This window comes from Lolium rigidum, chromosome 1 (genome assembly GCF_022539505.1).
Source record: "Lolium rigidum isolate FL_2022 chromosome 1, APGP_CSIRO_Lrig_0.1, whole genome shotgun sequence".
In the NCBI taxonomy this organism is placed as follows: Eukaryota; Viridiplantae; Streptophyta; class Magnoliopsida; order Poales; family Poaceae; genus Lolium; species Lolium rigidum.
The window spans coordinates 189,526,324-189,595,762 of NC_061508.1; the positions used below are offsets into that span (position 1 = coordinate 189,526,324).

A 69,439-nucleotide genomic window follows, 5' to 3' on the forward strand; every position below is an offset into this window, starting at 1 on the left:
GTTATGCTTAATGCTTGTCACTAGGGCCCGAGTGCCATGATCTCAGATCTGAACATGTTATTGTTTCATCATGATATTCATTGTTTATGGTCTTACCTGCAAGTTGTATACACATGTCGCCGTCCGGAACCAATGGCCCCAAAGTGACAAATCGGGACAACCGGAGGGGATGGTAGTGATGTGAGGATCACATGTGTTCACGGAGTGTTAATGCTTTGCTCCGGTACTCTATTAAAAGGAGTACCTTAATATCCGAGTAGTTTCCCTTGAGGCCCGGCCGCCACCGGCTGGTAGGACAAAAGATGTTGTGCAAGTTTCTCATTGCGAGCACGTACGACTATAATTGGAACACATGCCTATTGATTGCTTTGTACTTGGACACCGTTTTATTATTATCCGCAAATGCCCTGCTATGATTGTTACATGAGTTTCTCTCATCCATGCAACGCCCGTCATCCGTCCCCGTGCCTACGGATTTTAATCCCGCTGTTTACTATAATTACTACCGCTGTCTTTGTTACTCGTGATGTCGTTATTTTACTACTCGCTACTACTATAAAACTGTTACTATCGATAAACTCTTGCGAGCAAGTCTCGTTTCCAGGTGCAGCTGAATTGACAACTCCGCTGTTAAGGCTTTCAAGTATTCTTTGTCTCCCCTTGTGTCGAATCAATAAATTGGGTTTTACTTCCCGCGAAGACCGTTGCGATCCCCTATACTTCGGGTCATCAAGACTATTTTCCGGCGCCGTTGCCTGGGGAGCATAGCTTTATTTGGAAGTTCACTTGGATTGATATTGTTCGCTGCAAATTCTCCATCATGGGTAAACCTCGCGATACTAAGGTCGCCATATTACCATCCACTACAAGAAAAAGTACAACTCTGAGTACCTCTGCTGCTCTTGATTCACCATCTGTGATAAGTGAACTTGTTTCACCACCACAAGCTTCAAATGCTGGTACTTCTGCTGAATCTGAAAATTCCTCTTATAATTGTGATGATGCTTCTATTGTGCTTGATAATGATGGTTCGTTAGGATCTTTTCTAGATGCTACAATTGCTAGGTCTAGACAAATTGAAAATACTGAAATTCCTAATGAAAATGTCATTACACTCGTTAATTCACCCGAGTCTCGTTGAATACTCTAGTGATGATCTTGATGAAGATTATGTGGAACTTGATGATGATTTTATTGAAAAATGCAATGCTACTACCGATGCAAGAAAAATTAAAAAGTTGCTTGCGTAACATGCTGTTAGATATAAACTGTCTCCTGATCCTAAATTTGCCACATCTCCTATAAACATTAAGGGATTATGATTTTTCTCTTGATCTATCTCATATAGCTATTGTTGAGAAAACACCCTTTTGTGGTACTGAAAAAGAAAGTGCTGTTGAACACATGATTGAGTTATCTACTCTGAGTAGCTTGTTTTCTGGATGATGTTAAGAAGCGTACTTACTTTGTTGCTAAAATCTTTCCATTCTCATTAAAGGATGACGCTAAAACTTGGTATAATAATTTGCCACCTAATTCTATTAAAAGTCCAAAAGAATTGCTTGATGTTTTCTTCCGGAAATACTTTCCCGCTAGTGCTCAACATATTGCTTTGCGAGAGAATTTATAATTTTGACCAGGAAGATGGAGAGAAATTGCCTGAGGCTTGGGCGAGATTTTGCTCTCTTATTAGAGCTCGGCCTGACCATGATTTGGAAAAGAATGATTTACTTGATATATTTTATAGTGGACTAACCATTGAGTCTAGGGCATACCTGGATAGTTGTGCTGGTTGTGTTTTCAGGAAAAGAACTCCGTACGACGCTCGAAGAATTATTGGCTAAAATAGGCCGGAATCATGATGATTGGACTACGCCCGAACCAACTCCAACGCCAATATTGAAGAAGAGGGGTTTAATTAAATTGAATGATGAAGATATGAGGGAAGCCAAGAAGTCTCTCAAGGAGAAAGGTATTAAATCTGAAGATGTGAAGAATCTTCCTCCCATAGAAGATATATGTGAGATAATTCCCCTTTCATCCATGATTGAGGTAAACTCCCTTCAACGCTTTACTAGAGAAGATATTCCATATTCAAAACCTCCTGCACAATGCTTAGATGAGTTTGATAATTATATTGTTAAGCAAGAAAATTTTAATATGAGAGTAGAGAATCATTTAATGGAAAATTCTCGAGCTATTAGTGAATTGCATGATATTGTGGAGAGAACCTCCAATGATGTTAAGATGCTTGTTAAACATTTTCATATGGTTCAAACTCAAATTGATCAACTCACTAAAGTGCAAAATGACTTGTTGGGAAATAATTCTAAAGAAAAACATGCTTATGAAGTAACAACTAGAGGTGGTGTTTCTATTCAGGATCCTCTATATCCTGAGGGACATCCCAAAAGAGTTGAACAATATTCTCAACGAACTAAAACCAGTGCTCCATCTAAGAAAAAGAAAAAGAAACAAAAGAATGTTGTAGAATCCTCTGAACCTGTTAATGATCCTAATAGTATTTCTATTTCTGATGCTGAAACTGAAAGTGGTAATGAACAGGATAATAATAAAGATAATGATAAGAATGATGCTTCTGATAAAGAAGAGGTTGAAGAAGAACCTGAAAAGCATGCTAAAAATAAAAAGTACACTAAAGAAGATTTTATTGCTGAGAAACATGGTAATGAAAGAGAACCTTGGGTTCAAAAGCAAATGCCTTTTCCTCGCTAAGAAACTAAAATCAAAGGAAGAAGAACACTATAATAAATTTTGTGATTGGATGAAACCTTTATTCTTGCAAATCCCTTTGATCGATGCTATTAAATTGCCTCCTTATTCAAAGTATATGAAAGATATTGTTACTAACAAATGGAGAATCCCCAATGAGGAAATTTCCACTATGCTTGCTAATTACTCTTTCAATGGCAAAGTGCCAAAGAAGTTGGGCGACCCGTGTATACCTACTATTCCTTGTTCTATTAAGAATAATTATGTTAAAACTCGCTCTATGTGACTTGGGAGCCGGTGTTAGTGTTATGCCTTTTTCTCTTTATAAGAGACTTTACTTAGATAAGTTGATACCAACTGATATATCTTTGCAAATGGCTGATAAATCTACTGCTATTCCTGTTGGTATATGTGTTATCACCAGATTTTGGTCAAATCAGGAGGTGGGCCGCGAGAGAGATGGGCTTGGAAGATTACACGTGGAAGATTTCTGAAGCGGCCTTATATGGAGAATTTGGGCTAGTTTACCCGTGTATCTTTTTATAGTAGATTGCGTCATGGATTAAAAGTTAGAGTTTGTCTCGTGTACGGTGGGGATATTCCCACGTTAGAAAGTCCCCCGGACTATAAATATGTATCTAGGGTTTATGGAATAAACAACAACTCACGTTCAACCCAAAACAAACCAATCTCGGCGCATCGCCAACTCCTTCGTCTCGAGGGTTTCTATCGGGTAGCGACATGCTGCCTAGATCGCATCTTGCGATCTAGGCAGCACTAAGCCCCACGTTGTTCATGCGTTGCTCGTACTTGAAGCGCTTTTGATGGCGAGCAACGTAGTTATCATAGATGTGTTAGGGTTAGCATTGTTCTTCGTTTAAGCATGCTTACGTAGTGCAACCCTTGCATATCTAGCCGCCCTCACACCTATCTCGGGTGTGGGGCGGCACCCGCTTGATCATTATTTAGTAGATCTGATCCGTTACGATTGCTCCTTGTTTCTACAAGGATTAGTATAATATCTCGCAATAGTTAGGCCTTACAAAGGGGGAGGATCCGAGTGGCACGTAGGGTGGCGTTCGCAAGTCCTAAACAGGATGTTCCGAGGATCAACTTCATGTTGGTTTTTAGGCCTTGTTTAGGATCGGCTTACGAGCACCGTGCGTGGCCGCGAGGCCCAACTTGGAGTAGGATGATCCGATTATGCGGTGAAAACCCTAAATCGTCGTAGATCTCATTAGCTTTATCTTGATCAAGCAGGACCACCAAGTATTCGTGCACCCCGTACGAATCATGGGTGGATCGGCTCTTTGAGCCGATTCACGAGATAACTCGAGAGCCGATCGAGGCTCGTATTTAATGTTTACATGTATGCCCCTGCGAGAAACTAAGCGAGGCATCCCCATCACCTTCCCGACCGGTATAGGTCAGGTGGCACGCCCCTGCACTTCGCATCGCCGCGTGTGACCGGAAGAGCATTGCGGGCCGTCGCTCGGAGGGGTCTCGGCCGGCCGCAGCCTCTAGGCTCTTCCCGGCTCTACGGTGTTGACAAGGCCGCTGCCCGCCGGTGGGTTTTGGCGGTCAACACATTCCGGCACGCCCGGTGGGACAAACGTCTACATCAACCACATCGCCATCTACATCCGAGATGGCGGACGGCACGCCGGTCACCTACGAGGAGCTGCCCGACGAGCTCAAGAAGCAATACAACGAGATCAAGGCCACCCTCGAAGCCGACCTCATCGGCTCTTTTCGCAGAACCCGTTCCCATGGCATCGGATGGAAGGGATTCTCACCGCAAGGTGCACTCGATGGGATAGACCTCTCGCGCCCGTCGGAGGAACGCACCGAGGGACTGCGGCAGGAGATCAACTACTTGGTGGCTCACTCGCTACATCGCCACTACGAAAACTTGGTCAACGTGTTGGAGCGTGTCGCTCGCGCGTAATCCGGAGATCATGAGCCACCGGTACTCGCCGTCGGGACCAGCTCTCGGGACTCATCAAGGAGAGTTGCCATTCCGGTCCCGTCCACCGCTGCCATATGCGTTGGCAGCACTCGCTGAAGTGCCGACTACACCGGCATTCGTCGTCTACAAGATTGGTGGTGACCCTAGTGACTACCGGTTCTTGACCGAGGCGCCTAAGGAAATCCCTCAAGGATACGCGTGCACGTATGTGCCAGATTGTGGTAGCCGGGCACTCACAAACCAGGCCACAACATCGGGGACTCCGGCGTTGACGGGAGGAACGTCGGCAAAGAGCTTGAGAAGCAGACGTGGCTAACTAAGTACGCCACACCGACGAAACTCCCGAGCCCAGCTCCTGCAGCTGGCTCAGAGCTGGAAAAGCAAACATGGCTGGCTAAGTACGCCACCCCGGCGAATCTTTAGAGTGCAACTCCTACAGCCAGCACAACGGATCAGATCAGTACCATACTGAGAGACCAGTTCGGCATGGTGCCGAAAAGAAGGGCAGTCGGCTATTCCAAGCCGTACCCCGACGATTACGAGATGATCCCGCCGCCACCTAAATATCGGCTCCACGACTTCTCCAAATTCGGTGGATCGGATGGCTCCGGCTCCATCGAGCACGTCGGCCGATATTTGGCTCAACTAGGACCGGCTTCGGTGTCGGATCAGCTACGCGTGAGGCTCTTTTCACAGTCCCTCACAGGATCGGCTTTTGGATGGTACACCTCTTTGCCGGCAAACTCCATCCGAGTCTTGGAAGCAATTGGAAGAACAGTTCCATATGAAATACCATTCGAAGCTTCCGAGTCTAGCATTGCCGATCTAGCACAACTACGTCGAAGCGCGGGGAAACGGTGACAGAGTACATCCGAGCGCTTCGGGAATCTTAGGAACCGATGTTATTCGGTTCGTATAGCCGAAAAGGAAGCGATCGAGTTGGCGTAGCAGGCCTTGCAACACAGCTCAAGGGCATGGCCTCCCAAGCAGATTATCCTCGCCGGCGCACATGGTTCGAAACTATCGGCATATGAACAGCGCCACCCAGACTCGTACCAAGACAAGTTCAAGCGTGCAAGTAGTCATGGTCGATACAGAGGAAGATGAAGTGCCTGCGGGAGACCAAGAAGTAGCAGTGGCTGAGTGGACTCGGGGAGGAACCCCCGTGTCCTGCAAATGGGTAAAGCCACCAGGGCCGCCCGTGGGATTTGATTTTGACGTGACCAAGACTGAACAAATCTTCGACCTCCTCGCTCAAGGAGAAACAGATTGACGATTCCCGAAGGTCTCAAGTTCCCCACGGCGAAAGAGCTAAACGGAAAGCCGTACCGCAAATTCCACAACTCGCTCTCCCATGCCACCAACGACCGCAGGGTGTGGCGTCAGCACATCCAAGCGGCGATAGAGAAGGGGCGTCTAATTTTCAACCGAGACGCCATGAAGGTCGACACCCAACCCTTCCCGCCGTTAACATGGTGGAAGTCACCTACCCCGAGGGTTGCCAGCCCAGTCCCTCGTTCAGCATCAACATGGTAGGACCCGGGAACCACTCCGGCAGAGATGGAGATGAGGGCGCTTGCTCTCATAGCAAGGATACGAGAGGAGGCCGCTCCACGCGATCGGCTCCGTCATGATGGCAAGCGCTACGTCACGAGAGGGAGAGGTGAAGAATATAAGATATCGGCGACCCCTCTCGATCACCTCCTCAACAAATATGTGAGTCGGTATGACCAACGCCGACGGTCCAATTATGATGATAGAGGAGATCGTCCGGCTAGAGAAGCCGAGAAGACATCGTCGGCGAGGATCGCGATGAGGAGGAGCACGGGCGCCGTGCCACGGAGACATCAAGGGAGCAAGATGACAACGCCGGACATCGGGACCGCCCCTTCTTCGTACACTCGCTGGGATTCAGGAATGAGCCGATTACCCACAATCGGCAATTGCCCAGAATGCAACAAGAAGAAGAAGGAGGCAGCCAACGTGTCTGTGTTTGAGCGCTTAGGGCCTCTCCCGCCACAAAGCAAACGCGCTGAGTCACCTCGTTGGGAAGATCTTGAGGATTCAGAAGACGAGGGAGAAGTAGAAGAAGACAGGTACCACCGGCCAAGGTGGTGCCCTGACGGACTCAGCCGTTCCCAAAAGCGCAGGGTTCAGCGATTGCGCGGCCCGGAGGAAGCCGAAAGGTTATACCTGCATACGCTAAGGAAGGCACGACCTGATCTGGCTGCAAAGGTTCAGCGAACCCTGGATGAAGAGGGTCGTCCACGGAAAATGGAGTGGCGCCCCTGTTATCACCAGATTTTGGCTAAATCAGGAGGTGGGCCGCGATCAAGATGGGCTTGAAAGATTACACATGAAAGATCTATGAAGCGGCCTTGCACGGAGAATTTGGGCTAAGTTGCCCGTGTATCTTTAATTATGGTAGATTGTATTAGATTAAAAGTTAGAGTTTATCTCGTGCACGGTTTAGTGCACGCCCACGTTAGAAAGTCCGCTGGACTATAAATATGTACCTAGGGTTTATGGAATAAACAACAACTCACGTTCAACCCCAAACAAACCAATCTCGGCGCATCGCCAACTCCTTCGTCTCGAGGGTTTCTATCAGGTAAGCGACATGTCGCCTAGATCGCATCTTGCGATCTAGGCAAGCACAAGCCCCACGTTGTTCATGCGTTGCTCGTATCGAAGCGCTTTTGATGGCGAGCAACGTAGTTATCATTAGATGTGTTAGGGTTAGCATTGTTCTTCGTTTAAGCATGCTTACGTAGTGCAACCCTTGCATATCTAGGCCGCCCTCACACCTATCTCAGGTGTGGGGGCGGCACCCCGCTTGATCATTATTTAGTAGATCTGATCCGTTACGATTGCTCCTTGTTCTACAAGGATTAGTTTAATATCTGCAATAGTTAGGCCTTACAAAGGGGGGGAGGATCCGGTGGCACGTAGGGTGGCGTTCGCAAGTCCTAAACAGGATGTTCCGAGGATCAACTTCATGTTGGTTTTTAGGCCTTGTTTAGGATCGGCTTACGAGCACCGTGCGTGGCCGCGAGGCCCAACCCGGAGTAGGATGATCCGATTATGCGGTGAAAACCCTAAATCGTCGTAGATCTCATTAGCTTCATCTTGATCAAGCAGGACCACCAAGTATTCGTGCACCCCGTACGAATCATGGGTGGATCGGCTCTTTGAGCCGATTCACGAGATAACCTCGAGAGCCGATCGAGGCTCGTATTTAACGTTTACATGTATGCCTCGCAGGAAACTAAGCGAGGCATCCCCATCACCTTCCCGACCAGGTATAGGTCAGGTGGCACGCCTTTGCACTTCGCATCGCCGCGTGTGACCGGAAGAGCATTGCGGGCGGTCGCTCGGAGGGGTCTCAGCCAGCCGCAGCTCTAGGCTCTTCCCGGCTCTACGGTGTTGACAAGGCCGCTGCCCGCCGGTGGGTTTTGGCAGTCAACACATTCTCGGCACGCCCGGTGGGACAATCGTCTACATCAACCACATCGCCATCTACATCCGAGATGGCGGGCGGCACGCCGATCACGTGCGATGAGATCAAAGCCATCCTCGAAGCCGAACTCATCGGCTCTTCCCACCGAACCCACTCCCATGGCGTCAGGGGGAGGGGTTCCACGCCCGAAGGCGCACTCGATGGGATAGATCTCTCCACCCCGTCAGAGGAGCGCACCAGGTCGCTGAAGCATGGGGATCTGCCCACGGAGCTCAGAAGGAAACATGACGGGATCAAGGCAACCCTTGGAGCCGAACTCATCGGCTCCTCTGAGAAGACCCGGCCGCACGATATCAAGCTCGGTAGAGACCCACGTCCGGGGCCCGGTGTCGACATGGTGGATCTCAGCCACTCCATAGGTCAGCCAAAGTTTTCCTTTGGTGTCAATATGGCAGGGTCTGCAAACCGCCATGACAAAGAGAAAACAGAAAGCAGCCACTCCCGTGGCAAGGATGAAGAGGGAGCCGATCCGCGCGACCAACCCCAAGATGAGGACAGGGCGGTACCCGGCAAGGGAGGGAATAAGAAGCATGCGGTATCAACGCCCACTCTACAAGCACCCCCTCAACAAATACGAGCAACACCACGACCGACGTCGGCGCTACGACGTAGATGATGAAAGGAATTTTCAGGTCCGATGCCGAGGTCGGAAGGTACCGCCAACATGGTAGAAGCAACGGCGGGTACGATCGTCGCGCCGAAGGAAGGCCAAGGGGGCAGGGTGACATGGATAGGCACCGGGACTGCCCGTTCTTCAAACATTGCCGGGACTCGAGGAATGAGCCGATTGCCAACAATCGAGGACTGCCCGAGAATGCAAACAAAGGAAGAAGGGTGCCGCTAACGTATCCGTGTTCAGCCGTCTAGGGCCTTTCCCGCCTCGGAACAAGCATGCCGAATCCGCTCGGGTGGAAGATCTCGAGGAGCTAGAGGACGGTGGTGAAGAATACAAATATCATCAGCCCGGTGGTGCCCCGATGGGCTCGGCCCGTTCCCGAAGCGAAGAGTTCAGCGTACGCGTGGGTTGGAAGAAGGCTGAAAGATTATACCTGCGCACGCTAAGGAAGGCACGGCCTGATCCGGCCGCCAAAATTCTGCGAACCCTGGACAAGGAAGGTCAGCCACAAAGAAAAGAGTGGCGCCCGAACGGAGAAAAGCCGATGATGAAACATCGGCCGGCACAAATATGGTGTTTATCCTCCCTTCGGAGTTCGGTGCTCCGGGATTAGATGAGACATCCGTGGCACAACTTGATCGCGGCCCACGGCCGGTTATCTTTGAGAAGCCACGGGAAAGGAGCTACGAGGCATCCGAAGGCCCCGTACTTACGAGGATATATCGATGGGAGGCACCGTAAATAAGATGTCTGGTGGACACCGGAGCGGCGATTAACATCATGCCGTACTCTATGCTACGTCGGCTGGGACGCTCGAGTTCGGATCTAATCAAGACTAACGTAACGTTGAGCGACTTCAACGGCCAAGCGTCCGAGGCACAAGGAGTTCGAACGTGGATCCGACCGTAGGAAGAAAAACTATCCCTACGACGTTCTTCATCGTCGATAGCACGAGCGATTATGCTTGTGTTGCTGGGAAGAGATTGGATCCACGCCAACCGCCGCATTCCCTCCACGATGCACCAATGCATAATACAGTGGGATGGTGATGAGGTAGAGGTCGTCCAAGCCGATGACTCGGCCGAAGTTTCAACGGGCGGCATGAACGCATGGGAAGCAGCAGGCCAAGAACCCCTCTCGGGCATCAACTTGGACGATCGCGAGCGCATCGATGTGACAAAGGGAAGGGTTAAGCTAGTTTTATCCACTGGCCCGACCATGTAGTTGAAGCCAAGCGATGTGCAACTTGGCGAGGCTGATCCTTGTGATCGGCCCCAAGGGTCTATGAAGGAACATTACAAAACCTTCACCGAGCAAACAACGTGGAGGCCGATTCCGATGATCGGCCGTGAATATCCTCACCATCCATACTGCCTGGGTTCAACACATTCATGATCCAACAGAGCCGATACCATCAATTCTCTTGACGAGAATCGGCTCGGGGGCGCCAAGTGGATAAAACACAAGGAAATGCAGTAGAAGTGTCCCATCCTGTGGCGATGGGTATTGGAGTATGGGGGCCGATACACAAATCGGCCGGAAATTCAAAAAATTTTAAGCATAGCCGATGTGCAGACATCGACTTAAGGATCAATGGAGCGTGAAATGGGTCTTCCTTTCAAGGACCCCTAATTCTCTTTGGCAAGCCTTCAAGATCAGCGGCATTAGCAGGTTTGAGGGTCGTGGCTCTGATTAAACGGCAAGTCAGGGTAGGGATGAGCCTTCCTAAGACTGCGAGAACAGCCGATGACGAAGCAATCGGCTGCGACGTTTTGACCAAGATGGTGACTTAATAGCTGTCACTTCTAGGGGGTGTTGCGTCCAGGATTTGGAGGGCATCAGAGATTCAAAGACACCCCCACCGGGAGGCGTCCCAGCCGCCGATAACGAAGAGCCGATAATTGTTGGAGTCGGCCGATGCTGCATTACAAGTTGGAAGCCGAGGGTGACCGATGTGGTGGGCTCATTGTTGTTCTCGCCCGACTGAGGCCCGGGGGGCAGCCGGCCCCGAAGGATCCTTTGCTACGCGGACCAATTTCGTTGGAATCGGCTAACTCGCATCACAACGGGCCCGAGGAATGGTGCCGATGTTGCGGAATTATCGGTTTCAATATGCAAGACGATTCAGCGACCCGAATCGGGCCGTGTAGACTGTCGGCGGATGAAAGGGGGTCCACTCTCGGACGTGGTCGAGCCCGAGCCTGTTTGCCCGAATTATTGGTCTTCATCATTGTCGCTACCCCGGCCGAGGCTCGGGGGCAACTTGCTGCGAGAGGTCCTTTGCTATAAGAAGGCCGAGTTCGCTAAAATCGTTTGGCTCCGCGTCTCGGTTTGATTTGGAGCAATGGTTGCCGAAAGAGAACAGAGCGAGGATTATAAAACGTTACTACGGAGGTAATGCCCGTCCTGCGAAGTGGCAGCTTCGGCGTTTAAATTGATCCGGCAACGATCTTAGGGCGCTTCTAGAGACAAAGAGGATCCGGAAGGGAAGGATGTGGCAGAAGAATGTCCGAAGGCCTAGGGTTTGCACGCTTATGGCCGGGCCTCGGTTTGACCAGGAGCTTGGGTCCGGATGAATCTATCACAAAATCTATTGTGAGAGACCGATGCGATGCCATCGGCTTTCGGGCATTGTCTAGATTGGCAATCGGCAGAAACGAGTGAAGGACAATCGGCTAAATTATCATAAAGGGAATCGGCAAAATCGAGTTGGGGAATTTCTTCATTGATAAGCCAGATTTCTTACATAGAAGAGCTGGATTGCTCTCAAAAGGAAAAACTAGGGGGATACATTGCCCCGTCTGCTACTGCTAGCCCTAGGCTAAGACCCTATCTAGGGGCCGCTGCTGCCCTCGTCGTCGTCGTCACCGTCATCGCCGCCACCGGCACTACTCCCTACCGGCTCGTCATCGCTGCTCCAGCGGCCGCCGGCAGGACCCTCATTGTCTTCATCCTCTTCGTCGGCGTCGTCGTCACTGTCGACGTCGCTAAGGTTCCCGGGCCAGAGGTGGCGGCGTTTGGCCGGCGGCTCGTCGGAGGAGCTGTCTTCGTCCTCCTCCTCCTCGTCCTCCTCCTTCACCTCCTCGGAGGTGGTGAAGTCTGCCCAAGAGAGGCGATCGTCTTCGCTCTCCTCCACCGCTTCCTCGTCAGCAAGGAAGCGGAGGTCGCTCTCCCCGTCGGTTAGGGATTTGTCATCCTCGGACACTGACGGAGGAGTCATGGTCCTCTTTGTCCCACTTCGTTGGGGCGAGGATGTCGTACGCCGCTTGCGTACCCCACGAGGGCGTCGACTCTCGGATGGGAGAGGACACGTGGGAAAGATCCGACGAAGAAGATGAAGAGGAAGAGGACATGGTTGCAGGGGAGGGTTTTTGGAGTGCTAATGCGGAAGGGGTGAAGAAGAGAACTGTTCGATGCGGTTAAATAAAAGGAGGTGGGGGTTTTTAATTTTCGAGCGGTTCTCGAGGATATGGTGCCAAAACTATCAAATCGTGCGGAGAAGTTGGGAAGGCAAGTCGTCATGATGAAGCATGCTTGCGACAGCTTCTGCTTCCGCCGTGACACGACCCCTCCGAGGAAAAAACGAGTGGTTTTGAAATTATCATTATCAAAACCAGGGGGGCATGTGTTATCACCGGATTTTGGCTAAATCGGGAGGTGGGCCGCGATCAAGATGGGCTTGAAAGATTACACATGAAAGATCTATGAAGCGGCCTTGCACGGAGAATTTGGGCTAAGTTGCCCGTGTATCTTTAATTATGGTAGATTGTATTAGATTAAAAGTTAGAGTTTATCTCGTGCACGGTTTAGTGCACGCCCACGTTAGAAAGTCCGTTTGGACTATAAATATGTACCTAGGGTTTATGGATTAAACAACAACTCACGTTCAACCCCAAACAAACCAATCTCGGCGCATCGCCAACTCCTTCGTCTCGAGGGTTTCTATCAGGTAAGCGACATGCTGCCTAGATCGCATCTTGCGATCTAGGCAGCCCAAGCCCCACGTTGTTCATGCGTTGCTCGTACTGAAGCGCTTTTGATGGCGAGCAACGTAGTTATCATTAGATGTGTTAGGGTTAGCATTGTTCTTCGTTTAAGCATGCTTACGTAGTGCAACCCTTGCATATCTAGCCGCCCTCACACCTATCTCAGGTGTGGGGCGGCACCCCGCTTGATCATTATTTAGTAGATCTGATCCGTTACGATTGCTCCTTGTTCTACAAGGATTAGTTTAATATCTCGCAATAGTTAGGCCTTACAAAGGGGGGAGGATCCGGTGGCACGTAGGGTGGCGTTCGCAAGTCCTAAACAGGATGTTCCGAGGATCAACTTCATGTTGGTTTTTAGGCCTTGTTTAGGATCGGCTTACGAGCACCGTGCGTGGCCGCGAGGCCCAACTCTGGAGTAGGATGATCCGATTATGCGGTGAAAACCCTAAATCGTCGTAGATCTCATTAGCTTCATCTTGATCAAGCAGGACCACCAAGTATTCGTGCACCCCGTACGAATCATGGGTGGATCGGCTCTTTGAGCCGATTCACGAGATAACCCGAGAGCCGATCGAGGCTCGTATTTAACGTTTACATGTATGCCCCGCAGGGAAACTAAGCGAGGCATCCCCATCACCTTCCCGACCGGTATAGGTCAGGTGGCACGCCCTTGCACTTCGCATCGCCGCGTGTGACCAGAAGAGCATTGCGGGCCGTCGCTCGGAGGGGTCTCAGCCAGCCGCAGCTCTAGGCTCTTCCCGGCTCTACGGTGTTGACAAGGCCGCTGCCCGCCGGTGGGTTTTGGCAGTCAACAGCCCCAAACAAAGGAAAGCCGATGATGAGACATCGGCTGGCACAAACATGGTACTCGTCTTGCCGACAGAGCTTAGTGCTCCACGACTCTACGGTGCACTCAAGGTGGACGACAGCAAGCGCATCAAGTCAGAGGTTGGGTTGGTTTTATCCAGCCTAACCGAATAGCAAGATCAAACCAATGAGCAAATCGGGCAAGGCTGATCCTTGTGATCGGCCCCAAAAAGTTTATGAAGGGACATTACAGGACCTTCAGTCAGCTCTCCAATGGATATGGAGGCCGATTCCAGCAATCGGCCAAAATTACCTTCATCACATGTTCTGCTTGCGTTCAAGCACCGATCTACCGAGCGGTGGCCACGTCGGCGGACGAGAGTCGGCATGGATTTTTGCGAAGCCGACGTGCAAGTGCGAGTGCCTCGGCTATCCATACAAGCCGATATCTGCAGTCATCCAGCAGGTATCGGCTCGGGGGGCATATAATCAGATGAACATGAGCAGATAAACATGTGAGAACATACGTGCAATGAAACATTGGGGGCCGATTAAGAAAAATCGGCCAAATAAAAAAAAAACATTTTTGGAACAGCCGATGCAGCAGACATCGACTTAAGGATATGAAAACCGATGCATGGCCATCGACTCAAGAGGAATAACTGTTACGATCAGAGGGTCAATGGAACACGAGGCCAAGAGCGATCTGGACGTGCAGATCAGGTCAAGGATGGATTGCATTAGATTCACCAAAGGAAAGGAGCCGATCTAGCCAGCGAAGAACTGAAGAAGCTCGGGGGCAGCTCACCTTGAAGGCTCTCTCGCTTTGGGAAGCCGATTTATGTTCAGATCGGCTGGCTCTGCATAAGAAGCTCCTTCAGATATGATCAAGCCCGAGTCCATACAGCTAATTTGCGTATCCTCGTCTCTGTCGTGCCTTGGCTGAGACTCGGGGGGCAACAGATCTGTTTTTTAAGAGCCGATTAGAGTCACCTCGGCCGCGGCTGCATCATGATCGTCTCGGGGAGGAACCGGGAAGGAAAAGCCGTCGTCTAGTACAGGGCTTGGACCGTGTCTGGTGCTGCAAGAAAAGGAAAGGGACTGGATTCTCAAAATAGCCGATGAGTTGTTGTCGGCTAAGGGATTGCGAAGAATTTTGGTCGGATATCCAATCGCAGCCTAAAAATTGAGAAGTTCTTAGCCTACGAGCTAATTAGAATCCGGTTTCATCGGCGTCCAAAAGGAAAGAAGTCCGACGCGTTGCTATCGGTCTTAGCATGACGAGGCGGAAGGAATGAAATTGGAGTAATTAAAGGATGAATGGAAAGAACAATTTCATTAATTCCAAGGAGCGGCTTTACAAGAAAGAGCCGATGGCTCTCAAAAGAGGGATCTGGTGCCTAGTGCACTGCTACTACTAGTCCTACACTACTAGTCGTCGATGTCCTCGTCATCACCGCCGTCGACGTCGTCGGCGCTACTCCCAGGGAGCTCCTCGTCGCTGCTGCCCCAGCCCTTGGCCGGAGCCTCTTCCTCCTCGTCGTCATCATCATCCTCGCTGTCCGCCCAGGAGCGGAAGCGCTTGGTCGGCGGATACCCGATGGAGGAGGAGGAGTCATCCTCCTCCTCTTCCTCTTCGTCATCATCTTCGTCCTCGCTGTCCGCCCACAGGCGGGAGCGCTTCTTCGGCGGGAGCTTGGCGGAGGGGAGGCCTTGGCCTTCGCTCGCTTCTCCTTCTTTCTCCTCCTTGTCGGAGGAGAAGGGATTCACTCGCGGGGTGAAGGCTGTCCTCGTTCTTCTTCTTCGGCGAAGATTGGGGGAAGAGGTTTGAGAAGGAAGAGGAAGAGGAAGACATTGCTACGAGGAGGAGAGGGTTTTTTGGTGCCGATGGCTGGGATGGAATAAAGGATAAAGAGAGCTAACCGATCAGGCACGGTTAAATAATGAGAAATCTGGTGAAGGTTTAATGCCATTACGAGCTTCCAAGGAATCGACGCCAAAGCTGTCGAATTTGTAGAGAAGCCGAGAAGACGAGGGCATAATGATGACGGATGTCGTAACGGCTCGCTTTCTGCCACGACATGACCCTTCGAAGGAAAAACAGAGTGGTTTTAAAATTATCATTGCCAAAACCAGGGGGCATGTGTTATCACCGGATTTTGGTCAAATCGGGAGGTGGGCCGCGAGAGAGATGGGCTTGGAAGATTACACGTGGAAGATTTCCGAAGCGGCCTTATATGGAGAATTTGGGCTAGTTTACCCGTGTATCTTTTTATAGTAGATTGCGTCATGGATTAAAAGTTAGAGTTTGTCTCGTGTACGGTGGGGATATTCCCACGTTAGAAAGTCCCCTGGACTATAAATATGTATCTAGGGTTTATGGAATAAACAACAACTCACGTTCAACCCAAAACAAACCAATCTCGGCGCATCGCCAACTCCTTCGTCTCGAGGGTTTCTATCAGGTAAGCGACATGCTGCCTAGATCGCATCTTGCGATCTAGGCAGCACAAGCCCCACGTTGTTCATGCGTTGCTCGTATTGAAGCGCTTTTGATGGCGAGCAACGTAGTTATCATAGATGTGTTAGGGTTAGCATTGTTCTTCGTTTAAGCATGCTTACGTAGTGCAACCCTTGCATATCTAGCCTCCCTCACACCTATCTCAGGTGTGGGGGCGGCACCCCGCTTGATCATTATTTAGTAGATCTGATCCGTTACGATTGCTCCTTGTTTCTACAAGGATTAGTATAATATCTGCAATAGTTAGGCCTTACAAAGGGGGAGGATCCAGGTGGCACGTAGGGTGGCGTTCGCAAGTCCTAAACGGGATGTTCCGAGGATCAACTTCATGTTGGTTTTTAGGCCTTGTTTAGGATCGGCTTACGAGCACCGTGCGTGGCCGCGAGGCCCAACCCGGAGTAGGATGATCCGATTATGCGGTGAAAACCCTAAATCGTCGTAGATCTCATTAGCTTTATCTTGATCAAGCAGGACCACCAAGTATTCGTGCACCCCGTACGAATCATGGGTGGATCGGCTCTTTGAGCCGATTCACGAGATAACTCGAGAGCCGATCGAGGCTCGTATTTAATGTTTACATGTATGCCCTGCAGAAACTAAGCGAGGCATCCCCATCACCTTCCCGACCAGGTATAGGTCAGGTGGCACGCCCTTGCACTTCGCATCGCCGCGTGTGACCAGAAGAGCATTGCGGGCCGTCGCTCGGAGGGGTCTCAGCCAGCCGCAGCTCTAGGCTCTTCCCGGCTCTACGGTGTTGACAAGGCCGCTGCCCGCCGGTGGGTTTTGGCAGTCAACAATATGTGAGGATGTTCCTGTTCAAGTTACTAATAACTGCTTGATATTAACTGATTTTGTTGTGCTGGAAATGCCTGAAGATGATAATATGTCTATTATTCTTGGGAGACCTTTTCTTAACACCGCAGGGGCTGTTATTGATTGCAATAAAGGAAAGGTTACTTTCAATGTGGATGATAGGGAGCATACCGTTTATTTTCCCAAGAGGATTGAGAAAGCGTGTGGAGTTAATACTATTTTTAATATGAGAACTATCAAAGTGGGAACTATTGATTGTCCTATATATGAGCCTAAAGAAGAATATCAAACTCTTATGATTGGATCCATATCAATACAATTCAAGGTAACATGATTGATTTGAGGTTTATTTCTTCATATGCTATGTAAAATTTATTTGGTGGCAAGACTTGATCAACCTTGTTAACAAATACTTTTTATATGCATAGAGGAGGTAAACAACATCTCTTTCTTCCTCCACTTGCTCTAGTTGCTGTAGCACTTTTAATTTGCAAAGTTCCTTAGTTAATTGGAGATTTCAAAAAATTTCATGCCCAGTAATAATAAACTTAATACCCAGAAATGTGCATTTTTCAAAGTTTTCAAAAATTCACAAAAATTATACCGTTGGTCCTATTTTTCGAAGAGGCACCTTGGAGCACCAGAGGATGACCTGTGGGGCACCACAGGGTGCCACACCACCAGCCGGCGCGGCCAAGGAGTTGGGCGCGCCACCCTGTGGTGTGGGCCCCTCCTTGCCCCACTATTTCATCTCTTTCTCCCAGCATCTTCTCTCTCCCGAAAAAACTCGAACCAGCTTTCTCTCACTCGCGTTTTTGCTCAAGAGCTCAGGATTTTTCGATCTCTTTGCTCAGCCCAGATTTCTGTCTGAAATTTAGCACATTTGCTCTCCGAAAATGGAAGGGAGTAGGCACCAACTTAACCAACAAGAATTGGAGGTGCAACAGGTCATGAGAGTTCACCGAGAAGAAGGAGTATATCCCACTTACTATCCGTGCGTGGATTTCATGAGAAGTGCAGGGATCTTGCAGGACGTTCAAAGTTTAATCTCTCGTGCGGGGTTGGATGATTTTGTTGATGGTGAACCACGCCAATATGCAAAACCGACTATGTCGATAGTGCGGGATTTTAAATTCAATTGGTCACGATCTAACCCCATGGTTCAGTACAAAATTTATAATAAAACTATCAACTTGTCATTCAATGATTTTTGTGCAGCAATCAGAGTGCCGCAATGGGGATCATGCGAGAAGATAAAGGGATCGCCGCAAGAGTTCTTGGACCTCTTCAAGATGATTTGTCATGGAAGAAGTTTCTCAGAGGATGGTGGTAAAATCGGTAGCATTCATTTCCCAGCTATTCGTTACTTTGCTTATTTCATTACCAAGTGCGTTCTAGCAAGAAAGAATGGAAGTAAAGTATCTATCCAGGACCTAGCCTTTCTAGCTCGTCGCATTACAAGGTAATAGGACTTATAACTTGGGAGCTTTGATAGCCAACAGACTTGCTACTAACCGTGAGAAGGGAGGAATTTGTGGAGGTCTCATCGCCTCTCGCTTATTAGCTATGCATAATGTAGAACCTCACCATCTTGATATTCAGCTCCCCATAGAGAAGCTTGACATAGTCTCTATGATTAAGCATGAATTTGTTTCTGATTCGTCTAATTTGAGAAACCTGTTTTACAGAATAACATTTTACAAGAAATCTTGGACAATGACTAAGAAAGTTGAAAAATTAGTAGGATTGCCTGCACCTTCTCTCGTTTAACCTTGATTCCGGGGAGGATTGGTCGGTCATGGAAAGTGCGATAAATGCATACATAGAGGGAGGAAGCCATCGTGCAAGAGGCAACACGGAGGAGGCCGAGGAACACCTCGATTCGTCATCCGATGCAGCGAGCTCTTCGCATCCACAAGCTGGGTATGAGGAACCCCCACGTTTTTCTTCTGCATCGGTACCTTATTATAACTACTCCATGTATGATCCACCGGCGTGGAACCCAGACCCTCGATGGGGTTGATCTCCACTTAGGCCAAAAGCCTAAGCTTGGGGGGAGGTATACCGGAATCACTCATTCTTTGCATATTATGGTTGCTGGATACTTGTACATACCTTTTTAGTCTCTTTGAGTGGTTTTCTAATGAGAGGGAGATGATATTTGGGGAAGTGCTGCCTGAAAACAGATTCTGGACTGTTACTAGAAAAATTCGTGCGCACAGCCAGAACGTTATTGTGAGCTGCCAATTTTTGTGCAGGTTCCCCAGGTTGTTATCTAACTTTCATTAGTTGAACACTTTTCGAGCTGAGCAACGTAAGATTTTTGTAAAAATCGATTTCTGTATCTGCTGTCAGGTTTTGGCAGATTTCTGCCATCTCGCTTTTCTGTGTTTCTTTTAGTTTTCATTTTCTTGTTCTTGCTTTGTTTCTTTCCTAAAACACAAAAAGACCAAAAATATTTCTGGTGTTTCTCTTCATCATTTGTTTATCTTGGTTTCTTGCATTTGTTACGCTTTATTTGCTATTGCTAGTTTGCTATAAGAAAACCCAAAAAGATTTTGCTTTGTTTGCTTGTTTCCTTTTGTTCTTGTTCTCAAATTCGAAAACACCAAAAATATTTGCTGTTCTTCTTTGGTTTGTAAAGTTCATTATGAGTTCAATGGTTTTCGGTGGCTGGAGCGTGGTTTTCATTTCATATTATCCAAGCTACACAAGTGAAAGGCAATAATGACGATATTCGACAATCTGATTGTGGTGAGAGGCTGGTATGAACTCTATTTTGTTTTCATTTTTGTACATATACTCATCCATGTGAGCATGCTTAGTTGGTTCATGTGAATGTCATTTAAGAAAGTCTAGTAGTTCATGATCTCTCATGTTTAGCTCCAATTTATTAATATGAGTAGCATGTCATGGATGTTTGCTTGTATTGTTTTATTCATAGATAGGTATGATATTGTGGTATCCTCCTCTGAATAATTCGTTTGAATTAACTTGGCACATGTTTACGCATGCATATGACTGAACAAGAGTCAATTAAGCCTCAATGATTTACATTGCTTCAGAGTTCTTGTATCACTTTTATGCCTCAGTTAATTTATTTTGCCGCAAGCATGACTATGACAGTTACTGCTCTCTTGATTTGTCGCTCCCTAGTCTTTTGCTAGCCTTCACTTGTATTGAGCGGGAACGCTTCTCGTGCTTCCAAACACATGAAAACCAAGTTATTCCAGAGTGTCCACCATAAATACCTATGCATGGCATTTCAAACCATTCCAAGTAAATTCTCATGCGCTACCTTTAAACCTTCAAAAATGCTTCTCAATTTGTGTTAATGTTTCATAGCTCATGAGGAAGTATGTGGTGTTTAACTTTCAACCTTGTCATTTACTCTTGACGGGCTTTCATATAGACTAGTGGCACATCCGCTTATCCAATAATTTTGCAAAAAGAGCTGGCAATGGGGTTCCCAGCCCCGATTAATCAAACTTCATTAATAATTCTCTTCACATGTTTTGCTCTGATCCATCCGTAAGCAACTTAATTTTGCAAATAGACACTCCTCCATGGTATGTGATTGATGGAAGGCACCCGAGGATTCGGTTAGCCATGGCTTGTGTAAGCAAGGGTTGGGGGGAGTGTCACCCATAATAAAACTAAAATACGTGTGTAAACAAAAGAGAAGAGGGATGATCTACCTTGTTGGTAGAGATAACGTCCTTCATGGGAGCAGCTCTTGAAAGTCCGGTTGGCGAGGTAGTTGGTGTACCCATTACCATTCGTTGACAACAACAAACACCTCTCAAAATAATTTTACTCCTGCTTTACAAATGAAAAGCTCTAGCGCATGTTAATCCCTGCTTCCTCTCGCGAAGGGTCAATCTTTTACTTTTATGTTGTGTCTCCATCCTTTCTTTGAGCACTTTCTTGAGAGCACAACTGTCATTCTTAGTATAATATGCTTGTCTCAAAATATGATTGATTGTGGTATAACTTTGATGCTTTTATCTTTGACAATCACTATTTCTAGTCTTTCTATGAACTTCAGAGGTGCCTGAGCATTTATGTTTTGCCGATCAAATACAGGCAAGCGAGATACCACTTTATCATACTCTCTTAGGAACATTGCAATCCTTCTTATATACATGGTTCATGATGCTTATTATTAATTGTTGGTACCTTTTCATGATTGACATAGCTATTGGATGATCTTATTTGCATGTATCTTATTATGAACTGCCTAAGTGTTAGCCATAGCATGAGAATATTTACATCATATGAACAAATGTGTTCGTGAAAGTTCTTTTATCGCTCGGTTGTTAACTGAATTGCTTGAGGACAAGCAATAAGCTAAGCTTGGGGGAGTTGATACGTCCAAAACGTATCTATTTTCCCGAACACTTTTGCTTGTTGGTTTGCCTCTAATTTGTGTATTTTGGATGCAACTAACACGGACTAACGCTGTTTTCAGCAGAACCGTTCCAGTGTCTCGTTTTTGTGCGGAAATCCAACTTTCGGGAAAAACCTCGGGATTTTGACGAAGGCCCTATTTTCCCGAATACCGACGGAGCCGAAGGACAAATCAAGTGGACGCCCGAGGGCCCCACACCATAAGGCGGCGCGGCCTAGGGGGCCCGCGCGGCCCTATGGTGTGGCCCCTCGGCCGGCCTCCGACGCCCTCCTTCGGACTACTTATCGGCCTCGACCTAAAACGCACGGGGAGAAGTCGAAGTCGCCGTAAACCCTCCAGAACGCCGCCACATCGCGAAACTCCATCTCGGGAGCCAGAAGTCTCCGTTCTGGCACTCCGCCGGGACGGGGAATTGGAGGAGATCATCGCCATCATGACCGCCAACGCCTCTCCATCAACCAGCCATGCTTTCCCCATCCATGTGTGAGTAATTCCCCCGCTGTAGGCCGAAGGGGATGGTAGGGATTGGATGAGATTGGTCATGTAATAGCATAAGATTGTTAGGGCATAGTGCCTAGCTAGTGTCTGTAATTGGTACTTTGATGATATTGTTGCAACTTGTTGTGCTTAATGCTTGTCACTAGGGCCCGAGTGCCATGATCTCAGATCTGAACATGTTATTGTTTCATCATGATATTCATTGTTTATGGTCTTACCTGCAAGTTGTATACACATGTCGCTGTCCGGAACCAATGGCCCCAAAGTGACAGAAATCGGGACAACCGGAGGGGATGGTAGTGATGTGAGGATCACATGTGTTCACGGAGTGTTAATGCTTTGCTCCGGTACTCTATTAAAAGGAGTACCTTAATATCCAGTAGTTTCCCTTGAGGCCCGGCTGCCACCGGCTGGTAGGACAAAAGATGTTGTGCAAGTTTCTCATTGCGAGCACGTACGACTATAATTGGAACACATGCCTATTGATTGCTTTGTACTTGGACACCGTTTTATTATTATCTCGCAAATGCCCCGCTATGATTGTTACATGAGTTTCTCTCATCCATGCAACGCCCGTCATCCGTCCCCGTGCCTACGGTATTTTAATCCTGCTGTTTACTATAATTACTACTGCTTGTCTTTGTTACTTGTGCTGCTTGTTATTTTACTACCGCTACTACTATAAAACTGTTACTATCGATAAACTCTTGCGAGCAAGTCTGTTTCAGTGCAGCTGAATTGACAACTCCGCTGTTAAGGCTTTCAAGTATTCTTTGTCTCCCCTTGTGTCGAATCAATAAATTGGGTTTTACTTCCCGCGAAGACTGTTGCGATCCCCTATACTTGTGGGTCATCAATGCACCAGAGTCTAGAACCCGTTCGGTATCATTCTCATTAGAACCAAGAGGTTCCTTTTCAGAATTACCTTCATCTGCGGAGGCCGAATAAGCAAATTCTACATAGGCAGTATCATCTACCTCTACACCCTTTGACATCCCATTGCCCCTTCAACTTCCATGTGTGCCATCTGACCCCTGAGTGTCCCGAGTATCCACCTCTGCCTCTAGCAGTTTGAACCCATGAATTTCCCGAGTATCCACCTCTGCCTCCAGCAAACCTGCTACTTCCCCCTTTGTTATATCACCTGCCTCTGCCATGAGTTGGATAGCTCCACTTCAGGTGACCAATCTCCCCACATGTGAAACAACCTCTAGTCTCATTTCACTCCTTGCGCTCCGTAACTAGACATTTCGAATCCAACAAAACCTTTTCATATGATTTCTCAAGAGATAGTCACACATCCTCTTGAGTCATCGCAGCAATAGCCACATCAATAGTAGGCATCAAATTTTGATGCAGCAAGGATGCTTTCCTACCATCGAAGCAATAGTTAAGACCCACCAAAAGTTGCAACACACCTCTTCGTGATATCCATTTGTTCCCTGACTCGATGCAAGCCGCATCATAGAGCTCAAGAGGGTCGCAATTATCTTGGTCTGCCCACAGTGCCTGCAGCTTGGCGCAAATGACGAATCCTGCCATCAGTCCGAGCAATGAGGATGAGAGTACTGGGTGAATAGGGTCTTCCATATCTCAGCAGTTGTGGATAGCCCCTCCACAGGGCATCTATCAGCAAGGATTTGATGGCCTTCCAGTTCTTTTCCTCCGCAGTAGCCTTGTATCCTAGTTCTCCAACAGTACCAAACAAGTGCCCATCAAGATCGTTTTGCTTCACAACCAACATTTCTCTATGAGACCAACTCAGATAGTTGGCAACAACCTCAAGTTTGAGGTTTAGAGTTTGCAATAACACAAGTTTCTGGACCACTTCCCCTTGAGGAACGACAGCCTCCGAGGTCGATCCATTTGCCTTACAGGTGAGGAATGTCGTAAGCTTCTCCAGAGCCTCAGCTAGGCTCTTTGCTTCGGCCATCTTCTTCCCTTCCCGAGCAGCTGCATGCAACATCGTCAGCTACGCTGCCCTCAGCAGCCTTCACGCCACCACCGCCCACAGAAGTCGTAGCTCTGATACCATGTAGAATCACATAGATGCTCACCTCTGTGTTCCTAGTAGCACTTGCGGCTGGGTTGTGTTGTGTGTGTTAGGTCTTGGCTCTCCCCTAGCTCCCTCTTTATATAGGTCAGCTCCCACGTGGCCTTCGGCCTCTTGGGCCATAAAACTGTTTCATATATGATCAACATATAGCTTCTTGTAATTTTGTTGCATTCTTTGTACAATTCTCCGGTACATTGCACATACAAGAACTAATATAAATACATGATGTAGAATTATCCGTCAAAAGAAATTAGTGATGTTCACATGAGAACTTTTTCTTTGATAATTGCGAACAATCACCCGATCGAATATTAGTAAGTTTCAGTCGGTTATCTCATACATCAGGCTTTTCTTTGAAATTGCACAAGGTGCAACATGATTCTTAATTCAGAACCATTTTCAAGTGGTGTTCACTTCCAGTAACATTTCAGCAGGATTTCAGAGATTTCAGCCATTTCAATAGACAAATGAACTTTTCTCCTTTTAGTTAAACATTTTACAGTAACCATTTTGTAGTACATATGAATTGACAAGATTAAACATTAGGACTTGGCCCTGCGTTAAATTAATAACGCCACATCGGCAAAATACATAGTGCTGAAGATCAGCTTACAGGCAACTCACACCACAAGAAAGGAACAACAAGAAACACAACATCGCGGCCCTCGTCCATCCGCTTGATCAAACATAGGAGGAGACACGCCGGAAAGGAACACCATTGGGGTGCACCTGTCTTCGACATTACTTGGCCAGCCGTTGAAGTAAGAACAACCGCTTCCGCCTCCGAAGAAGGACTCTACCTTCTCGCCCAAGATCGAGGGCGCCGCACCGTCGCGAGGGGAAAAGCTCCCTATAGCACGGAGGTCATACGGGACGGTAGCCCAGGTCAGGAGAAGCAACAAAAAAACCTCCGCTCGCGAGCCCACGAACATCATCTACGACCGCCGCAAAGACCAACCAACAAGACGCAAGCTTTAGAACTGCAGCCGCCGAACGAAGACACGACGGAGCCGCCACAAGCAACCCCCGGCACACGCAGCTCATCACCCCTCCACCAACCAAGGTGGCACCTTCAGCAAGGGAACGACGCCACCACGCCGCCGCCGCCCATTCCAAAAAAATTGGGTTTTCACCCGGGTGGAGGAGGGGGGGAGGAAGATGAACCTCGTCGACGCCTCCACGGAGGGGAACGACGCAAAGCGTCGTTGCCGATGTGACCGCCCTCGTCGGTCAAGGGTTTCCCCTGGCCCAGCGCTTCCAAATCCCGACGCCCTGACGTTGCAGACCCAGCGAGATCGCCAGGCACCAGCCACATCAGGGTGGGAACCGCACGCGGGAGATCTCCATCTTCAGATCTGAGGTGGGGGACGGGGTCCTCCGCCCCGCGAGCAGCAGCCTCCGCTCCCTCGCCGCCCGCACAGCCAAGAGGAGCAGCCCACAGCACCGGACGGCGCCCCTGCCATCGGCGGCCTCGCCCTCATCCCTCAAGGCCGCCGCCTCAGATCCCCTGGCTCCCACCGAGACGAGCACCCGCCGACCACCACCCTGGCCCGCGTCCGCTCCAACCAGAGCAGATCGGAGCAATAGGCGCCGGCAGAGCACCTGCACCGGTAAAGACGAGCTCCGCGCGGGTTCCTCCACCGATCTCCGCGCCGGAGAGCCGAGAGCCAAGAACCCCGCCGCCCCCTTCACCGGCATCGGGAGCTTGACTGGCGGCGCCTCAGGGAGCGACGAGGAGGAGGAGACGGGGGAGGGAGGTGGTGCGGCGGCAGGCTAGGGTTCCGCTCCCTCGGTCGCCAGGAGGAGGCGGCGCGAGGAGACGGGGAGGGGGGGCTGCCTTTTCATCCATGAATTGACAAGATGCCATTGCAAGGTTTTATTTCCCGGAACTATCTATGGCTCCACATGATAGCTTTTTTCTTTGAGAGTTTCTATAATTCACCGTCAACCAAATAATCAGAAAGGATATATGCCTGTGTTGGGGAATTTTATTTTTTTTCCCCGCTTTACCTGGGGCTTCTACTATTTGCCCTCTTTTACTTTAGTCTCACCTTTTTGCCATCTTTTACTTTGACAATTAATAATTTGCCCCTTAACAAGCTGGGTCCAGACGTAAAGACCAGAATGCCTTGTACCTGCGGATAGTCACTTCTAGCGGAACCGGTAACTACCGGTGCTGAAGCCACCGTCAGCTTTTGCGTAGAGATTCGGGCAACCTTTTAACGTATCTGCAATTGTTTATTGGTATTGACTCTCTCCCTTGGTCGTGTACGCATGTATCTTTACTTTATGGCATGCATGGGCCCCAGCGCAATGATAGCTGGTACGGAAGAACATTGCCCTCTCACCTAGATCTCAGCCTTTCTAAAAAGACATATTTCTTTCATTCTTTTGCATTGAAATAAGAAAATAAATTGAAATCAAAATAATATGATTCAACCTCAGACCCTTTTAAATGTAGCAGATAATAGTGAAGCTCGAAAATTGATGTGTGAGTGGAAAGTGCAATAGATCTCTATGAAAAATCTGAAAAATACCGAAACTATTTTGAAAGACAGAAATATAGCTGTAATATGTGTGAATCATATTTGTGTGGAAAAAAATAAGAATTGGAATATGCGTGACAAAAACAAACTAAATTTCTATATAATTTCTAAAATATTTATAAAAAATTATATATAATTGATTTATGAAATGTAATTAGACCATTCTTGGTATGGCTCAGCTTTCATAAAAATATATGATATGTGCGATATTTCTTTGATACCAAGATTTTAATGAACCCATACTTAGAAAAATATATTGATAGTTCATTTCGATTGATCACAAAAAAATAAGAGGTATTTTGAGCGGATTGGAACTATATAACTGAATATGTGTGGAACATATTTGTGTGAAAAAACTAGATATGTGTGAAAATGAACTGAACTTCTAGAAATTTTTCTTAAAAATTATATAAACTCATACCTAGAAAAATGTCTTGTTCATTTGATTTGATTTGCTAACGAAAATTTGAAGAATATTTTATTGAAATTCTGCATTGGAGTGAAACTATTTTGACAAATAATAAATAACTATAATATGTGTGAATCATATTTGTGTGAACACGAAATAACTGGAGTATGTGTGAAAAAACAAACTGAACTTTTACAAAATTTTCTTAAAAATTATATGAACCCATACTTAGACAAATATCTTGTTCGCTTGATTTGAATTTCTAACAATTTTTTAAAAAAAATCCTGAAACGGACTTAAACTATTTTTACACGAAATATAGAACTATAATATGTGTGAATCATATTTATGAGAAACAGGAAAAATAACAGAGTATGCGTGAAAAATGAAGTAAACTTTTACCAAATTTTCTTAAAAATTTGTATGAACCCATACATAATAGAAAACTTTTTCGTTTGATTTGAGTTACTCAAAATAATTGAAGAATATTAGCTAGGTGTGGTGTAGTCAGCGTAATAAGCGATGAGAGAGAGAACGCCCATACATCCGGTCAGCTTGCAAGTAGCAGCCGACAGAGCCACATGGGTGGGATCCACCGAATAGCAACAAATTAAAATACGCTGTTTACGTAAGGAATACTGACCCTAGGGTGTGGCTGTTTGCACGAATCATGAAACTTTCTGCGGTAGATGTTTATCCGGTAGTTACCGGATGCGTTAGAAAAACCGCACTCCTTGTACCTGTGATAGATCGAGTCGAGCTCGACTACCTCAAGTCCTCAACCATGTCGCCCCCGTCGCCGGTCGTCTCAGCCGCTGCTGCTCCGCCGGTCTCCTTGCAGTCCGCAGCTCCACCACGGCAGCCTCTTCGTCCCGCGTCTTCCAGAGCGAGGTGGATGCAGTGGTAGACAGTACAGAGGGCGCGGGTGAGCAGGACCACGACCTTCGTCGAAGGCCAAGTTCCAAGTTCCAGAGCGAGCCTTCCCGGAGGCGGCGCATGTCGTGTCTGCGCCACCGCGAAAGCTGTTCCAGAGTGCAGCGGGTCCCTTCGATGGGGAGCTTTCGCGCGGACTGCTCGAGGTCGGGAAGCGCGTCCAGATCGGCGTAGTGCACGGCCGTCGCCGCGGCAAGGCGGTCGATCTGTCTGACGAGCGCATCGGAGAGAGAGGACGCGAGGGCGAAAGCTGCAGTGGTGGAGCAGCAGCCGGCGAGGAGGCCCACGCGGAGCAGCGGCGACCGAGGCGCCCGACGACGGCGGCGACGCAGCTGAGCAAGTCGAACTCTGTTCTATCTGTCATATAGGTACGGGCCATTCTGGTCTTTTGGCATTGGTCCTGCCTGCTACGGGGCAAATCATCGATTGACAAAATAAAGAGTGGCAAAAAAGTAAGGCAAAAGTAATCGAGGGCAAATAGTAGAAGTCCAAGGTAAAGCAGGGCAAAAAGTAAAATTCCCCGCCTGTGTTGGCAGCTGTAGAAGGATCGGAAAAACTCCCTCGGTCTTAATTTTATCTGAATTTAAATGCATGATATATCTAAACTTGGACAAAGTTAAGATAAGTTTCAAAGCGACGGAGGAAGTATTTCACCTCGGTGACTCTCGAATGTGAACTGAGAACTGTACTAACCATCGGCAGTTTGGCATGTGCAGGCATAACAGAAAAGCTACCGACCTAGCAATGGCGGCTGCTGGAGCAGCAGCAGGCAAAGTCGTGTCTTTCTTGCATGCAAAGCCGGCCAGGCCCGCCCGACCACCGCCATCATCACCACTTCCACCACCGCGCGCTCTCTCTTCTCCGCTCCACTCCCCCTGTCCTCCACCACCACCACCTCCACCTTCTCCTCCCTCCGAGCCTCTCATCATGACGTGCATGCACCACCGCCATTGCCTTTCCCACCTCCATTTTACCACAGCCTGGCCTCCCCTCCTCTGGACACAGCCACCACCTCCTCCATGGCCGCACAGGTCCCCTTCCATGGCTTCCTCCTCCTGCTGCCGCTTCTCACCATCACCGCCGCGTCCTCCGCGCCGCTCCCGCTCCTCGCGCTGCTCTCCCTCAAGTCTTCACTGAACGACCCGGCCGGCGCGCTCAGTCCGTGGACGTACGCCGGGGCGGCGTCCGCGGGCGCCACCCGGTCGCTCTCCCCGCCGTGGTGCGCGTGGCCGGGCATCGCGTGCGATGCGGCCACCGGTGACATCGTCGGGATCGACCTGTCCCGCCGCAACCTCTCCGGCACTTTCCCCACCACAGCGGCCGCGCTGCTGGCGCCGACACTTGCATCCCTCAACCTCAGCTGGAACGCCTTCGCCGGGGAGCTCCCGTCGGCGGTCTTCTTGCTCCGGCGGCTTGTGAAACTTGACATCAGCCACAACTTCTTCAACTCCACCTTCCCGGATGGCATTGCCAAGCTCGGCTCCCTCACTGTCCTCGACGCCTACAGCAACTGCTTCGCGGGCCAGATTCCCCGCACCATCGGCGGGCTCCGGCGGCTCGAGCAACTCAACCTCGGCGGCAGCTTCTTCAACGGAAGCGTCCCAGCCGAGCTCGGACAGCTTCGGCAGCTACGGTTCCTGCACCTCGCCGGGAATGCCCTCTCCGGGCAGCTGCCGAGGGAGCTCGGCGAGCTCGCACTGCTCGAACACCTTGAGATCGGGTACAATGGCTACGTCGGTGGGATACCGGCAGAGTTCGGTGGCCTAACGCAGCTCCAGTACCTCGACGTCGCTGCGGCAAACCTATCGGGCTCGGTTCCGCCGGAGCTCAGCGGGCTCGCGCAGCTCCAATCTCTATTTCTGTTCAAGAACAAGCTGGCCGGCGCGATACCACCGTCTTGGTCGAGCCTCCGAGCGCTGCAGGTTCTTGACATTTCGGACAACCAGCTCGCCGGCGAGATCCCTGACGGATTCGGCGAGCTCGGGAACCTCACGACGCTGAACCTCATGAGCAACTTCCTCTCCGGCACGGTCCCGGCGACGATCGGCGAGCTTCCGAGCCTCGAAGTACTGCAGCTGTGGAACAACTCGCTCACCGGGAGGCTGCCGGAGTCCCTCGGGGCGAGCGGGCGGCTCGCCCGCCTCGACGTGTCGACCAACTCCCTTTCCGGGCCGATCCCGTCGGGTATCTGCGCCGGCAACCGTCTGCTCCGCCTCATCCTCTTCGCCAACAGATTCAACTCTACCATCCCGACGAGCCTCGCGAACTGCTCGTCGCTGTGGCGTGTCCGGCTCGAGTCGAACCGTTTCTCCGGCACGATTCCGGCCGGATTCGGCGCGGTTCAGAACCTGACGTACATGGACTTAAGCTCCAATGAGCTCACCGGTGGCATTCCATTCGATCTGGTTGCTTCCCCGAGCCTCGAATACCTCAACGTCTCCGGGAACCCGATCGGCGGCGCGCTACCGGACACGGCGTGGCTGGCACCAAAGCTGCAAGTCTTCGCGGCGAGCAAGTGCGCCCTGCACAGCGAGATGCCGCCGTTTGGCGCCTCCGGATGCGCAAACCTGTACAGGCTGGAGCTGGCCGGGAACGAGCTGAGCGGCGCGATCCCCAGCGACATCGGCAGGTGCAAGCGGCTGGTGAGCTTGAGGCTGCAGCACAACAACCTCAGCGGCGAGATCCCGGCGGTGCTCGCCGCGCTGCCGTCAGTCACCGAAGTCGACCTCTCCTGGAACGCGCTCACCGGCAGCGTGCCGGCCGGCTTCGGCAACTGCACCACGCTGGAAACCATCGATGTGTCATTCAACCAATTGACGCCGGCCGGGGCGCCATCTGGATCGCCGGATCCCAACGAGGGCGGTTCAGCGCGGCACACCGCGGCAATGTGGGTGTCTGCCGTGGCAGTGGCGTTGGCCGGGATGGTGGTGCTCGCGCTCACCGCGCGCTGGCTGCAGTGTCTGGAGGACGACTCGGCGGCATCGAGCGTCAGCGGTGCTGGAGGCGCGCGCCCCAACGTCGTCGTGGGGCCATGGCGCATGACCGCGTTTCAGAGGCTGAGCTTCACCGCCGATGACGTAGCGCGGTGCGTCGAGGGGAGCGACGGCATCATAGGCGCCGGGTCGTCGGGGACGGTGTACCGGGCGAAGATGCCGAACGGCGAGGTCATCGCCGTGAAGAAGCTGTGGCAAGCGCCGGCGCAAAAGGAGACAGCCTCAGATAACGCGCTGAAGCAGAGGTGCAGACAAGACGGTGTTGACGGCGACGAGAGGGTGCTCGCGGAGGTGGAGATGCTTGGTCACCTCCGCCACCGCAACATCGTCCGGCTGCTCGGGTGGTGCACCAACGGCGAGACGACGATGCTGCTATACGAGTACATGCCCAACGGCAGCCTCGACGAGCTCCTGCACGGCCCCGCGGCGGGCAAGACGCCGAAGGCGCGGCCCGGGTGGGACGCGCGGTACAGGATCGCCGTCGGCGTGGCGCAGGGCGTGAGCTACCTCCACCACGACTGCCTCCCCGCGGTGGCGCACCGCGACCTCAAGCCCAGCAACATCCTCCTCGACGCCGACATGGAGGCGCGCGTCGCCGACTTCGGCGTCGCCAAGGCTCTTCAGGGCGCCGCGCCCATGTCCGTCGTCGCCGGCTCCTGCGGGTACATCGCACCAGGTGAGCAGAGACTCGTGCATGCGTCGATCCATACTGATCATTGATCAATGTCGTCGTCGATCGCCGTCAACTGAAGTTTCTTGATCTTGTGTTTTCTCAGAGTACACGTACACCCTGCGTGTGGACGAGAAGAGCGACGTGTACAGCTACGGCGTGGTGCTGCTGGAGATTCTCACCGGACGGAGGTCGGTGGAGGCAGAGTACGGGGAGGGGAGCAACATCGTGGACTGGGCGAGGCGCAAGGTCGCCGGCGGCGGAGGTACTCTGAGCGACGTGACGGAACAGAGCATGAGCGAGTCGGCCCGGGAGGAGATGGCGCTGGTGCTCCGGGTTGCGCTGTTGTGCACGAGCCGGTGCCCGCAGGACCGGCCGTCGATGAGGGACGTGCTGTCCATGCTGCAGGAGGCCAGGCCCAAACCCAGCCGGAAGCCGGCGGCGAAGAAGCAAGTACCGTAGATGAAGATGGTGTGCCTCGTGGCTAACCAGTACCAATTAGTGCTAGTGTCATGTGTATTTTCTTCACTACTATCATGAACGAGCTTTAAGCGTTTGTATTGGAGTGTACTTACTGGCTTCCGAAAACTTGTGCTTTTAGTCTCTCTATAATATACTTATGCACCAAGTCAAATCATCTAAAAATCGAGTATAATCAAAATGAAGGATCCAGTTAACCAATCTCAGGACACCTAATTAAAGAGTTTTATGGTGTGACTGCAAACAAGTTGGCTGCTTTTTAATTCAGGTTTTGCTACTTCATTGCTTGTTTGCTGCTTTTTAATTCAGGTTTTGCTAGTTCTTAGCTAGCTGAGAATTAAGTTCGTACTTAGTCAAGTCCTACGTTGTTGGATTTGCTTCATAATTCATGCTAGTTATCAGTCGAGTGAGAAATAGTCGTACCTTTTTAATTCCTACCAGCTCACCGAAAACTAAAAAAAAAAAAGTTAATTTGGAAGAGAAAAAAACAAGTACAACTACACACTATAAAAACGTAGTTGCACAATTACAAAAAGGGCAATCAGCGTAGGTAAATTCATAGCAAAAAAATATATTTGATCAACTTCAATTCAAAAACAAAATCCAATATACAACTCAAAAAAGTTCGAATAAATACAATTAGATTCGTAAAAGAACAATTGCTCACTTTTAAAGTTAACAACCAGCGTTGAATAAATGTGCAAATGAAGAGCAAAGTAGTCCCTCCGATCCAAAGTACTCGTCGGAGGGAGTACCAGAATGAATTGGTTCCACCAAAAAGCTAGTAAACTAGTCTAGAGCGAATCCAAATGTTTTACAATATGAGGTTTGGTCGATTCAAAAGCTTTTCAGATAACTTCCAGAGGATTCCAGTTTTAATATTCTGTCCAGTCCGGTTTACAAGGTTCTGCACATATAACTAGATCGGTAATTTTACCAACATATTATAAGTTATATTACACTGAAGGTATACCATTAGAAAATATAACATCTGAAGTTTCCAACGATTTATATTTTTTGATATATATCTCGTATTATGTTGGTTAAATTGACGATCTAGGGATACTACAGACCTATAAACCTGACCAAAGGTGTACTTTTATGCATGTGTCTGACTTCTGCCTCCGTAGCGGCCGACGGGAGGGGTGAGGACCCCACAGTGACTGCTCCAGCATGTAGTAAGGGTTGGCCTAGTGTTTCCTTGAGGCGCCGTTTCTTTGGAAGAGACTGCGCCGCGTCAGAATAATTTGCCTCTGCTTTTCCTCCATCTCGGCGTCGCTTCAACCGGTGGCGTCGGGGGCAGATGGCTTGGTCGTCTCTGGATCCGGTGGTTGGCGTTCCACGCTCTCACGGGTGAACTGCAGTTGTGTGTGGAGCGTTGCAGTTGGGTACGTGCATGACAGTGTTGTGTGTGGAGCGCTGCAGTTGGGTACATGGATGACGGCACAGTGTTGTGTGTGGAGCGCTGCAGTTGGGTACATGGATGACGGCAGGTGGCGGTGTTTCTCTTCTTCGACTATGTCGGGTGAAGATGACGGCGTTGGGATTTGGTGACCACGGGGAAGATCCCCGGCCGAAGGGGCCACAAAGTCTCGGGTTCGTCGCTTGCGACACCCCGGTTCATCGGCTCGAAAAGCATCTTCAAATGCGATGGTGCTCTCCCAGATCTACCTATGGAGGCTATTCGCCTCTTTTTTCGACACTATCATGGTAGCGGCGAAGGATGATGGACGACGTTTTGGCAAGGCACAGATTTCTCCAAGGATGAAATTGTAATTTTACTTCTTGTGAGGTTCCTTGTGCAGAGTTGCTTGGCACGCACATTTGTCTCGTGTGGTGACCATATATTTGATCTCTGTAAAAGGATTGTCTAATGAATTATATGGTTATTTAAAAAAACACTTGTAGTTCATTCAACCAAACCAGGTGGGTGAATGCACAACTAATTGATGCTAGATTGGTATATTTGATTCCATCTTAATTTTTTATTGGGCTTCATGGTCATCTGTTGTTTGATTGACAATTCTATTTCTTCAGTTCAATCAAATGAACTAAATTTTCAAATACACATCGATCTTGGAAAGTTGCAACAAATCAAATGAATCGCACACAAAATTTCAATAACGAAGATCACAGAAGGATGCAACAAATAATATGAATAACATTCTGGTTAGTGCGATCAAGCAAATCAATAATAATAATAAAATGGCAGAAGCTGGTTGTAGACCACAGACCTCTTCAGATGCTACCTACTAGAAAGAGACATAAACTGACTCTTTCTGATTTTCACAAGATTCAATAGCATAAACTAGTATAATTATGTGTACATATTATTACCATTCAGTGAGTAACAATAAGCGCATCACAATCATCACCATAATAAGTGTGGGCTTTTGGCATGTCCCTTAAATGTCCAAGATAAATTTTGCAGAAACAAATGCACTATATATGTCAACATGATAAAATCCCATTCGATAAAGTCGGCAATAAAAGCTTAACAGCACACACAAACACCATGTGGCAGATAAACAAAAAAAACTGCGACTAATGTTTCAAAATGGAGCAGAAGTCCTCCAGGAATCAGAAGCGCCTAGACCAAAGCTTGATAATCCTGGCCAGGTGGCACAGTTGAGTTGTAAAAAGCTTACTGTAGATGCTGACCTCTAAATAGCTAATGGCTTGTGATATTAATTTCTGTTGGAGAGGTAATGTTCTCAAATAAGATCCTCACAATGACATGGACTCTTTTATCGCCTTGTGGACAGTTGATTTCAATTTTCTTAAGATTCTCACAATTGAATGGTGTTTCTGTTTGATTGCAGTCTGGATCTGTTACTGCAGCAGCATGCTGCTGATCGCTCTGAGAAGCTCCAACCTGACAAGAAAAACTTGTGCCTTTAGGTTCGTCAGCGAAAAACAATGATCTACAATGGAAAATGTAGAACTCACATCTGTAAGATGCAGGATAAGTTTCTGTATTTTAGGCGACCGCTGGAGCAAGTGGAGTAGCACCCTGCAGCCAGAGCCCAAGCACCATTCACCCAGCGATAAAGTTTTCAGGTTGCTGAATGTACCACACCTTAGCGCATCCCTTCCCACTACCTTTATTGCCTCCTGCCAGGAGACCGAAAATGTAATATTTGCAGAAACTGAACATAGCAAACATTGGAAAAATTCACGCAGGAAACTTACTTCATCATTGACAGTAAGAGACAGAGACCTCAAGCTGGTGGCATTTGAAAGAGCACTGAGAACATTGCAGTCAACATCAGAATCTTTGAAAGAGACTGTAGTAAGGCAAACTGAGGCAGTGTCCAACGATGACAAATTCAGGAAATATGGATTTCTATCAGGGATCTCCTTTATGTCTAACGAGACCAGATTTGGCATATCTATTACAAGATCCTCATAGCCCAAACATGCTACTGACCGATCATCAGAAGTGGTAACAGTCAATCTCTTAAGTTTGGCAGACGAAAGCATGACGATGTTAACAAAACAGCATATCAGTTCTAACTCTTCCAATTTCGGGCATCCGGAAAATAGCTTCTCGACGAACCAGTCATCAACCTCAAATTTACAAAGGTGCAACCTCTTCAGATTTGATGAGGTGAAGGCATTTGAAATGGTAAGAAGTTCGCCGTCATGAACTATGCCAAGAACCTGGGTGTTGCACCGAAGGGCATGGCAGACCCACGGACGGATTTGACAGTAATCCATTACATTGTCAGGATAAACGTTGCCAAAGATGATGCGGAGCCAGAACTTATCGAGTGATGTGCACCCACGGTCCAGAAGTAAATTGTCCAGAAACGTTTTGAGCTGCCACAAGATGCAAAACTGGTCCGAGTCGATGATGAGGCACCTCGCAGATACCCAGGTGGTTTGCCACCGCCTTGAGAGCACACATGTCTGCACAGTCTCCCGTGGCGTCAGGAAGGACATGATGTGGTGGAGCAGCTCGTCAGGGAGGGCGCTGATCCTGTCATCGGTACTGTCATGCCTCTTGGACCTGGACATACCTACGCTTGGATGTCGGTCGAGCAGGTGGTGTGTGCGGCTGCTGTGACCTGCAGACAACAAATAATCCCATGTAAGGGCAGCAATATGAGCCAAAACTGCAGCATCATACACCCAGGTCTAACAATCTGCATCCATTTGTTTAGGCTGCCAAGAAATGGCATCGCAGAATGGCACAACCCCAAAAAGAAACGATGAAAATCTGGGCCCCGTCTACAAAGGTTTGAGCAAGAGGAGCATGGATATAATGCACCAAATCACAGCAGCAGGTAGACAAGAGTTGCGGGAGTTGCAGAAGAGGTTAACCTGAAGGTAGATCGAGTAGCGGAAAGCAGGGAATGGGCAGATAGAATACCTCAGTTCCGATGGACCAGGGAGCTCACGGCCTCGCAGATGCGCAACTGACGTACGCCGCGCCGCCGGCGATTTGCCGCTCGCTGCTGCCGCCGCCGGGTGAGAGGAAGGAGCCGCTCTGCCGCCGCCGGGCTTTCTCGTCTCCCGTAAAGATGGGTTGGGCTGTTGGCCTGGGCCTCCCAGTTACTGCAAAAAAAATGAGACCCAACGCACTGAAAACGTAACTCTCGTACACTTGTACTAGCAAAAACAAATAGTACATCAGTTTTGTAAAATACAAATCAGTCGCGTAGATGTTGAGTTGAACTTATTCAGGTGCATATAATATAAAATATTTTTGTAATGGTTCTAATAATACTGATTTGATATTGTAGATGTTGATATTCTTTTATATGATTAGTGAAATTGGTAAAAGTTTTTATGTAACATATTTTAAAGGATGGAGTGGCATATTAATTTGTTTTATGTTGCATATGGTTTATTTTGTATGTAGAAACATGCTTGATGAATACATTTTGGTGACATTTTGCAATGAGTTTGCCCATATATAGCAAGGGTTGAGTTAATGCTTTGAAGGTGTTTTTACGTGTTGCATACCTTGATTTTAAGTGCATATATTGCAACTCACTGCCATGAAATTGTGTTCCGTGTTACATGGTTTCTCAACATGAATGACAAACATATATAAATATGTTGCCTACTATGATTTTTCTTACAATTAGGGGACATTCTGAAACCTACACCCTGAAGTCATCATTTAGTTTAGATTGGGTAGTTTGGAAAGCTTTTGATTATTTGCGGGACCAATATTTAATCGGGGCATAATTGATAAATCGATATAGCCACTCTAATTATGTTGGAATGGATTAACTTAAAAGGTTTGAGGATGCCATGAAGCTAGAGCAGGCAAAAGAGTGGTTTCATCTCCTTAAAATAAGATAATCTCACTTAGTTCTAGATTTTATCACCTGCCATTGAGACCTTTTTTTTTGGCACATACCCGTTATCTCAAGTTTTTGATCAAATGAATCCATTGACACAAACTATTCATGGGCGAAAAACTGAGTTGTTAGCAAAATAGCATGGACATGTCATGCAGGAGAGAGGCCTAGCAAAGAGCACCATAAGATGTGCGCTCATGCCAAGAAGGTGGACGGTGGAAGGCTCGGCAAGGTGAGGACAGGATGATATCTTAATTGTTGATACTCACTCCGTTCTTGAATACAAGGCCACTAAGAGCAAGTACAATAAGTCCTAGTCAGCTGGCTACAAGGACTAAAATAATATATTTGTGTCTAGTTGGAGGAGAGAGAATGTGAGTGGGCTCTTATGCAAGAACTAGCTCTAGCACGTGCTCCTAGGCAAGTTATCTCAATGAAAGGTGGGCCATCTATTGAGAAAGTAGTACATTCTTATAGCCAACTATTGTACTTGTTGGCTACAAATTAGCTATAGATGACATGGCATCTTCCTTATAGCCAACAACCGGCTATACTATTGGAGTTTCTCTAACACTAATCAAGAAAAATTGTTAGATTCGTACCTCGTAGGATGATGCCCATTAATGTGAATGTTGCATGTAACCATAGAGAAGGAGACAACACACGCAACACAAATAATTAACCCGAAAACAAGGACATTTTCATATAATTAATCGTGCAACTTATTAATTGGCTTACTTTTCTTGGTACCTGTATTATGAGTTTGTGGCCTTGTATACAAGAACGGAGGGAGTATAAGAAGTTAGTGTTATGTGTGATATTGCATGTGGTTGATTTGAGATGTCCAAAACATGTACTAAGTACACTTATGGATATCTTGCAATAATTTTGGGTGTATCTAGAGTTGTGTTCATGTTACAAATGTGATTTGTTCCATACCTTTATTTTAAGTCCACATATTGCAAGTCACTTGTCATACCGTGTTGCATGCAGTGAAATTTATGTTCAATGAATGCGTTTGAAACATTGCAATACTTTTTCATGTTTTATCCACATGCATTTGACAAAAAATATTACAACAATGTGGCTTATGTATTATAAATATTCGAACCTCAAAAAATGTATTATAAATATTCTGATTTTTTCTTAGCTTACCCAACGAACACCTAGCGCTCACTATGCTGATTTTTTCCTAGCCTACCCAACACACACCTAGCGCGTACTCCCTCTCATCCATATTAGAACAATACTAAATAAGTGACAACTAATATGGAACATAAAGGTATTTTTTTTTAGTTGAGACCTCATTCGATACTGGATATATTCCCTCCGTTTACATATAAGGCCACAAACTCACATTCGAGTACCAAGAAAACGCAACCAACTAATAAATGACAAGATTAATTATGTGGGAGTAGTCTCATGTTCTGGGCTAATTAAGTAAATTGCATGTGGTGCATTTTTCGCTGTGATTTCATGGAACTTTCGTATTAATAAGCATCATCATACGAGGTAAAAATCTAAACATTCCTCGATTAGTGTTAGTGGCCTTGCATATCGGCAAAATATATTTTTGATGGTGGCCTTACCCATAAAAAATGGAGGGAGCATAAATCTTTGAACAAGGTAAGATGAAGGGCAATGATTAAAGGTTTAGCATGCAACGAAGGTGGAGCTCGCAAACTGTGAATTCATCTTCTCAAAATAAAATCACCTCCTAACATTGTCCTATTTCTGATTGAAAAATCGAAATTGAGCATGTTTCAACTTTCAAGTCAGTCTTTTTTTCATAATATAAGACCTTCTGTATCCAAAGTAAAATAAGCCAGTAAGTTGACCATACAGTTGAATATCGCTTGTGCTCTAAAATGAAAATTACCGCTAATGTTTTTAGCAGAACATGATTTTAAACTGAGTGATCTGCCGAGTATACAGGAGAAGATCGCCCCATTTGTAAAATATGGAAAGACATCTCAACCAAACAATATGATTACCGTAGTAATTAAGAACACTGCCAAACACAACCTTAATATCAAGTTTCTCCACATACATCAATGGAAAAGTGAAATACTTATACAGAATCAGTTACAGGAACAATAGCGATAAAAACATACTGGCCTCATGGTCACGTCGAGAAAGGAACTCAGGGTCCCATGAACCATATGGTCAAAGGACAACAGAAACATTAAGAAGTCTTTCGACGTTGACTGGAGCTAACACTTGCCATCAGAAGCTCTAATCCACAGTAACAAGGCAAGAGTCGTGCACATCTTCCTACCTACAAGTGCAAGAAATAACAGGGAGTTTGTAATTGCCTTCAGTAGCACAACTAGTAAAGAAAATAAACATTGCCACTAAGGAATAAAGAAAGGCTTACTCCCAAGGTGTGTGCTGATCGATTACAATTTCCGGGGGAGAGATGGCATTGGCTAGTATGGCATTCACAATATTTTGTGCCCTTTTGTCACCCCGAGGACATCTGATTTTGACCTTCTTAAGATGTTCACAATTAAACGATATATTTGTTGCCTTGGACTCCAGGTTGTCCATTTGGTGAGGCAAACCAGAAGCTCCAACCTGACAAGAATCGAAGACATGTAAAACACGTTTATTAAGGACAAGCAAAAAAATCCAATGTGATATGAAAGAATACATCCTTGCCTGATGTATCCACACAGTAAGTTTCTCTAAGGCAGGCGAGCGTCGTAGAAAGTAGACCAGCGCATGGAGGTCAGTACCTACGCACCAGCCACCGAGAAACAAGGTTTTCAGGTTGTTGAATGTCTGGCACCTCCAGAGATCTCTTTTTAGTACCTTGCTTACCATGTCCTAAACAAGAAGAAAAATTGAAAAAAATAATTGCAAAGTAGAAGACAAATGTATGGAAAGGTGGGGATAGCAACTACACAGCATCACAACATGATGAATGGAAAAGGAGTCGTTGCAGAGTTAAAGAGAAGCATACATTGTGAAGCCCAAAATATAACTTCAACTTCGTAACATTTGACAGAGCACTGATAATGTTGCAGTTCACGGCAGAACTTGCGAAAGACTCTTCATCCAGGCGAAATGAAGCATTTACAACAGATGAGACATTCACAAGGCAAGGATTTAACAACGGAAGGTCCTCCAGATGCAGTGAAACAAGACTAGGTGTATCTATCACAAGGTCTTCAAAATCATCATGAACACAATCTTCACCATGGGGGGTATGTGAGATAAATGTTAGTTTCTTCAGGGTGCTAGAGGAGAATTTGGTGGCGAAAACACGGCAATCTACCATCGATAATTCTTCCAACACTGGACAGCCAGAAAAGAGCTTCTCAATGAAGAGGGCAGTGGTGGAAACACAACGAAGATTGAGTATTTTCAGATGCGAAGAAATGAAGAAAGAGTGGTCGAGATCAAATAACCCATGATATTCAAAAATCTGAAGCACACGAACATTGCTCCGAATGGCGTGGCAGACCCACAAGTTAGTTCTGGGATGGTTGAGGGAAACATCATCTCTCCAGCCGATGAGGCTAAAGCTGTAAAGAGGCACGAAACCACGGCGCAGTAGTATGTTGTCCATGAACCTCACGAATATCTTCTTGCTGGTGAATTGGCATATCTCAGTATTAAGGCACCGCAAACAGAGCCAAATGTAGCGCCACCTTGTTGACAAGACGCATGTCTGCACCGCTTCTCGTGCAGTCATGAAAGACATGATATGGTGGAGAATTTCATCAGGGAGGCTGCTGATCCTGTCACTGGTTATATCCTCAAAGCCCGTTGGTTTCATGTGTTTGTTGGACATGTTATCGTGCGACAAAAAAACTCTCGATCACCGGAGATTCACTTGAGTGGATGGTCAGAGCTAGCCCTGTGCACAAAAAATATCGAGTAACAAGTTAGCGAATTGTAGAAGTTTCAGCTGTTGAATTATTGAATACAATTAGTAATCTTGAAGCAACTCTTGCTAAGCTGTTATCATAGAGTTGCTACAGCTAGAACAATATGTTTTCCCTAAGAGTATCTCCACCAGTCTACCTAAACTCACTCATATCCCTATAAACTGTCACACTCCCCAAAACAACGAAAACGGTGTTCCAGTAGCCCCCCTAAACCACCCCCAAGCCCCGAAATTTTGGGGAATTCCTAAAACTACCACCCGACCCCCTCCAGAAACAAGGCCCTAAAACTAAAACCTATGCCCTCTTGCGCACGCGAGGGGAACCCTAACCATCAAGGCGGAAATTTCCCACCGCCATCCGTAGTCTGCCGCCGCCACCATGGTTTCGTTGCCAGGCAACTCTACCGTGCCATGGAGCGTCGGATTGCCTCCAAGGAGCATAGGGCAATGATGGCCGAGCATCGAGTGATGATGGAGGAGCACCCGATTGCCATTGATGATATAGGGTGATGAAGAACAAGCAAGAGAAGCATGATAAGAAGTTCATGTATATGAATCTAACCAAGCTTCGGTGGTGAGTGGCTACAGTGGTGGTGCCGGCTTCAGAGGAGGTGATGTTGGCGGTGACGGTGATGAAGATGGTGGCGGCACCGGCACAAGCTCCATGGGAGGCAACAATGACAACGATAGCTGCATTGCATGATCTTGTTTGGACTATGCCTTCTTGTTCTGAACTAATGCATTGTGGGCTGGTGATGTTTGAACTATGCACTTTGGGCTTATGTTATTGAACTATGCTACTCCCCTCCGGTTCAAAAATAGTGTGTAGATACATCCCTTTTTGGATAATTATTTTGAACCAGAGGGAGTACCAAAAAAATGTTTAATTGTGTTCATGTTAGTGTTATCATATCACATCTATTATTTGGTTTGTATTTGCAAATCAGTAGATGGATGAAGAAGAGCACAAACAGATTACAGGGATCCAGTTTAAGGGACTCTGCTGCACAAGGCCTCCCCTATATATCTCGAAATCTTTCTCTCTTCCCTCCCCATAACGCTTTTAAGGAGTCAAAAACTCAAAATATAGCAAAGCTGATGGAGATGCTCTAAGGACTAAAACTAAAATCCCCAAAATGCTCGACCCTCATGGAGCCATATGGATCCATGTTAAACTAGATCTGATGCATTAACAAAATCATTGCAGTGACCAAACTTCAACAAATTGCAGGCCACGCTAAACTGCTAAAGGGGCAATCCCTTTCTTCAGGCAAGCCCGTGCAAACTACAACCATTTCACAATCTGGCCTAAATTACCAGAAGAGCACCTAGATCTAAGATGGGGTCAGTCAACAAAGAAAGGGGACCCGCATATCGCAATGGGGAAGAGAACACTGATCTAATGGCGGCTGGCTCGTGCCATTCTCGGAACATTAAGCTGCGAGCCTAACAAGGAGAAGCACCTGGCCTGGGAACCGGGGGCTCAAATGAGTAGGTAGTACGGACCTGGGGCGTAACGATAGCTGCATTGCATGATCTTGTTTGGACTATGCCTTCTTGTTTTAAACTAATGCATTGTGGGCTGGTGATGTTTGAACTATGCACTTTGGGCTTATGTTATTGAACTATGCTACTCCCTCCGGTTCAAAATAGCATATAGATACATCCCTTACCAGAGGGAGTACCAAAAAATGTTTAATTGTGTTCATGTTAGTGTTATCATATCACATCTATTATTTGGTTTGTATTTGCAAAGCAGTAGATGGATGAAGAAGATCACAAATAGATTACAGGGATCCAGTTTAAGGGACTCTGCTGCACAAGGCCTCTCCCCTATATCTCAAAATCTTTCTCTCTCCCCTCCCCATAACGCTTTTAAGGAGTCAAAAACTCAAAATATGGAAAGTTGATGGAGATGCTCTAAGGACTAAAACTAAAATCCCCAAAATGCTCGACTCTCATGGAGCCATATGGATCCATGTTAAAATGGATCTGATATTCTCGCAAAAAAAAAAAAAAAAATGGATCTGATACATTAACAAAAGCATTGCAGTAACCAAACTAATATAACCAATCGCAGGCTACGCTAAACTGCTAAAGGGGCAATCCCTTTCTTCAGGCAAGCCCATGCAAACTAGAACCATTTCACAATCTGGCCTAAATTGCCAGAAGAGCACCTAGATCTAAGATGGGGCCGGTCAACAAAGAAAGGGGACTCGCATACCGCAATGGGGAAGAGAACACTGATCTAATGCCGGCTGGCTCGTGCCATTCTCGGAACATTACGCTGCAACCCTAACAAGGAGGAGCACCTGACCTGGGAACCGGAGGGGCTCAGAAGAGCAGTACTACGGACGTGGTGCGTAGCGATGCTTCGGGCGGCGCGCGCTATAGATGAGGCGGCGGAGGCTCCGGGTGTCAGTGTCGTCGGCCGGCGAGACGTGTGGTGGAGGCCGGTGGCTGCGAGAGCCTGCAGCCCACACTTGCACTGCACACAGAGTCACAGACGCTCCCGGGTATCAGCAAGACAGCAATACAGCGGTGCACCGCCGGACCGCCCAATCGTATTGTGCGGCTCTGATCGACGGCTCGTAGGGAATATAACTTGGGCCATCAGCTCCTCTCTCCTCTGCTTGGGCTCGAATGCTCGTTAGCCCACCAGGTCAGACGTGTTTACAGCATTTTTCCTTCGGATTAAAGAGCGTAACTTTCCCCTGCAAAAAAAAAAAGAGAATAACCTAAAATGGCAGGTTGATGTGCTATCCGTTAATACACCCTACAAAGAAGGTGCTGCCGCTGCTGCCTCTCACTAGTGACTAGAAGCAAAGAAGCAAATGAGAAATTGTTACAAGCACACACTTGTGAATTGTGATAGTGAGGATGATGCTAATGCTGACTTGGTATAATTCTCTAGCGATGTAGCTTTGTGTGATCAAGTCAAAGTCCGATAAATTTGGGAAAAGTTGCTTCAAGTAACCCAACCCAATCAAGGGACCCATCAGAAGATGACCATCCAAACACTCCGCTCAGCCATACTAGCGACAAATACTAGTCCATGTTCAGTCATCTCACACCAACAAAACTAAAAACTAAACTCTACACATCACAATCCTCATCACATGAGGGATCATCAAACAAACCCCAAATCAATCCACACTCTATATCTCCTCTTCTTCGTCTTCGAACGGGTCTCTCTCCGGGAAGTCGCCGACCTGCAAACAAAGACCACTGCGGTGTAAAATTCCTCATGTACAGAAAATAATAAATATGCTAGGTAAGTATTCGGATTGGTGCTATCCAACTTCCAATAAATCAATTCATTCAAATGTCCCAATCTAGCAAGTCCGGCTGTACAATAATACATCCACCGTAACACAAAGCCACCTACTGACCTACAGGATACCAGGTTCTAAGAATTGTAAGGCCAACCAGGTATCCAGCAAGGAACAATACCTTTACTTTCTCTGGCCTCACAATTGCCCCATGCCCTTGAGGACACTCAAAGAACCGGACGCCTTTCACCCTACATGTTCCAACAGGTCGGAGAAAATGTCAGCAAGAGGTATTTCTTCAATTCAAAGATTCAAATATGTATCCCTGTGATGGTTTGAAAATGAACATACATGCCATCGTGTTTTCCGAGTGGCTCGTCATACTGCACACCGACCCAGAATCCGCGTCCGAGAGCTTCAGCTTTGCCAACGAATTTCACGGTACCCCTCTTGGCACCTGGCTCAACCTCGCATCTGTCTCCCACCTATTATGAAGTAGATTTTAATCTTCAGTCATGAAGTATTGCAGTCCAGGTTTCATTACATGCTACTGCTAGAAAGAAAGCTCGGTGCCAATATTGAATATTCCAGATTGTTCCTTTCAATAGCAAAGGACGAATATTTACTACACGCACATGCCTCTGATGGCAGAGTACCCCGTTAATAGTAAGCATAAGTCATCAATTATCTTGGTCCAATTTCGTCCTCCATGTCAACCCACACTGTTGGATAGTCATACTTAGTGAGTGGAGTTGCTATTGTTCTTTGTCGAAACTGCTAGTCAAACCAGGGAGCTACTAGAAGGCAATATACACTTCAAATAGCTGATACAGTTGGCAATAATCAAGGACGATGAAGACCACATAAGGATGTCCAAATACTCCTTTAAAGTTAATAGAATGCATATGAAAAGAGAAATCAAGCTCATTTGGTCACAGATTCATACGTACTAATCAGGATTATTTCTACATGAAGATATTATCGCAGCCAATATGCTAGCTGGCAAACTGCACATATTTCAACATAGTATTATCAACTAGTATATCCATAAGGCTGCTATACCAGATACAATATGGAAAGACAGTACCTCCACTAGTGCTGGGGTGCTAAATTGCCGATACTCAGCAGGCTAAACTAGAAAATCTTGTTTTGGAAAAATTCGGTGTATGCAAGGTAGGAAACTGAGATTGTTGGGCCTTGAAGCAGATTATGGCAATATTCCATTCCATAGTGTGTGCCAAAACTTAAACTAATGCACATGTATAAAGCAAATTAACTGACCTTGATATTGGCACACAATTCCTCCATCTGATTGTCTGACTGCTAAGGAGGACAAGAAATGGGGTAAGCAAAGCAGGCTGAAGAAGGGAACAGAGTAGTCCAGAACATGAGCAACTTACTTGTTTATCATCCGATACAGGGTTTTTCGATACCATCTTTTCTTTGAACTTTCGAAAGTTTGCTGCACAAAGGTGAAGATGCTATCATGGAGTCTACTCCAAATGATATCAGAGAGCGTGTCACCATATCCATACATTTCATATGAGTCTGCAATGACCCATACTTATTTTGGGCTAAATAACTAATTTTTTACATCATGTCCCTACTATAACGACGATAAGTTTCCTTTTTAGGCCGTTCACGACTTGTTTGCTACATAAGTTAGAACTACAACAGGTCTCTAAGCATTTGCAAGGAATGTAGTGAATTGCAAAGAATACACTTACTGCCGAGCTTGTCATATGCTTCATCGGATATCGTATACTTCTCGACGAGCGAAGTGTCTTCCAACCAGCCACCGGAGGTCACCGACGAGGGATCGAGATCAACGATGTGCAGCCGGTACCTTGAGAGCACACCATCATCAGATCAAGAAGCAGCATGTAGCAAGAGGAGATGCGAGTGGGGAGCGGAGGGACGCACCCGTCGTAGGGCGAGTATGCGGCGAGGGGCGCGGCGTCGCGGTCGAGGTCGGCGACCCTGGCGCCGGTCTCGTCGCGGAGCTCGAGGCGCATGGAGGCCACGGAGGTGCCGGTCTTCTTCCAGAGCTTCTCCTTGAGCGCCTCGACGGTGGTCTGAGATCCGCGCGGCCATTAGCGACAAGCGTCCGCGATAAGATCCAGGCGGATGCGATAGGTTCAGGTGGTACCTGCTGGGAGACGCGGACGTCGGAGGAGAAGCTTGTGAGGTTGGAGTGCGAGACGATCAGCGTGACGCTGTCGTCCGCCGGCAGCTGCAGCTTCGACGCCATTGCGCTGTGCTGGTGCTGTGGCGGTGGTCGGAGTAGGAGTAGGAGTAGGAGGGGAGCCGCCGCCGGCAATCCGTGCGAGTAATGGGGGCTCTACAGCTGGCGATTTTGACGAAAATAACCCTTTGGGCGAAGAACATCATGAAATGATCCTCTGCCAAACTATTTTACCGGACTAACACTTTTATGTGGCGTCCTTGCTATCAATGGCACACTTGTCTGTGTGGCGCTCATGCGCACGGTACCACACATCCAGACCGATGTGGCGCGGACGACGCTGCGCGCCGTTGACCAGCCGACATGGCAGGATGTGTGGTGGCGCCGCTTATGTGTGGCAGCCCGAGCCACCTAGCCCGACCCAGCCACACCCCCCCCCCCCCCACCCACCCAAATCTTCTTCCTCCCCTCCTCCAACCAGTCACTCCACCTCTCTTCCCCACCCAAATCACTCTCAAATCTTGGTGGATTTCGTTGGATCTGTCCGTGGAGATCGTTCCCAACTCATTCCTTGAGGTAATCTCCTCTGTTCCCCTTCTTTTCATCCAATAAATTGATGGATTTGGTTGGATTTAGATGTGAAACCCTAAGTTGATTTGGCAAGTGAAGTTGATGGATTTAGAATCTTAGGGTTTGTTGAAGTAGGACAAGTGGTAGGGGTAGGTTGTATGGGTAGAAACCCTAGGTTGATTTGTTTTGACTATGGCTAACTAATGAACGCATGTATGTATGTGTTGTTCACATTATGCTAGGTGGATGGAAAGAATTGTTCATGTTCATCATGTGGACAAGGATGCTTTTTTGAAGGGAAACCTAGAGCCGGACCCGGAAGAGGTTGACTTGGTGTTTGACCGTAGCCCTAGTTTTTCCGAGGTGGTAGCACAAGTGAGGATTGACTTGAATTGGAATGAGCGAAATAATGGTGTTGAGCTAGAGGGGATACATAATGTGGGGTTTGAAATGCACACCCGTTGGAAGACAATGCGTATCAACTCCGAGCAACGTTGATCCGTTTACAAGGAGATGATGGCGGAGTCACAAGACAAGGCTCTTGAGTTGTTTGTGGTTGATGCTCATTTCGAGCTTGACCTTAACCGCCGCTCCTCCCCCGTTGATGCTAGAAGTCCACCACCCATGAGCCAAGAAGAAGCCACCGAATATCCATTGTCCAAGATGCATCGTTGGAGAAGGAGTATGACGAGCATGACGATGGTGATAATGGTTTCGAGATAAATTACAACAATGTCGGTGATTTGGATGCATATTTGATGCAAGAGGACATGGACCACTCCATTCCTTATTCCCGATGTTATGCCTCAGACTCGGATGATGATGGACCCGATGAAGAAGTTGATGCGGATGGCTTGACATCTAAGGACGCTGAAAGAGCCGACATCTTCAAGAAGGTAACCGGACGGGATATTCAGATACCACTGTTCTGTGATGTTAGTCTTGCGGATGGAGCCGTGGTTGATGGTGGCAAAAGTTTACTTCTTGGAGCTAGGCCAATTTCCAAGAGAGATGTGGATGCCAGGACGAATATGATCTTTAAAGGGCTCACGTTTGATACCTTCTTGGAATTGAAGGTATGGATGAAGGAGTTCTCGATTAAGCATCATCGCCCTTACACCGTTGTTCACTCGGACTTGAACACACGGTACACGCTAAAATGTGAAGATAGTAGGTGTGATGGGATTCGTAGCATAGAAAACAAAAAAATTCCTACCGCAAAAACGAATAACAAGCCAAGATCTAATCTAGTAGATGGTAGCAACGAGATGTATGTGAGACGAACCCTCGAAGATTTCAAAGCCTACGAGATTAGATCTCGTGGTTGATGTAGTCGATCACTTGCCGCTTTCAAAAGCGCGTAGAAGATCGTGACGGTGCCACAATCGGGCAGCACCTCCGCACTCGGTCACACGTACGATGTTGATGACGACGTCCTTCTCCCCGTTCCAGCGGGCAGCGGATGTAGTATATCCTCCCCGGAATCTCGCCAGAACGACGGCGTGGTGACGGTGTCGAGGGTACTCCTCGGCAATGCCCTCCGATTGGGGCTTAGGGTTGATGGAATCCTGTAGGCTGACACGAGACATCGGTGAACAGACAAGCGGGGAGAGTGATTTACCCAGGTTCGGGGCCCTCGATGAGGTAAAACCCTTACGTCCTGCCTGTCTGATCTTGATTATGGGAATATTAGGTTACAATGGGGTGCCGAAGGTTTCGGCTATGATCTCGTCGAGAGGCTAAGTGCTACGGCGACCTATCTCTAGACTTCTGGTGGCTAAAGTTGCTAAGATTGATTGTGTCCCTCGGCAGCCCCTCTCCTGGCCTTTATATAGGAGGCCAGGTCTCAAGAGATCTATCCGGGTACGACTAGTTTTACAAAAGGTCTAGCTCTAAACTTTCCTTGTTCGGCTTCCCTCTTGTCTTGTTCTTCAAGGGATCTTCTCCTGCACCGTCCTAGTGGCCCACCCTGTCGTCGAGTATCTTCATGGGCCTCCAGTTGGGCCGCACAGGATAGGGCAATATCGATTACCCGAAGGGTAATGCCCACGTCAGTAGTCCCCGAGTGTCTAGCCGAAGATTTTTCGGGTAGAGACTAAAGCATGCATCCACCTAATGATCTTCTCCTTGGTTGTTCTTGTCCATCTTGTAACAGCATCATCTTCTTCCATCGGGTGCGCGTCCAGCGCTCCCGATGGGAGTAGCCCCCGAGTCTAGGTACGGATGTTTGCAATCCGTGCGTAGACTCAAGTTGCGCCACTCGACGTCTTCTTCTGCCGAAGTTTTCTGCAAGTCTTCATGGGTCATCCGATAAGTTTGCGCCAGGGCTCGTATTCTTCAGTAAGGTTTCAACACGTAAGGGATAACGAGTAACGCGCCCAGCTTTGCTGGTTAACTACCAATGGCAAAACAACGTTACCCTACACAGAATCAAGTCCCCGGGCATGATACTAGAGTGCAAAAAAGTTTTATCGGGTGCGTGCCCAACGCTCCCGATGGGAGTAGCCCCCGAGTCTAGGCACGCTTGCGGCCGGGTGCAGACTCGAGCTGAACATTCCATCCTTTTCTTCAAATATTTCTTCACAGGGGTAACTTCGAGGTCACATTTTATCGGGTACGCGCTCAGCGCTCCCGATGGGAGTAGCCCCCGAGTCTAGGTACGGATGTTTGTAATCCGTGCGTAGACTCAAGTCCACCATACGATACTCTTTCATTTTTTGTCGACTGCTTCCGACGGTTTTCACGACGTCACTGATGACGTTTTCTGACTGACAAGACATGACCCGTTGGGCCCATCCTTCTTCTGCGTGGCTCTGTTTTTAAGAAATATCCACTATTCTCGTACGGTTACCAAGGCGCTTCCTCGATTTCCGCTATCAATGATGAAAAGAGGGCCCTTTTAATGAACTGGAAACAATGACACGTGCCCACGCGGTCCTCAAGTCCCCCAATACTTAAAATCTCTCAGAGCGAAATCCCCAGTATTCTCTCACATCACCGTAGCATCCTCTTTTCCTTCTTCCACCTTCTCCTCTCATAACTGCTGCGCCGCCACCGCCGTTTTTAGATTTTCTCCAGATCCAACGATGGTGAAGAAGAAGAACCCCGTCGCCACCGCCAGTTCCATGAGCGGCGGGGCCGCCGCCAAGGCCTCTTCAAATCTTCCGAAGAGAAGCGCTCCAGACGCTCCCCCCCCAATGCCGCCGGCACCGTCAAGCTCCGCGGCTGGGACCAATCCCGGAGATTGGCTGGCGTCCTCCATCACGAAGCGTGATGAAAAGAGGGCTCGAAGCCTTGGTCTAATCTCCTCCGACGAGGGGAATGTAATTCTTCCAGGTGCGATCTCTCGGCCTAATCCTCCTGCCGGTTTTACCGTGATGTTCTTGTCGTTCTTGTATCGAGGTCTCTCGCTTCCTGCCCACAAGTTCCTTCACCACCTTCTGCGGTCTTACGAAATCCAACTGTGGCAACTTACCCCCGACTCAATTCTTCACCTTGCTGTGTTCATCACCCTTTGCGAAGCGTTTTTGGGCATCGAGCCTCACTTTGGGTTGTGGAAGAAAATCTTCTTCGTAAAGAGATACAACAGTAGTAACGGACCCTTCGTCATTGGGGGAGTGGGGTTTGTTGTCCGTTCAGAAGTTAATTATTTCAACTTTCCAATGAGAGAATATGTGCAAGGATGGAGACTGAAGTGGTTCTATATTAAGGATTCTTCAACAACCGAATCCCAGTTTCCTCGTTTTGCCGACGTTCTCGAAGCCAAGCCTAAGTACTCTTGGAAGAACACCCTTTTTCTTGACGAAAGAACAGCAGCCGACGAATTATTTGTCAAATTTCTTCAGATCAAAGAAGCCGATGGTCAGACTATGATTGGCACAGAGGTAGCTGCCGTGTTCCTAAAACGTCGGGTCCAGCCAGTCATGGCCATGGTTCACCCGATGTGGTTATATTCGGGTCTGAAGGACGAGACTAGAATAAACGTTGCTGAACTATCGGAAAAGGAGCTGCTTGACGAAGTTCGACGCCTTACTCTCTTTAGCCAAGAAGATTCAATTCCGCTGATACCCTCTCATCCACCTTTTGATGCTGATCATCCGCCGATAGAGGTAAGTTTTTCTTCTCATGCTCTTATTACTCTATTCTCCCTCATCAACACCACTATCATTGTTCTTACATGTTTTTCTTCGGCAGACCCTCATAGCTTCTGGAAACTTGTGTGACCTGCCGAATGATACTTCCGAAGGGGGAGGTTCCTCAACCCCTGACAAATTTCATACTGTTGAAAACACAAGCTCAAAGGACGAACATGACGATCTGATGGACTCTGAAGCTGCCTTTACCAATCCTCCTCCCCCAGCCAACGATACTTGCGATACAGCGGGATCAGTGCGTGATGACGAAGCTGATCATGATACCTTTGTTAATGCAGCTGTGGAGGCGGCCAAAGCTTCGCTTGTGAAGAGATCGACCGGCGGCTTTGCCGATGAAGACGATCTCTTCGAGCTGTAAGTGCTTACTTCTTGGCCCAGGATTCGTGTTTCGCTTTTACCATTCACATTTCTTTCTTAATTCTTATCAATTTTCTTCCTTGTAGTGACGAAGGACTCATCGAGCCTCCGTCTAAGAAGGCCAAATCTGGTGCCGCTCCACCGACTGTTGCAGCTTCCGAAGCTTCGGCTCCTACTGCAGCCCCCGCAGCCCAAATATCGACTTCTTCCTCCCTTTCCAGGGGAAAAGATATTCCTTCGACTGCTGCTGCCACAACTCCTCTTTCGGGGAAACCTGTAAGTCTTCTTTGGTCGCAACGCAAATTTTCCTGAATGTGCTTTTGACTAACAATCCTTCAAATATCTATTTTTCCCTTTTCTCAAGGATCTCCGAGCTGTCATATCTTCTTTAGAGACCTTCGCCTTTCAATTCACCTCCCTGGAAGCGGACAAGGCTCGATTACAAAAGGAGGTCAAGTCTTTTTCCTCGAAGTTGGAAGGTGCAATAAAAATAGCTGCCGGAGCCCGTCAAGAAGTCGACTCCCTGAAGGAGGAACTCGAGGGGCTGAAGGAGAAGCTGAAGGTCGAAGAAGCATCCAGGCTGGCCGCTGAAGCTTGGGTGGCTGAAAAGGATGATCTTCTTCGCCAATCTTCCTTGGATTTGCTCAGTAATTCCCTTTCTGCTTCCCTGTTGATTATTGCTTTGCGAATCCAGTCCTTTGTTTAGTAAACTCTTTCCCGTTTCGTTCTTCGCAGAGGCCACCGATATCCCTGCCGATGCTTTGGATAAGCTTCCAAACAATTCTCCAGCAAACGGTGTGTCGATGATTCTTGCTTCACATCATCTTACACAGGACCTCCTCGAGAAGGGCAAGGGAGCCATGACACGGATGCACTCGATGATCTTCCCCAAGATTAGTCAAGACAAGACTTTGGGGCAGCTAATCAATGCTTTCGCCGTCAACACCAAGGAGGTTATCGTGGTATTCAAACGTACTTCGCGTACCTATGGTGCCCTCTTAGCCTTCCAACTCATGATGGGTCATGGCTTCAAGGCCGATATTGAGGAGATGTCTAAGGAGCTGCCGAAAGAGCGAGATGGGCAGTTTGTCGACCTGGGCGTTTTTAAAACCTCAGCTCTTAAGTGTGCACGCCAACTCCTTGAGCTGGTTTCGGCAAAGAAATCATCAGTTGGCCCAAGTTTGTCGAACCAGACCCAAGCCCCTTGATTCTTGTAACAGACTTCTTTTTAGCTTGATTTGAAATAGTGTCCTGTCGTAAGACTTGTGGTTGTAATAAATTCCATGCTGGCAATGTTGCCAGTGTACTCTTATTATGACATTTTTACTTGCACCCTCCCGATGGGAGTAGCTTCCAATGCTGAAGCGATACGATTCATCATATCCTTTGACGTTGTTTGCAGGTTTTCCCCATGCCTTCGTTTGTCGACGATTCTTCGGGTGTTGTTTCTGAAAGTGATCGACTCCAGCGTATGAAGGATCGGATCGCGCAGATGGAGAAGGATTTGCGCAACACCTATGCCTTGGCCGCCATTATCAAAAAGAAGAGCGAGATTGCGGCTGACGTAGAGCGCTATTCTCTTATCGAACCGCATAAGGCCACCGAAAGTTTAAACTCGTAAGCTTCACGATCCTTTTGCCCATTATTTTTCGTCAAAATGCATCATCCGAACTTCGCTTGATTCCTTTGCTAGTCATAGCTCCGAACCGTGTCTGAAGAGAACAAACGGATCCACGAGCATGTGAACGCATTGACCCGGCTATCATCGGCGGATGAGGTTTTCCGGAGAGAGCACTCGAAAGCTTCGGTCGTCGCGAAGTTCCAAGATCGGGTCCAACAAGTCCACCGCTTCTTCGACAAGTGCTACAAAGGGCTAAGAGTAATATGGAAGACGATGTTCCCTTTGAACGCGGTCCCTCCCACGCTGTTGACTTTAATGTCGGAGTTTAGCAACACCAAGAAGATTCGAGACTTGGTGCGAGCTCAAGTTTTTGCAGGAGCCAGATTTACACTTGCCCTCGTCCTTGCGCGTTATCCTTCGGCAAACCTGCTGACCATTGCTAATGCGGTTGGTAGTTTGGAGCCGCTGTACCCGAAGGTAGTATTGCCTGCCAATATAATTGTCGACAGGCTTGAGGAGGATTCGAAGACACCTGAGGAAAAAGAAACTCTGCAAGAGTAATTCAGGATCATGCTCTTATTGTAAATAGATAATTTGTCTATTACATCCAAGGTTTTGGATTGCAAAGTTTAAACTATTTTTTCGGTAGGTGCATATATATATGCATCTTTTACCATGTTAATGCCGTTGGCAAATTTTGGGAGGAGCAAATCTTAATTACTCGTTTAAGCGTATGTGTATGTGTGTTCGTTGGTCAGCAAATTATTTGAGTGATCAGCTCGTGTTGCGGGTCTTGCTAAACCCGTTGTATGTGCAACTTTGCTTTCAACCGATGCATGTCCTGACAGCAGCTCCCGAATATATCGGTAGCACTAGCTCTGCCGATGACTCCGTCGTTCCTTGATGCTTCCATAGGTGAAGTATCGAACGTGGGTCGTTTTATATACGTATTTCCAGACTCTTGCTATTTACGGCACTCTTAGAGGCATCTATAGCAGCGGGAAAGAGCAGTGTCCTTGTTGGTTTTGCATCCTTTAGCACTTGTAGTTTCAGAGGCTTTTTCGGAGCACAATCTTTTGCCGCGTACTTCGTCGCACCAATGTTCGCTGAGGGGCGCAAGCAAGGTTTATGATGATGTGGTTCGGGTGCTCCGAATTACTGCATGCTTTTCAAGGAATCAAAACTTAATGATGTAGCCCCGCTCACCGACGACACTACATCAAGACCAACTAGTCCCCCAAGTGGACCGATGACTCGGGCTCGAGTTAAAGCGCTACATGATAAGATGAACTCGCTCCTCACCACCCTTGATCTTGATACCCCTTTGGATGGAATGCTACCTCATGCCGATGTGCTATGTGTCATTAGGTACAAGGTGCATCAAGACACCGGAGAGGAGGACAAGCCATGGTCGAGGGAAGGAGAGGAGCCTCAAGTCATGAAGATGAACACGAAGCTAGACCCGATGTCACGCGAAGCGCTTGAAGGAAGAGAAGACGCCGGCCGGTCCAGGACCCGGTCTGACCGGACGCATGACCGGGCCGCCCGGTCACAGACCCGGTCAACCGGCCGCCAACCGGATTTCCCTCAAGCTCGTACCGGGCACCAACCGGACGGAAACTTGCGAGGTTTCCGGTTGGCGACCGGTCGACCGGACCCGAGACCGGACCACCCGGTCACGAGGCCCGGTCCGACCGGCCCCGGGACCGGATCCGACGAGGAGACCCCACCAAACTGCTTAAGTTATCCTGTTTTGTACCTTTTTCACCTTGCTGGCTGTGTATGCCTATATAAGGACCTGGAACCCCTCCCTTACCCCTTAGACATATTTTGAGCTTAAACCAACTTTGAGCTTAGTATCCCTAGGGTTAGCATCCTTCTTGGACAAGCATCCCTCTGTAATCAAGGCCATCCTTGTTGTTGACTTGATATTGCTAAGTGGGATTCTAGTGCAAGTCACTCTCTCTCTCTTACCAATCTCTTTTCTCCAACACCAATCTCTCACCGGGAATTCTGCCGCGAGCCTCTTCCTTGGTGATTCTATTGGCGTGGTCCATCGAGCCACGGGGGTAAGTATCGGGTGTATCGGGTTGGTGTGCGTGCGTGAGTACCGGCGTTCTTCGTGTTCTTCGCGTTCCTCTCGCTCTCCCACCTCTTCCCCTCGATCCTTGGGTCAAATCGCGAGATCGGGCCAACCCCTAGATCTCAGATCTCATCATATGGTATCAGCAGCTCTTGGTTACCGCGATTTTGACCCTCCACCCACCCGATTTCGTTTCTAGAAAATTTTCCAAAAAATCCCCAAAAATAGCCCCAAATAGCCTTTTGACCGATCTGTGATTTGGTTGCGTTTTGAGTGGTTTTGGTCCGTGGATTTGGTGTTGATGTGCTTGATCTACTACTTCCCCAACTTTTAGCCTCCAATTCCATCGTTTTCCCGTCGATTTGCTCTTTTGGTTTTGGTTTGGGGAAGAACAGGAGAGAGAAAACGCGAAACCCGGTTGAGAATCCGGTCAACCGGCCCCCAGACCGGCCGCTCCGGCGCAGAACCCGGTCAACCGGCCGCCAACCGGACCATCCGGTCCAGAGCCCGGTCCAACCGGATCCCCGACCGGGCGCAGCTCCGCGCCCCTCCGACCTCGTCTTCGGCTACCACCACCACCACCACCACCACCACCATCATCGCAGGTATAACTTGCAGTTTTCCCTTGTAGCCCTCTTCCTTTTGCGATCTATCCTATCGAGCATTTCTTATCTAGTGTTGCGAGACATTGCACGTGACCCCGATTGTGAGGTGTGTGTGTAGTGTGGAGTAAAGCTTCTAAGCAAACACTCGTGTGGCAAGATAGCAAAAGCGAGCTAACGCTAACATAGTGCGAGAAAAGCCGCAAAAACACAAAAAGAGTGCAAAGAGCACCATCCATACAAAAGAGTACAAGTGCCACCATAGATACAACGAGTGCAAGTGTCACCATATACAAAAGAGTTACAAGCTTTTAAGCAAAAAGAGAGAAGAGAAGAGAGGTCACGTGTGAATCTAGTTGTCTCTCCATTTGCAACCAAAGCTTTGACTCTCCTTGTGTTAGTGTGACACCGAGCATCCGTACATACACTTTTCCGCTCACTTTTGGTTGCACTAACCCCGCTTATCCCGTGTGTGTGTTCCACAACTTTTCCGTGTTTCTAGTGATCTTCACATTGACATTTGGATTTTTGGACCTCACCCACTTTTGACAACATACTTGATCTCGGATTTTGTCTTTTGGCTTTTCACCATACCCTCCTAACACCATATTTGCTAGCTTTTGCGTGTGGTTTTGCGTGTGTCCCGATACACTTGATCTTGCTTTTGACTTGGTGGATTACCTCAATACTATCTTACCTCGGTAAGAGTGCGAGGTAGTCTCCTTCCACTAACATTCACAACATAGTCCTTGTCTTTACATCATGGATAGGAGCGGAGATGATGCAAGGGATGGAGAAGTCCTCCGCAACACCGAGAGGTTGGCTACTCAACACAACTTATGGACGCAACGCCAAGAGTTCAAGGAGCAACTCACACTCTTCGAGACACACATCGACGAGCAATACGACGAAGTGGCACACAACTTCTCCGTTGTGAACCAAGACTTGGCTCTCCTTCGCGAAGCTACGGACAACTTGAATGGCCAAATGGCGGCCAATGATGCGAATATGGAGCAGCGCATGGATAGCCTCGAGCGCGCCATCACCAACTTGGGTCGTCATCACCGACACCGCTCTACTTCATCATCATCAAGCTCGTCACAAGATTACTACTCTCATGGTCGCCGTTCGTCCTCAAGCTCCTCCTCAAGGCATGAAGACCATCATCGACCTCATCGCCCACATGCTCGTCATGAAGACTCTCGCTCCAACTCTAGGCGAGGAGAAATCCATCGCCATGCTCGTCCACAAGAACGACCTCCACAAGATCGTCCTCAACCGGATCGCCATGCCCACCATGGGCGTGACGACCATCCCCACGACAACGTCTTCCACAACATGGAGCCACATGGTGATGCTCAAGGCCATGGACATCAAGACCAACCGAGGCGTGATCTCCGCAATCATCCTCGCCATGACCAACGTGGAAGAGGAGACCAGCAACATGATCAAGATGAGAGGGCCATCCTTGGGCGTCGTCAACCACCTCGTCAAGATCTTCAACAACATCATCATCGTGAACAAAGTGAAGCTAGTGTCCAACTTCAACGCCAACCCAATGCTATGGTTGGTCGCGGAAGACCTCCTATACCACCTCAAGCCGCAAGAGATGAAGGCATCCGTCCTCGCCGAAGAAACTTGGAGGATGAAGAGAACATGTTTGGAAGGCTCAAGTTCACCATGCCCAAGTTCAAGGGTGAAGAAGATGCCGATATGATGAGATCTGAGATCTAGGAGTTGGCCCGATCTCGCGATTTGACCCAAGGATCGAGGGGAAGAGGTGGGAGAGCTAGAGGAACGCGAAGAACACGAAGAACGTCGGTACTCACGCACGCACACCAACCCGATACACCCGATACTTACCCCCGTGGCTCGATGGACCACGCCAATAGAATCACCAAGGAAGAGGCTCACGGCAGAATTCCCGGTGAGAGATTGGTGTTGGAGAAAAGAGATTGGTAAGAGAGAGAGAGTGACTTGCACTAGAATCTCACTTAGCAATATCAAGTCAACAACAAGGATGGCCTTGATTACAGAGGGATGCTTGTCCAAGAAGGATGCTAACCCTAGGGAGACTAAGCTCAAAGTTGGTTTAAGCTCAAAATATGTCTAAGGGGTAAGGGAGGGGTTCCAGGTCCTTATATAGGCATACACAGCCAGCAAGGCGAAAAAGGTACAAAACAGGATAACTTAAGCAGTTTGGTGGGGTCTCCTCGTCAGATCCGGTCCTGGAGCCGGTCAGACCGGGCCTGTGACCGGGTGGTCCGGTCGTGGGTCCGGTCGACCGGTCGCCAACCGGAATTGTCGCAGGTCTCCGTCCGGTTGGCGCCCGGTACGAGGGATCCGGTTGGCGGCCGGTTGACCGGGTCTGTGACCGGGCGGCCCGGTCATGCGTCCGGTCAGACCGGGTCCTGGACCGGCCGGCGTCTTCTCTTCCTTCAAGCGCTTCGCGTGACGTCGGGTCTAGCTTCGTGTTCATCTTCATGACTTGAGGCTCCTCTCCTTCCCTCGACCATGGCTTGTCCTCCTCTCCGGTGTCTTGATGCGCCTTGTACCTAATGACACATAGCACATCGGCATGAGGTAGCATTTCATCCAAAGGGGTATCAAGATCAAGGGTGGTGAGGAGCGAGTTCACCTTATCATGTAGCGCTTTAACTCGAGCCCGAGTCATCGGTCCACTTGGGGGACTAGTTGGTCTTGATGTAGTGTCGTCGGTGAGCGGGGCTACATCACTTAAGTTCTCATTAATAAAGTAAGCACGGAACTAAGGGGCGAAAAAGGGGAGGGCCCTGTTGAAAAGAAAGGAAAAACTAAATACTATCCATCCGCTTAAGCAAGGAAAGGGTTCTTCTTATCTTCCGGCTTGTCCACCGCGTCAGCGATTTTGGGAGCGTCGTTGATTTCACATGGAGTCTCGGCGGTGATTGCCAGTGTCTTGCTTTCTCCTATGACTGTTGTGCCATCAACTGCCGAAGCTTTTACTGTCGAAACTTCTAGGGCAAGATCGGCTGGCTTCTTCTTCGTCTTCTCGCCGCGTTCGTCTTCCTTATTATCGTGTGCCGATGATTTTGAAGGGAGATCGATGATTTCCTGTTTTACCCCAAACTTCGCAGCAATCCTCTGAAAGTCGCGATCACAATTGTCTGAGCGTGAGAAACTTCCATAGACTGTATTGTTTGTCGCGTTGTTCCCAGGCATTTTCAGCTTGAGGTATGCGTAATGCGGCACAGCCATGAACTTGGCATAAGCTGGTCTACCGAGTATAGCGTGGTACTGCGATTCCCAGTTCACAACCTCAAACTCGATTTTTTCCTTCCTGAAGTTGTCGGGTTTGCCAAAGATGACATTCAGGTAAACTTTGCCAAGGGAGTACTGATACGTCTCAAACGTATCTATAATTTCTTATGTTCCATGCTACTTTTATGACAATACTCACATGTTTTATACACACTTTACATCATTTATATGCATTTTTCGGCACTAACCTATTGACAAGATGCCGAAGCGCCAGTTCCTGTTTTCTGCTATTTTTGGTTTCAGAAATCCTACAAACGAAATATTTTCGGAATTGGACGAAATCAACGCCCAGGGTCTTATTTTTCCACGGAGCTTCCAGAAGATCGAAGAGCATACGAAGTGGGGCCTGATGGCGTGTATTTCACACGTTCGTTGGGAACCCCAAGAGGAAGGTATGATGCGCACAGCAGCAAGTTTTCCCTCAGAAAGAAACCAAGGTTTATCGAACCAGGAGGAGCCAAGAAGCACGTTGAAGGTTGATGGCGGCGGGATTTAGTGCGGCGCAACACCAGGGATTCGGCGCCAACGTGGAACCCGCACAACACAACCAATGTACTTTGCCCCAACGAAACAGATGAGGTTGTCAATCTCACCGGCTTGCTGTAACAAAGGATTAACCGTATTGTGTGGAAGATGATTGTTTGCAAGAAAATAGTAAAAACAAGTATTGCAGCAGATTTGTATTTCAAGTATAAAAGAATGGACCGGGGTCCACGAGTTCACTAGAGGTGTCTCTCCCATAAGATAAAAGCATGTTGGGTGAACAAATTACAGTTGGGCAATTGAAAAATAGAGAGGGCATAACAATGCACATACATGACATGATAAATATAGTGAGATTTAATTGGGCATTACGACAAAGTACATAGACCGCCATCCAATCGCATCTATGCCTAAAAAGTCCACCTTCGGAGTTATCATCCGAACCCCTTCCAGTATTAAGTTGCTAACAACGAGACAATTGCATTAAGTATTGCGCGTAATGTAATCAATAACTACATCCTCGGACATAGCATCAATGTTTTATCCCTAGTGGCAACAAGACATCCATAACCTTAGGGGTTTCGTCACTCCCGCATTCACGGAGACATGAACCCACTATCGAGCATAAATACTCCCTCTTGGAGTTACTAGCATCAACTTGGCCGAGCCTCTACTAATAACGGAGAGCATGCAAGATCATAAACAACACATAGGTAATAACTTGATAATTAACATAACATGGTATTCTCTATCCATCGGATCCCGACAAACACAACATATAGTATTACGGATAGATGATCTTGATCATGTTAGGCAGCTCACAAGATCCAACAATGAAGCACAATGAGGAGAAGACAACCATCTAGCTACTGCTATGGACCCATAGTCCAGGGGTGAACTACTCACTCATCACTCCGGAGGCGACCATGGCGGTGAAGAGTCCTCCGGGAGATGAATCCCCTCTCCGGCAGGGTGCCGGAGGAGATCTCCGAGAATCCTCCGAGATGGGATTGGCGGCGGCGGCGTCTCCGGAAGGTTTTCCGTATCGTGGTTTTTCGCATCGGGGGTTTCGCGACGGAGGCTTTAAGTAGGCGGAAGGGCAACGTGGGGGGCCACACGAGGGCCCCACACCACGGTCGGCGCGGCCAAGACCCGGGCCGCGCCGCCCTATGGTGGCGGCCCCTCGTGGCCCCACTTCGACTCCTCTTCGGTCTTCGGAAGCTTCGTGGCAAAATAGGACCCCGGGTTTTGATTTCGTCCAATTCCGAGAATATTTCGTTACTAGGATTTACGAAACCAAAAACAGCAGAAAACAGACAAGCGGCTCTTCGGCATCTTGTTAATAGGTTAGTTCCAGAAAATGCACGAATATGACATAAAGTGTGCATAAAACATGTAGGTATCATCAATAATATGGCATGGAACATAAGAAATTATCGATACGTTGGAGACGTATCAGCATCCCCAAGCTTAGTTACGCTCGTCCCGAGCGGTAAAACGATAACAAAGATAATTTCTGAAGTGACATGCCATCATAACCTTGATCATACTATTTGTAAGCATATTTAATGAATGCAGCGATCAAAACAATGGTAATGACATGAGTAAACAAGTGAATCATAAAGCAAAGACTTTTCATGAATAGTACTTCAAGACAAGCATCAATAAGTCTTGCATAAGAGTTAACTCATAAAGCAATAAATCAAAGTAAAAGTATTGAAGCAACACAAAGGAAGATTAAGTTTCAGCGGTTGCTTTCAACTTGTAACATGTATATCTCATGGATAATTGTCAACATAGAGTAATATAACAAGTGCAATATGCAAGTATGTAGGAATCAATGCACAGTTCACACAAGTGTTTGCTTCTTGAGGTGGAGAGAGATAGGTGAACTGACTCAACATAAAAGTAAAAAAGAATGGTCCTTCAAAGAGGAAAGCATTGATTGCTATATTTGTGCTAGAGCTTTTATTTTGAAAACATGAAACAATTTTGTCAACGGTAGTAATAAAGCATATGAGTTATGTAAATTATATCTTACAAGTTGCAAGCCTCATGCATAGTATACTAATAGTGCCCGCACCTTGTCCTAATTAGCTTGGACTACCGGATCTTTGCAATACACATGTTTTAACCAAGTGTCACAATGGGGTACCTCCATGCCGCTCGTACAAAGGTCTAAGGAGAAAGCTCGCATTTTGGATTTCTCGCTTTTGATTATTCTCAACTTAGACATCCATACCGGGACAACATGGACAACAGATAATGGACTCCTCTTTAATGCATAAGCATGTGGCAACAATTATTATTCTCATATGAGATTGAGGATATATGTCCAAAACTGAAACTTCCACCATGAATCATGGCTTTAGTTAGCGGCCCAATGTTCTTCTCTAACAATATGCATGCTCCAACCATTAAGGTGGTAGATATCTCTTACTTCAGACAAGACGGACATGCATAGCAACTCACATGATATTCAACAAAGAATAGTTGATGGCGTCCCCGAAACATGGTTATCGCACAACAAGCAACTTAATAAGAGATAAAGTGCATAAGTACATATTCAATACCACAATAGTTTTTAAGCTATTTGTCCCATGAGCTATATATTGCAAAGGTGAATGATGGAATTTTAAAGGTAGCACTCAAGCAATTTACTTTGGAATGGCGGAGAAATACCATGTAGTAGGTAGGTATGGTGGACACAAATGGCATAGTGGTTGGCTCAAGTATTTTGGATGCATGAGAAGTATTTCCTCTCGATACAAGGTTTAGGCTAGCAAGGTTTATTTGAAACAAACACAAGGATGAACGGTACAGCAAAACTCACATAAAAGACATATTGTAAACATTATAAGACTCTACACCGTCTTCCTTGTTGTTCAAAACTCAATACTAGATGTTATCTAGACTCTAGAGAAACCAAATATGCAAACCAAATTAGCAAGCTCTAAGTGTTTCTTCATTAATGGGTGCAAAGTATATGATGCAAGAGCTTAAACATGAGCACAACAATTGCCAAGTATCAAATTATCCAAGACATTTTAGAGTTACTACATGTAGTATTTTCCAATTCCAACCGTATAACAATTTAACGAAGAAGAAACTTCGCCATGAATACTATGAGTAGAGCCTAAGGACATACTTGTCCATATGCTACAGCGGAGCGTGTCTCTCTCCCACAAAGTGAATGCTAGGATCCATTTTATTCAAACAAAACAAAAACAAAAACAAACCGACGCTCCAAGCAAAGTGCATAAGATGTGACGGAATAAAAATATAGTTTCGGGGAGGAACCTGATAATGTTGTCGATGAAGAAGGGGATGCTTTGGGCATCCCCAAGCTTAGACGCTTGAGTCTTCTTAGAATATGCAGGGGTGAACCACCGGGGCATTCCCAAGCTTAGAGCTTTCACTCTCCTTGATCATACTGTATCATACTTCTCTCTTGATCCTTGAAAACTTCCTCCACACCAAACTCGAAACAACTCATTAGAGGGTTAGTGCACAATAAAAATTAACATGTTCAGAGGTGACACAATCATTCTTAACACTTCTGTACATTGCATAAAGCTACTGGGACATTAATGGATCAAAGAAATTCATCCAACATAGCAAAAGAGGCAATGCAAAATAAAAGGCAGAATCTGTCAAAACAGAACAGTCCGTAAAGATGGATTTTATTAGGGCACCAGACTTGCTCAAATGAAAATTCCCAAATTGAATGAAAGTTGCGTACGTATCTGAGGATCACTCACGTAAATTCGCTTAATTTTCTGAGTTAGCTACAGAGAATTAGACCCGGATTCGTGACAGCAAAGAAATCTATTTCTGCGCAGTAATCCAAATCTAGTATTTACTTTACTATCAAAGACTTTACTTGGCACAACAAAACATAAAACTAAGATAAGGAGAGGTTGCTACAGTAGTAAACAACTTCCAAGACTTAAATTCAAAATAAAAATACTGTAGTAAAAACATGGGTTGTCTCCCATAAGCGCTTTTCTTTAACGCCTTTCAGCTAGGCGCAGAAAGTGTAACTCAAGTAACATCAAGAGATGAAGCATCAACATCATAACTTGTTCTAATAATAGAATCATAAGGTAACTTCATTCTCTTTCTAGGGAAGTGTTCCATACCTTTCTTGAGAGGAAATTGATATTTAATATTACCTTCCTTCATATCAATAGTAGCACCAACGGTTCGAAGAAAAGGTCTTCCCAATATAATGGGGCAAGATGCATTGCATTCAATATCCAAGACAACAAAATCAACGGGGACAAGGTTATTGTTAACCATAATATGAACATTATCAACTTTCCCCAAAGGTTTCTTTTTAGCATTATCAGCGAGATTAACATCCCGATAACAGTTTTTCAATGGTGGCAAGTCAAGCATATCATAGACTTTCTTAGGCATAACAGAAATACTTGCACCAAGATCACATAAAGCATTACAATCAAAATCTTTGACTCTCATTTTAATGATGGGCTCCCAACCATCCGCTGGCTTTCTAGGAATAGAAGTTTCAAGTTTTAGTTTCTCTTCTCTAGCTTTTATGAGAGCATTTGTAATATGTTTTGTGAAAGCCAAGTTTACAACGCTAGCATTGGGACTCTTCGCAAGTTTTTGTAAGAACTTTATAACTTCAGAGATGTGGCAATCATCAAAATCTAAATCATTACAATCTAAAGCAATGGGATTATCATCCCCAAGGTTGGAAAAAATTTCAGCAGTTTTATCACAGGCAGTTTCAGCAGTTTTAGCAGTTTCAGGTAATTTTGCGCACTTTGCACTAGGAGTAGAAACATTGCCAACACCAATTATTGTATTATTTATAGTAGGAGGTGCAGCAACATGTGAATCATTAGCATTTCTAGTGGTGGTAATAGTCCAAACTTTAGCTACATTTTTCTCTTTAGCTAGTTTTTCATTTTCTTCTCTATCCCACCTAGCACGCAGTTCAGCCATTAATCTTATATTCTCATTAATTCTAACTTGGATGGCATTTGCTGTAGTAACAATTTTATTTTCAATATCCCTATTAGGCATAACTTTCGATTTCAAAAGATCAACATCAGAGGCAAGACTATCAACTCTAGAAGCGAGAATATCAATTTTATTGAGTTTTTCCTCAACAGATTTGTTAAAGGCAGTTTGTGTACTAATAAATTCTTTAAGCATAGCTTCAAGTCCAGGGGGTGTATTCCTATTATTGTTGTAAGAATTCCCATAAGAATTAGCATAACCGTTACCATTATTATAAGGATATGGCCTATAGTTATTACTAGAATTGTTCCGATAAGCATTGTTGTTGAAATTATTATTTTTAATGAAGTTTACATCAACATGTTCTTCTTGGGCAACCAATGAAGCTAACGGAACATTATTAGGATCAACATTAGTCCTATCATTCACAAGCATAGACATAATAGCATCAACCTTATCATTCAAGGAAGATGATTCTTCAACAGAATTTACCTTCTTACCTTGTGGAGCTCTTTCCGTGTGCCATTCAGAGTAATTAATCATCATATCATCAAGAAGCTTTGTAGCCGCCCCAAGAGTGATGGACATAAAGGTACCTCCAGCAGCTGAATCCAATAAATTCCGCGAAGAAAAATTTAGTCCTGCATAGAAGGTTTGGATGATCATCCAAGTAGTCAGTCCATGGGTTGGGCAATTTTTAACCAAAGATTTCATTCTTTCCCAAGCTTGAGCAACATGTTCATTATCCAATTGTTTAAAATTCATTATGCTACTCCTCAAAGATATAATTTTAGCAGGGGGTAATATCTACCAATAAAAGCATCCTTGCATTTAGTCCAGGAATCAATACTATTCTTAGGCGAGAGATAGCAACCAATCTTTAGCTCTTCCTCTTAATGAGAAAGGAAACAATTTTAATTTTATAATGTCACCATCTACATCTTTATACTTTTGCATTTCACACAATTCAACAAAATTATTGAGATGGGCAGCGAGCATCATCAGAACTAACACCAGAAAATTGCTCTCGCATAACAAGATTCAGTAAAGCAGGTTTAATTTCAAAGAATTCCGCTGTAGTAGCAGGTGGAGCAATAGGTGTGCATAAGAAATCATTATTATTTGTACTAGTGAAGTCACACAACTTAGTATTTTCAGGGGTAGCCATTTTAGCAGTAGTAAATAAAACAAACTAGATAAAGTAAATGCAAGTAACTAATTTTTTTGTGTTTTTGATATAGCAAACAAGACAAGTAAATAAAGTAAAGCTAGCAACTAATTTTTTTGTGTTTTGATATAATGCAGCAAACAAAGTAGTAAATAAAATAAAGCAAGACAAAACAAAGTAAAGAGATTGGGAAGTGGAGACTCCCTTGCAGCGTGTCTTGATCTCCCCGGCAACGGCGCCAGAAAATATGCTTGATGGCGTGTATTTCACACGTTCGTTGGGAACCCCAAGAGGAAGGTATGATGCGCACAGCAGCAAGTTTTCCCTCAGAAAGAAACCAAGGTTTATCGAACCAGGAGGAGCCAAGAAGCACGTTGAAGGTTGATGGCAGCGGGATGTAGTGCGGCGCAACACCAGGGATTCCGGCGCCAACGTGGAACCCGCACAACACAACCAATGTACTTTGCCCCAACGAAACGGTGAGGTTGTCAATCTCAGCGGCTTGCTGTAACAAAGGATTAACCGTATTGTGTGGAAGATGATTGTTTGCAAGAAAACAGTAAAAACAAGTATTGCGAGCAGATTTGTATTTCAAGTATAAAAGAATGGACCGGGGTCCACAGTTCACTAGAGGTGTCTCTCCCATAAGATAAAAGCATGTTGGGTGAACAAATTACGGTTGGGCAATTGACAAATAGAGAGGGCATAACAATGCACATACATGACATGATAAATATAGTGAGATTTAATTGGGCATTACGACAAAGTACATAGACCGCCATCCAAGCGCATCTATGCCTAAAAAGTCCACCTTCAGGTTATCATCCGAACCCCTTCCGGTATTAAGTTGCTAACAACAGACAATTGCATTAAGTATTGCGCGTAATGTAATCAATAACTACATCCTCGGACATAGCATCAATGTTTTATCCCTAGTGGCAACAACACATCCATAACCTTAGGGGTTTCGTCACTCCCCGGATTCACTGGAGACATGAACCCACTATCGAGCATAAATACTCCCTCTTGGAGTTACTAGCATCAACTTGGCCAGAGCCTCTACTAATAACGGAGAGCATGCAAGATCATAAACAACACATAGGTAATAACTTGATAATTAACATAACATGGTATTCTCTATCCATCGGATCCCGACAAACACAACATATAGTATTACGGATAGATGATCTTGATCATGTTAGGCAGCTCACAAGATCCAACAATGAAGCACAATGAGGAGAAGACAACCATCTAGCTACCGCTATGGACCCATAGTCCGAGGGTGAACTACTCACTCATCACTCCGGAGGCGACCATGGCGGTGAAGAGTCCTCCGGGAGATGAATCCCCTCTCCCGGCAGGGTGCCGGAGGAGATCTCCAGAATCCTCCGAGATGGGATTGGCGGCGGCGGCGTCTCTGGAAGGTTTTCCGTATCGTGGTTTTTCGCATCAGGGGTTTCGCGACGGAGGCTTTAAGTAGGCGGAAGGGCAACGTGGGGGGCCACACGAGGGCCCCACACCACAGGTCGGCGCGGCCAAGACCTGGGCCGCGCCGCCCTATGGTGGCGGCCCCTCGTGGCCCCACTTCGACTCCTCTTCGGTCTTCCGGAAGCTTCGTGGCAAAATAGGACCCCGGGTTTTGATTTCGTCCAATTCCGAGAATATTTCGTTACTAGGATTTCTGAAACCAAAAACAGCAGAAACATGACAAGCTGGCTCTTCGGCATCTTGTTAATAGGTTAGTTCCAGAAAAATGCACGAATATGACATAAAGTGTGCATAAAACATGTAGGTATCATCAATAATATGGCATGGAACATAAGAAATTAGCTTCCTTCCCCTTCGGTCTTGGAAGCTTCGTGCAAAAATAGGACCACAGGCGTTGATTTACGTCAATTACGAGAATATTTCCTTGCTAGGATTTCTGAAACCAAAACGACAGAAAACATGACAAGCGGCTCTTCGGCATCTCGTTAATAGGTTAGTCTCGGGAAAATGCATAAATATGACATATAATGTGTATAAAACATGTAGATATCATCAATAATGTGGCATGGAACATAAGAAATTATCGATACGTCGGAGGCGTATCAGCATCCCCAAGCTTAGTTCTGCTCGTCCCGAGCAGGTAAAGCGATAACAAAGATAATTTACTGGAGTGACATGCCATCATAACCTTGATCATACTATTGTAAACATATGTAATGAATGCAGCGATCAAAACAATGGTAATGACATGAGTAAACAAATGAATCATAAAGCAAAGACTTTTCATGAATAGTACTTCAAGACAAGCATCAATAAGTCTTGCATAAGAGTTAACTCATAAAGCAATAAATCAAAGTAAAGGTATTGAAGCAACACAAAGGAAGATTAAGTTTCAGCGGTTGCTTTCAACTTGTAACATGTATATCTCATGGATAATTGTCAACATAGAGTAATATAACAAGTGCAATATGCAAGTATGTAGGAATCAATGCACAGTTCACACAAGTGTTTGCTTCTTGAGGTGGAGAGAGATAGGTGAGCTGACTCAACATAAAAGTAAAAGAATGGTCCTTCAAAGAGGAAAGCATCGATTGCTATATTTGTGCTAGAGCTTTTATTTTGAAAACATGAAACAATTTTGTCAACGGTAGTAATAAAGCATATGTAGTCATGTAAATTATATCTTACAAGTTGCAAGCCTCATGCATAGTATACTAATAGTGCCCGCACCTTGTCCTAATTAGCTTGGACTACGGGATCATTCGCAATACACATGTTTTAACCAAGTGTCACAAAGGAGTACCTCCATGCCGCTTTGTACAAAGGTCTAAGGAGAAAGCTCGCATTTTGGATTTCTCGCTTTTGATTATTCTCAACTTAGACATCCATCACAGGGACAACATGGACAACGGATAATGGACTCCTCTTTAATGCATAAGCATGTAGCAACAATTAATGTTCTCATATGAGATTGAGGATATATGTCCAAAGCTGAAACTTCCACCATGATTCATGGCTTTAGTTAGCGGCCCAATGTTCTTCTCTAACAATATGCATGCTCCAACCATTAAGGTGGTAGATCTCTCTTACTTGAGACAAGACGGACATGCATAGCAACTCACATGATATTCAACAAAGAGTAGTTGATGGCGTCCCCGAGGAACATGGTTATCGCTACAACAAGCAACTTAATAAGAGATAAAGTGCATAAGTACATATTCAATACCACAATAGTTTTTAAGCTATTTGTCCCATGAGCTATATATTGCAAAGGTGAATGATGGAAATTTTAAAGGTAGCACTCAAGCAATTTACTTTGGAATGGCGGAGAAATACCATGTAGTAGGTAGGTATGGTGGACACAAATGGCATAGTGGTTGGCTCAAGGATTTTGGATGCATGAGAAGTATTCCCTCTCGATACAAGGTTTAGGCTAGCAAGGTTATTTGAAACAAACACAAGGATGAACGGTGCAGCAAAACTCACATAA

The 69,439-nt window shown here is 46.9% G+C and overlaps 3 protein-coding genes, 1 long non-coding RNA gene and 1 pseudogene across 6 annotated transcripts; 1 reads left to right on the plus strand and 4 right to left on the minus strand.

Moving 5' to 3' along the window:
* Positions 1–28,744: 28,744 nt before the first annotated feature.
* LOC124682855 lies at positions 28,745–31,946 on the plus strand (annotated as a pseudogene).
* Positions 31,947–34,334: 2,388 nt separating this feature from the next.
* Positions 34,335–36,397, minus strand: LOC124682856 (putative F-box/LRR-repeat protein At3g59170). Of its 2 annotated transcripts, XM_047217472.1 has the most exons (5): positions 36,340–36,397; positions 35,157–36,034; positions 34,914–35,078; positions 34,626–34,839; positions 34,335–34,575 (listed from the first exon to the last, which is right to left on the minus strand). In XM_047217472.1, the coding sequence occupies exons 2-4, from the start codon at positions 35,982–35,984 to the stop codon at positions 34,636–34,638; spliced, it is 1,197 nt and encodes a 398-aa protein (XP_047073428.1). In that variant the 5' UTR covers positions 35,985–36,034; positions 36,340–36,397; the 3' UTR covers positions 34,335–34,575; positions 34,626–34,635. The 2 variants fall into 2 exon arrangements, with proteins under 2 accessions (XP_047073428.1, XP_047073427.1); XM_047217471.1 differs by having other exon boundaries at positions 34,335–34,839.
* A 2,884-nt stretch (positions 36,398–39,281) lies between these two features.
* On the minus strand, positions 39,282–39,856 carry LOC124682857. The gene is made up of 2 exons (XR_006996472.1): positions 39,657–39,856; positions 39,282–39,557 (listed from the first exon to the last, which is right to left on the minus strand). It is a non-coding gene; the product is annotated as an uncharacterized LOC124682857 (long non-coding RNA).
* Positions 39,857–39,890: 34 nt separating this feature from the next.
* LOC124653845 (F-box protein At4g22280-like) lies at positions 39,891–43,600 on the minus strand. Its single transcript, XM_047192908.1, has 4 exons — positions 43,492–43,600; positions 40,245–41,144; positions 40,018–40,108; positions 39,891–39,940 (listed from the first exon to the last, which is right to left on the minus strand). Exons 2-4 carry the CDS (start codon positions 41,076–41,078, stop codon positions 39,891–39,893), a joined length of 975 nt encoding a protein of 324 aa, XP_047048864.1. The 5' UTR covers positions 41,079–41,144; positions 43,492–43,600.
* A 471-nt stretch (positions 43,601–44,071) lies between these two features.
* Positions 44,072–46,777, minus strand: LOC124682858 (tubulin-folding cofactor B-like). 2 transcript variants are annotated; one of them, XM_047217474.1, is made up of 8 exons: positions 46,596–46,777; positions 46,370–46,521; positions 46,174–46,292; positions 45,847–45,908; positions 45,728–45,766; positions 44,798–44,931; positions 44,628–44,697; positions 44,072–44,386 (listed from the first exon to the last, which is right to left on the minus strand). In XM_047217474.1, the coding sequence occupies exons 1-8, from the start codon at positions 46,695–46,697 to the stop codon at positions 44,333–44,335; spliced, it is 732 nt and encodes a 243-aa protein (XP_047073430.1). In that variant the 5' UTR covers positions 46,698–46,777; the 3' UTR covers positions 44,072–44,332. The 2 variants fall into 2 exon arrangements, with proteins under 2 accessions (XP_047073430.1, XP_047073429.1); XM_047217473.1 differs by having other exon boundaries at positions 45,728–45,769.
* Between the last annotated feature and the right edge of the window lie 22,662 nt (positions 46,778–69,439).

What these genes read in the sequence shown, in the direction of transcription:
- LOC124682856 (XM_047217472.1), bottom strand. Translation starts at nt 35,984, where the DNA reads ATGTCCAGGTCCAAGAGGCATGACAGTACCGATGACAGGATCAGCGCC. An exon ending in CTCTTACTGTCAATGATGAA is followed by an intron (nt 35,079 to 35,156) that starts GTAAGTTTCCTG and finishes GTCTCCTGGCAG; the next exon opens with GAGGCAATAAAGGTAGTGGG. An exon ending in TTATCCTGCATCTTACAGAT is followed by an intron (nt 34,840 to 34,913) that starts GTGAGTTCTACA and finishes TTTTCTTGTCAG; the next exon opens with GTTGGAGCTTCTCAGAGCGA.
- LOC124653845 (XM_047192908.1), bottom strand. Translation starts at nt 41,078, where the DNA reads ATGTCCAACAAACACATGAAACCAACGGGCTTTGAGGATATAACCAGT. An exon ending in TATATTTTGGGCTTCACAAT is followed by an intron (nt 40,109 to 40,244) that starts GTATGCTTCTCT and finishes CTTCTTGTTTAG; the next exon opens with GACATGGTAAGCAAGGTACT. An exon ending in TCTCGGTGGCTGGTGCGTAG is followed by an intron (nt 39,941 to 40,017) that starts GTACTGACCTCC and finishes TGGATACATCAG; the next exon opens with GCAAGGATGTATTCTTTCAT.
- LOC124682858 (XM_047217473.1), bottom strand. Translation starts at nt 46,697, where the DNA reads ATGGCGTCGAAGCTGCAGCTGCCGGCGGACGACAGCGTCACGCTGATC. An exon ending in AGCATATGACAAGCTCGGCA is followed by an intron (nt 45,909 to 46,173) that starts GTAAGTGTATTC and finishes ACCTTTGTGCAG; the next exon opens with CAAACTTTCGAAAGTTCAAA. An exon ending in CTGTATCGGATGATAAACAA is followed by an intron (nt 45,770 to 45,846) that starts GTAAGTTGCTCA and finishes TGTCCTCCTTAG; the next exon opens with CAGTCAGACAATCAGATGGA.